Source organism: Monodelphis domestica, chromosome 6 (assembly GCF_027887165.1).
Source record: "Monodelphis domestica isolate mMonDom1 chromosome 6, mMonDom1.pri, whole genome shotgun sequence".
In the NCBI taxonomy this organism is placed as follows: Eukaryota; Metazoa; Chordata; class Mammalia; order Didelphimorphia; family Didelphidae; genus Monodelphis; species Monodelphis domestica.
The window spans coordinates 236,273,451-236,345,539 of record NC_077232.1 but is presented as its reverse complement, the minus strand read 5'-3'; positions in this window follow the sequence as shown (position 1 = coordinate 236,345,539).

Genomic DNA, 72,089 nt, shown 5'->3' with positions numbered 1-72,089 from the left:
AAAGCAAGAATGCCCATTATCACCTCTACTATTTAATATTGTACTAGAAATGCTAGCAATAGCAGTTTGAGAAGAAAAAGTAATTGAAGGGATTAAAGCAGGCAATGGGGAAACTAAAGTATTAATCTTTGCATATGTTATGATGGTATACCTAAAAGAATCCTAGAAAACCAACTAAAAGGCTAGTGGAAATAATTAACAACATTTGCAAAGTTGCAGGTACAAGATAAAACCCCACAAATCATTAGCATTTCTTCATATTTCCAGCAAAATTCAGCATTAGGAGGTAGAAAGAGAAACTCCATTTAAAGTCACTTTAGAAAATATAAAATATTTAGGAATATATTTGCCAGGACAAACACAGGAAAACACATAGAAAACTCTCTTCAAACAATTAAAACTAGATCTAAATAATGGATAGAATGAGCTAATATAATAAAAATGACATTAATATACAAATTAATCTAATTAGATTCAATGCCATACCTATCAAACTGCCAAATTTTTTATAGAATTAGAAAAAATTGTAACAAAACTCATATGGAAGAATAAAAGATCAAGAATATTGGGGAAATAATAAATAAAATATGAAGGTTGGGGGCCTAGCACTACTAGATCTTAAACTATAGCATAAAGCAGTGGTCATCAACAAAATATGGTATTAGCTAACAAAACTGTTTGACAAAGGTTTAATTTACCAAATGTATAAGGAACTAAGTCATATTTACAAAAAATCAAGCCATTCTCCAATCAACAAATGGTCAAGGGACATAAATAGGCGGTTTTCTAATGAAGAAATCAAAACTATCAATAAGCACATGAAAAAGTCCTCTAAATCTCTCCTGATTAGAGAAATGAAAATTATAACAATTATAACAATTCTAAAGTATCACCTTACACCTATCAGACTGGCCAATATGGCAGCAAAGTGATAAATGTTGGAGCAGATGTGGTAAAACTGGGACGGTAATACACTGCTGGTGGAGAATTGGTCCAACCATTCTGGAGGGCAATTTTGAATTATGTGCAAAGTGCTTTAAAAGCATGCCTTATCTTTGGTCCAGTCATGCCATTGCTCAGTTTATACTCCAAAGAGATAATAAGGAAAAAAAGAAATATTTATAGATGTGTTCTTTGTGGTAGCAAAAATTGCAAAATGTTGGGGTGTCCAATGATTGGGGAATGGCTGAACTAATTGTAATGTCTGATGGTGATGGAATACTACTGTGGTGAAAGCAATAATGAACTGGAAGAATTCCATGTGAACTGCAAGGACCTCCCAGAATTGATGCAAAGTGAAAGGGAATGAATCAGGAGAATTTTGTTCACAGAGACTGAAACACTGTGGCACAATAGAAGGTAATGAACTTTTCTACTACCAGCAATCTAGAGGAACTTTTGAGAAAGAATGCTATCCACATCCAGAGAAAGATTGTGGGAACAGAAACAAAGAAGAAAAACATATGACTGATTGTTTAAGCCCCAGAGTGGGGTTGGACTGGGACAGGGGTTCTGTAGGTAAGAAATGGGAAAATTAGTAAGAAAAAACATAAAGGTAGAAAAAGAGGGAACTCAACTGAAGATAAGGGAAAAGATAGAATCACAGTCACAATCAGTGTGGTGTCAGAAAGTCAGTTCTGCCAGCAATGGGTTCGAGTTTATTGAAGACTGGTAGATCTTTTAATGGTAAAAACTACAGGAATTACAAAGTCACTTGTAAGAAAGGTCCATGGGAAAGTGTAATAAGATTGTAGATAGTGTAGCTGGTAGGATAGTGGTTGGGGCAAGATAATGGTTCCAGGTATCATCTGGGGTTCATGGAAAGGTCAGCAAAATAAAATATTTTATTAAATACATAGAGATCGATAGATAGATAGATAGATAGATAGATAGATAGATAGATAGATAGATAGATAGATAGATAGATAGATTTAGAGTTCTTAGAAAATTAAATTCAGTTAATTACTTAGGACCATAATAGTTCACATTTATACTTTTGTCTTTCTCTATTGAACATAAGTATAATATGAAGAGCATTGTCTTCCTACAAAACAATGATATACATAGTAACATGTAAATATTGTATATATTTTAGTTTCTTTCCCCTGGTTAATTAGACATATACATGCATGTATTGTCTTTTTGAATTATGACCTTCATTTCAGATGTTGATACCATGAATTTTTTAACATTTTGTCTTTTAAGTTGTTTTAGAAGGAAAACCAAATATTTTGCCTGGGGCCTGCTTATTTCATTCTTTAATCATCCATGATTTCTGCAGACCATGTATCTAAGTAAGCTTCTATGTCAGAGGTATTTAAGAATATAAAAAAGAAAGAAAAATTAAAAAAAAGAGTCACTAAAGAGAATAGATACTTTCAGACAAATGCATCAAACTATTTTGAGTTAATACTACAATATCCATGTCCTTTGTATTTTTGACATGTTCAATTGCAAACAAATCCATCAAACACCCATTTCAGTAAATCTTCAAAGGAATGAAGTAGGCTCAGATCATGACTTTACTCTTTGATTCAGTTGGAGATGTGAGGATAAATCCAAATGTGTCACTTTGAAAATTTGGGAAATTGGGTTGTTTTGTAACATGTAGAATAAAAAAAAAAAGATATGTTTGCCTGTTTAGCTGAATTTAAAGAAAATCTTCACCATTTTTTCAACCTTATCTCTTCTTACTTTTGATAGGGGAAAAAAAGTAAAAATGTAGAATTCTATAATTGCTTAGCTGGCTTTGCTACTGTTTTTCCAAACATTCTATACTTGATGACACACTATATTCAATTGTTGAATTCTGAAGTCAGATTTTGCCTAATCATGCCCATACATGTTTTAAATCCATTATTTATCCTTTTTAAAGACATAAAATTTGATTCAGATGTATATGGAACAGTCCTTCTAATTTGAAAGTCCTTGCCAATTTTTTACTACTGTCAAACTGGATTAGTTGGTGTATATTTGTGTGTGTGTGTGTGTGTGTGTGTGTGTATGTCTGTATGTGTGTGTATAAAATTTCCTACCTTGGTCATTTCTGAGTCCTAAAATATTCTTCATCACCTCTACCTTCTGAGAACCTTTTTGCCTTGCAGAGGACACATCTTCTATAATCTTCTCTGCATCAGAAATCATCAGATTACTTATTTAAAATTGGGAGAACACATAGAGGGCATGTATGCCCAAGCTGTTTCATTTTACATCTGAATAATATGAACTCAGAGAGGTCAACTGTCTTTCCTAGAACTGGAATCTAAATTCAGGTTCCCTGGATCCAAGTCCATCAAACTTACCACTACACTATGATATTTTTGAATTGGTTTTTGGCTTCTTAAAGTATAAAAAATAATTTTGATTTTTATAATTATGCATATATTAAAATTCTATTCTAGCTATGGTTACTTCACAACTCTTACATGATTATTACTTATTTAAGCTCCAATAACTACCCATACAGGTTTTATATCATCTTAATTCAGCTCTAAATTCCTTTGAGACATGTCTCCAGTAGATATAGTGTAATGTTTGTGCACATAAGAATACCCTACAATAAAAATAATAATGTTAATGTCAGTATATAGAAAAATACATTTAGTGGGTCTGCTTGAAAACACATAACACCCACATGTTCTTTCCTTTTGATGCAGTCTCCTTCACAAAAGATCTCCCTCCTCTACTTCCTTAACTTTCCATTTTTAATCTACTTTATTACATTCATACATCTCTTCTTCTTATCCCTCAAATAACATGATATCTAATGCATGTTTCTTTTTATTGCTTCCTACTATTAATCAAATAATCTTGAATATCACTCATTTGCAAAATTAATTTTTTAATTTTTAATTTAAATTGAAAAATTAAATCTCTGCTAACAATTCTCTTCAAACTGAGTTCTCATATCTACTAAATATTACCAGGAATAAATGCCTAACACTGTCTTTTAAATAAAATCCAGAAGTATGATTCTATCTCTTCACACATAGTCTTTCTCTGTAGAAATATATTTGCTTGTGTTTTTTTTTTCTCCTGTTTTTTAAAACTCATATTTTCAGTCACTCACTGGCAGTGATTTTCTTTAATTCCTTGATTATTCACTTAACTTCTCCTTAACTTACTCTTTCTTTTCTCACTTAATGATCGAGATCAATCAATATTCAATCTGTTACCACAATCAGAGTGGCAGAATATTTCATGGAGACCCTATGGTATGATAATTAGCCAGTAAGCAGAATGAGAACACCTATCTTTTTCCAAATTTAAAACTCTATTTAGACAGAAAATGAAAGCAGGAAACCTCAGATCCTTTTTTGCTAGAATTGTTATCTAGCTCATAGACTGTGTTTATAGAGCTGTTTGTAGTTTAAAAAAAGATTTAAAGCAAGAAAACAGAGTAGCATAACAATGCATCCTGGTACAATCTGGGCAATAGTTTGGTCTTTGCCTATTTGTGTACTTCAGAGTTTTCTATTTACTTAGGGAAAGTGTTCTGCATTGGGTTTTTCTTTAAGTTTTTTGTGGTCCTACAAACAGAGTACATCCAATAGCTTGGCAATGATAATTTGGTCTTCAACCAGACTTCTCTTACACAACCTTTTGTGTGTCATGGAACTTGACACAATATTGAAGCTAATTATCCTAATGTTTCAGCTATTATTATGAAATAGGTAATGACCCAGGAAGGTTAATTAACTCTTCCAGTTACTAAATTTATTTATTAAATTATTTTGAGCTGGCAGTAACTCAGAATATATCACCTTCAGATTGCCCTCTATGGTTGAGTCTTCTCTGGGTGCTCCATTAAACCTCTATTCCCCCCCAAAAATTAAGTATTTGGGGCTTTTTTTTTTTGCTATTTTATGTTGTACTTGAGACATCATTATAAGTTATTTCCTTCTTGTTTGATATGTGTTATTTTGATTCCTGAACTAGATGTTAATTTTCTAAAAGATAGTGAGAATAGTAAGTCCTGAACATAGCAGTTTCTCATGATTACTTATCATAACCTTGGAATTTATTGATACTGTTTAAGTTATTCTCAAAATCAAGCTTAATGAATCCTAGTTAAGCATTATTTTAAAGACAAAATTCTATTAAAGTGAAAAAAGTTAAAATTTCATCAAAACATGAGTAAAGCAACTCAGAAATAAAAAGTCACACAATCTAGTTGTGTAGTCACCTCAAACTTTTTGAAAGTTATAAATGTAATATATTTTTAAATATATTTTTGGTTTGTGCATTTCATTAGGAATAAATTCTATCAACCGTGATTCTAATTAAATAATACAATAGATTCCTAAACCTAGGATGATTGTTTAGAAGCCAAAGAGAAGAAAATAGACAACCACTCAGTCAATGTTAAATAGAAATTTTTATGCTCTTTATTATATTTTTACATAACATTATTTGGAACGTATATTAAATTTAAAAGTTTTTGTACAAACAAAACCAATGCAACCAAAATAAATTCAAAATGGGTAAATTACTTAGATAAAAAGAAGGAAAGTATATGTAAATTAGGGGAACATAGAATAATATACCTGTCAGATCAAAGGGGAATGGGAGAATTTAAGATGAAGCAAGAGATAATGAGCATTATAAGATGTGAAATGTATACTTTTGATTATATTAAATTTAAAAGTTTTTGTACAAACAAAACCAATGCAACCAAAATTATAAGGGAAGCAAAAAACTGGGAAATATTTTCTGACAACATTCTCTACAAAAGGTCTAATTTCTCAAATATATATATATATATATATATATATATATATATTGAACCAAGTGAAATGAACAAGAAATTAAGCCATTCCCCAATTGACAAATGTCAAGGGATATGAATAAGGCAGTTTTCAGATGAAGATATCAAAACTATCAATAATCACGTGAAAAAAGTTTTCTAAATATTTCATAATTAGAGAAATAGAAATAAAAAAATAATCTGAGATACCATCTCACACATAGAATATTGGCCAATATGACAGTAAAGGAAAATGATGAATGCTGGAGAGGATGTGGCAAAATTGGGAACATTAATACATTGCTGGTGGAGTTGTGAATTGATTCAACCATTCTGGAAGGCAATTTGAAATTATGCCCAAAGGGTTTTAAAAGAATGCATACCCTTTGATCCATCCATGCCATTACTAGGTTTATATCCCAAAGAGATAATAAAAATGTTTGTACAATAGTATTCATAGCCATGCTCTTTGTTTTGACAAAAATATATATATATTGAAAATGAAGCGGTGTCCATCGATTGGAGAATGGCTGAATAAATTGTGGTATATGTTGATGAAATACTAAAGTGCTATAAGGAATGATAAACTTATTGATATCTATAAGAACTGGAAGGACCTTCATGAACTGATGTGCAGTGAAATGAGCAGAACAAGGAGAACATTGTACACAGAAAATGAAACATTATGGAATGATCAAACATAATAGACTTTGCTACTAATAGCAATGCAATGATCCAGGAGAATCCTGAGGAGCTTATACGAAAGAATTATCTTCACATAAAGAGAAAGAATTGTGGGAGTAGAGATGCAGAAGGAAAATATATGATTCATCACTAGTTAGATGGGTATGGATTTGGGGGTTTTAGCTTTAATAATATAAAAACAGGTATTGAATGATAATACATCTAATAACACAGTGGTATTGTTTGTCATTTCTGGGAGGGGTCAAGGAGGAAGAGGGGGAGAGGACATGAATCATGTAACCATGGAAAAATACTGAAAAACAAATACATTTTATTATTTTTTTCATTTCCTAGAACCAGTAGACTTAAATAGCTTAAACAAAAATCTCCTGATTTTTAATGATGTATCTTTCACTGAAGAAGTTACAATTTTCCAAATTTCCAAATAATTAATTGCTGCTACTTTTTAATCGAATTCTAATATCCAAATATGTATATGATTTCCCATTTACTTTTTAATTATTCACCTTTTTGTCACAAAATATTTGGTTCAAAATAGCATGAATAAAATATTCCCTAATAGCTTTAAAATCTTCAACACTGTCCTTGATGTATTTGAAACTATGTGTTGTACATGTTCATTTCTTACATTTTATCATTAATAAAATTTTTCACTGTTTCTTTAAATCATCAAATTATTACTATGTGAATGAGGCATATTTTTAAATTCATCATAAAACTATTTGAGTATAAGTATTTCCAAATTTCACTTTCTATCCCCAACTTGACAAACCCCACAGTGGGAAGAAGAACATTTTTTTAAAAAATTTATTAATTTCTTGTTGAATAAGAGGGTTTTGAAAAGAAAAGTTAATGATAATCACATCAAAAAAAAAGAAAGGAGAAGAACATTTATGAATCATTTAAATATACAAATAAAAGAGCAAAAGAAAATACAGAATTAGACTTTGATAAGCAAGGTAGTGTTAGAACTACCATGATTATTTGAAATATTTATATTTTAAAAATTGTCATGGAGATTCACAATTTCATGTGTAGTCCTCATTTTGTGTTCTTTGAATATGGAAATGTCCACATCTTTAAACTATTATCAAGTTCATAAAAATGGTAAGATATTTAAATATTAAAAACTATATAAACATGGATTCTAGCAGGTTTTTCAAAAATTAATATTATTTTATGACTTTGTTTTCATGTTTATACATACATTTTAATATCTTATATATTTTGATAACTAATATACTTATTTTCCTCTACAAAAAATGTTTCCTTCCTATTTATTTTTTTTAATCCTTACCTGCCACCTTAGAATTAATACTGTGTATTGGTTCCAAGGTAGAAGAGCAGTAAGGGTTAGGCAATGGAGGATAAGTGACTTGTCCAGGGTCACAAAGCTAGGGAATGTCAGAGGTCATATTTGAACCTAGGACCTCCTTTCACTGGGCCTGGTTCTCAATGCACTGAGTCACCCAGCTGCCCTCTCTTTGTTTCTTACTGGCTCTACATGAAAAGTACCTTAAAGGGACAGCATAGTTAATCTTTTGCCATAAATCTTAAAACTGATCACAAATTTAAAGGTCAAAACCTAAAACTGACTCCTTATATCCCCTTCCATCACCTCTTCTGAAATGATCTTAGATACTGAAATCTTAGATACTATGATCACATCAATTAATAAATTCCCTATCACATCTCTTCCATGCTTACCTCTCCTATAGATTCTCATAAGTACCATACAGTTTTACAAAGGGCATCTATCCAAATGTGAGATGTCTTTCTTGCTGTCTTGGACATTAAAGAGTTCAATTAGATTCTTTGTCTCTCTCTGTCTTTGTCTCTGTCTCTATGTCTCTCTGTGTCTCTGTCTCTGTCTCTGTCTCTGTGTCTCTCTCTCTTTCCTCCCTAACGAATCCAACCTAGAAAACTGCTGGTTTGATTCATTTATTACAATGTATGAAATAATTTGTGATTTTTAAATTTAAAATATTGAATTTGTTATTCAATGTCCTCAAAATATTAATTATGTTCACTCTAAAAGTCATAATTCTATACTTCAATCAACTAAAAAGTAAGCAGTTCATAGGTAAACTCCCAAGGTACACTGGGCCATTTATGTCATCAATTGTTAGTTTAAAAAATGTAATACTACAACTTTTCACAATGAAAAAGCTATGTGAAGGAAGACATTGAGAAAATACCTTAAGCAGTAGTTGTCGAACAATAGACTAATGAGCCAAAAACTTACCAGAAATAAAAGTGTAGGGCCTCTGATGAGACTTATAAATAATTAGTAACTCCATAGATCAGATCATTCTAGTCTTCTTAAATTCCTATAATTAGAGATATGAGAGAAGTAAATTATTCTTTTCATTTATTGTTCATGATGAAGAATTAAGTTTTATAAAATTCTCCAATCTCTTCCTAAGCAAGGCAGTAATCTAGTGGGAAATAGCAGAAGTTATCCCATAAATAACTGAGCTTCACTCTACTCAATGACAACAATCTCCAAGTAATTATAAAAATAGAGAGGTTAGCAATTTGAGAAATTCTAGAAAGAATATATATAAATACTTTACCTAGACTTTTAAAGCTCTATTTTATTATATTTATTATTTTTTTATTTTCATAAATTTTTACATAAGTTTTCCAGTCATATGATCCATATGACCTCCCTCCCATTATCCCTTCCCCCTCCCAGAACTGACAAACAATTCAATCTGAATGATGCATGTATTATCACACAAAACATATTTTCATGTTATTTATTTTTGTAAGTGAAAAATCTTATAAAATCAAGACTCCAAAATATACCCAAATAAACAAGTGATCAATGTTATATTTTCATCTGCATTTCTACTCCAACTTCACTGTCTCTTGAAGGACACATTACTAGAGGGACCTGCTGTTCTAACAATGACCTTTAGATCCCAGGCCAGAGACTGAACTACATACCATTTTTTTCTGTATCAGTCAGAAAGTTAATTTTTTAAGCTACAAAAAATTACCTGCACACATGATATGGGGAATACAGAGAGAATACAAATTCTTGTCTCGGTGTTTTGATCTTTATCATTGTTCCTGATACTGGAACATTTTCAGTGAACAAGATTCCATTCTGATGACCTGTATGTGCACGTATTATTGTTGTGAACATATCCAAAATAAAGTTATTTCCCTCAAAAATAATATTATTTTTCATAAATCCTCAGAATTTTCCTGGATCATATTTTTCTCAGTAGCAAAATCTATCACATTTGATCATTACACAATAATTAAGTTCTATGTAAAATGGTCTCTTTGTTCTGATTATTTCAATCTGCATCAGATCATACAGATCTTTCCAGCTCTTTCTGCTCATCCTGTTCATTCCTTGGAACACAATAGATTTCCACCTCAATCATATATGACAATTTGTTCAGTCATTCCCCAATTGAGGAACGTGTCTTTATATTTCCAATTCTTTGCCACCATAAAAAGCAGCTGTAAATATTGTTGTAAAATATTTTTGTACAAATATAGTTTTACATAGAATATCCTTTCCCATTAAAAAAAAACATATTCATTCTTTTATAGCCCTTTGGGAATAATTCTAAATTGTCTTCCAGAGTGGTTGGATCAGTTTATAACTCTACCAGTAATACATTAGAATCCAGATTTTACCACATTCCCTACAACCTTTCTCATTTTCCTTTACTATTATATTGGCGAATCTAATAGGTACAAGATGGTACCTCAGATTTGTTTTATTTTTCATTTCTCTAGTCAAGAAGGGTGTAGAACATTTTTTTCCCATATAACTACTGAGAATTTTGATTTCATTATTTGATAACTGACTATTCATATCCATTCATATCCTCTGACCTTATGTCAAATTGGTTTGGATTGGATTCTTATACATTAGACTTAGTTCTTTATATAATTGAGAAACGAGACCTTTGTCAGAGAATTTTGTTACATTTTTTCCCTTCATTTGTTGTTTCCCTTCTATTCTTTATTCCATTGCTTTAGTTTATACAAAACCTTTTTTAATTGAATGTAATCAAAATTATTCATTTTAAATTTTGTACTGTTCTTTATCTCTTCTTTGGTCAAAACTTTTTCCATGCTCCACAGATCTGACAAATAAACTATTCCATGTTCCCCTAATTTATTTATATTTTTATTTATTTTATTATATTTATTTTTATATTGTCATTCCTTTTGTATAAATAATATATCCCCTTTGACCTCATCATAGGGTGTGAAATACTGATTTAAATCTAATTTTTGTCATACTGTTTTCCAATTTTCTCAGAAGATTTTGTTAAATAATGAGTTATTATCCCTCTGGGACCATTGAGCTTATCAAACATTAATTGTTGGGGTCATTTACCCCAAGTATGTTCCATTTATGCACATCTCTTGGACAATACCAGATTGTTTTGATGGTTACTAAAGGTACCATGAGGCTACCATCCTTCACAATTATTTTATTTGTTCCATTAATATTCTTGACCTTTTGTTCTCCCAGATGAATTTTGTTATTATTTTTCTAGTTCTCTAAAATAGTTTTTTGGTAGTATGATATTGAATAAGTTAATTAGTTTAGGTATGATTTTCATTTTTATATTTCCTCAGGTTATCCATAAGCAAATAATGTTTTTCAATTGTGGAGATTTATTTTTTTTTTGTGAGAAGTATTTTATAATTGTGTTCATGTAATTTCTACATTTATCTTGGCAAATATATTCCAAATATTTTATATTTTCTAGAGTTATTTCAAATGGACTATCTCTTGCTAATTCTTGCTGCTGAATATTATTGGAAATATATAGAAAAGAATTTCCTTCTGGTAGTGGTTCTAAGATGGCAGAGTAAGACAGAGAAGGTCAAGGTCACCATCAGAATCCCCTCCAATCAATATTTAAAAAATGTTACAAAACAAATATTAGTGAAAGTACCAACAAGGAGACAGATAAAAACAACTTTCAAGAAATTGAAATATATAGAAATGTTGATGATTTATGTTATTTTGGTTTGTATCCTGTAACTTTGCATATGTTATTAATTATTTCTATTAGTTTTTCAGTTGATTCGCTAGGATTTTCTAACTATACCATTATATCATCCACAAAGGGGAGGGTTGTTTAGTTTACTCATTACCTATTTTAATTCCTTCTATAAATTATTTTTCACTATTTGCTTAAGCCAGCATTTCTAGTACAATATTAAATACTAGTGTCAGTAATACGAATCCTTGCTTCACTCCTGATCTTATTGGGAAGGCTTCCAACTTATCCACATTGTTGATGATAGTTGCTGATGGCTATAAATAAATACTACTTTTTATTTTAAGGAAAGGCCCTTTTATTCCTATGCTTTCTAATGTTTTCAACAGAAATGAATGTTGTATTTTGCCAAAAACTTTTTCTGCATCTATTGAGATAATTGTGATTTCTAGGAGTTTGATTATTGATATGGTCAATTATGTGGATGGCTTTCCTAATATTGAACCAATTGTGTATTCCTGGTATAAATTCCACCTGGTAATAGTGAATAATCCTTATGATATATTGCTGTAGTGTTTTTGCTAGCATTTTATTTAAGATTTTTGCATCAATGTTCATTAAGGAAATCAGTATATAATTTTCTTTCTACATTTTTGTTTTCCTGGCTTAGGTATCAGCACCATATTTGTATCATATGAAGAATTTGATATGACCCTTTCTTTGTTTATTTTGCCATGGTTTTTATAGCATTGAGATTAACTGTTCTTTAGATGTTTGATAAAATTCACATGTGAATCCATCTGGCCCAGGAGATATTTTCCTGGGGAGTTCATAGATGGTTTGATCAATTTATTTTTCTGAGAAGGTATTATTTAAGTATTCCATTTCCTCTTTTGTTAATCTAGGCAAGTTATATTTCTGCAAATATTCATCCATTTCACCTAGATTATCAAATTAATTTTCATATACTTGGGCAAAATAGATCCTCATAATTGCTTTAATATCCTCTTTGCTGGAGGTGAATTCATCTTTTTCATTTTTGATATTGGTAGGTTCTCTTTTGCTTTTTATCAAATTAGCCAATACTTTTATATATTTTATTTGTATTTTAATAGAATGAGCCCCCACACTTATTTATTAGTTCAATAGTTCTTTAATTTGCAATTTAAAAAATATTCCTTGAGATTTAGGATTTCCAATTTAGTCTTAAATTGGGGATTTTTATTTTTTTATTTTTTTGGGTTTTCTTAATTGCTTTTCAAATTCATTGATTTACATTTTCTCTATTTTGTTGATACAATCAGATTATAAATTTTCCTCTGAGTCCTGCTTTGGCTTTTTCCAATAAATTTTAGTATGTTGTTTCTCATTGCCATTCTTATCAATAAATGTAATCAATGAAGTTTTCTATGACTTGTTCTTCAACCCAGCCAATTTCAGGTATTATATAAACTTGGTTTTCCATTAATTTTTAATTTGTCTCCCCATCAACCCTCATCAATTATAAGTTTTAATGCATTATGATGTCAAAAAGTTGCATTTATTATTTCTGCTGTTTTGCATTTGGTTGTGAAGTTATTATGTCCTACTACATAGTCAATTCTTGTATATGTACCATGCGCTGCTTAAAAGAAAATATATTCCTTTTATCTCTATTTAATTTTCTCTATATAACTATTAAATCTAGCTTTGTAAAATTTGATTCACTTACTTTACTTCTTTTTTAAATTAATTTTTGGTTATATTTGTCTAGTTCTGATAGAAGTTTGAGATTCCCCCATTAGTATTGTTTTACTGTCTATTTCCTCCTTAAGATATAGTAGTTGCTCCTTTAAAAATTTGTATGTCATACCATTTGCTGCATGTATATTAGGAATTGTTATTTATTCATTGCCTATAGTACCTTTTATCAAGATGTAATTAACTTTCTTATCTCTTTTAATTGATCTATTTTTGCTTTATCTTTTTCTCCAATAATGATTTCTACTCCTGAATTTTTTGTCTCAGTTGAAGCATAATTCTTCATCCTCTTACCTTCACTCGGTGTGTCCACCTAACTGAGATGTGTTTCGTGCAAAAAACATATAATAGGATTCTGATTTTTAACACATTCTCCTATCCAATCCTGTTGATATGGTGAGTATATACCATTTACATTTATGGATATAATTACCATTTGTGTGTTCCTCTTCATATTGATTTCTTCTTTTAATCCTTCCCTTTCTCCTTTTATTCTTTCTCTCCATAAGTGTTTTGTTTTTAATCACTAAATGCCTTCCTACTCCCTTATATTAATCCACTCCCCACTGCCCTCTTTCTTATTCCCCTTCTAGTTCTCTATGGGGTAAGATAGGATTCTATACCCCAATAAATATGGCAGTTTTCCCCTCTCTGAGCCAATTCCAATGAGAGTAAAGTCTAACTATTATCTGTCACCCCCCTCTTCCTTCCCTTTACTGTTAATAGTGTTTCCTTTTCACACCTCTTTCTGTAATATATTTTACACAATTTTACTTCTCTCATTCCCCTTTCTCTTCATGCAATCCTCTTCTTTTACCTCTCAATATTCTGGGTGGATTTTGATGGGCAAGTGATTCTTTTTTATAAACTCACTTTCCTTGCCTTCCAGAATATCATATGCCAAGGGTTCTGGTCCTTCACTGTGGAAGATTCTGTGTATATTTGATTGGAGTTCCATGATACAATCATCCCTTGCTATATCACAATTGACTTATTGCAGCTTCACTGTATCATGGGTTTAAAAAAAATCTAATATTGTGTCATGAAATTTTTGCTATATTAAGGGATTTTGCAGATGAATACCATATTGTACACAATGGAAATGTAGTACTCCACTACCAGTTGCCCAAGTTTGCCAACATGAGTTTGGCTGATGGAATGAAAGGCGGCCAAATACAACATTGTGTTCTGTATCCTGGGTGATGATTGACTCAATGTTTATATGAGTGTGGGAAATATTAATAAGAGAGTGAAAAGATTTATAGGAAAGTTGGAAGGATTTATAAAGCCTTAATGTATGTAAATAATATGTAAATAATAAAGTAAATGTAATGCTGCTACATTGTAGATTTTCACCTATTGTACGAGTCTCTGAAATATAACTTCTGTAATAGGTGATGGATCACCATATTTGAATTTTTCTTTCTGACTGTTTTGGCTTTTTCTCCTTGACCCAAAAGCTTTTGAATTTGGCTATAACATTCCTTGGAATTGTCCTTTGGGGGTTTATTGTAGGAGGTGATGTGTGGATTCTTTCAATTTCTATCTTACCCTCTTGTTTAGGAATATCAGGGCAGTTTTGTTTTGTTTTCTTGGATAGTCTCTTGTGATATTTCTAGGATTTTTATTTTGATCATGACTTTCAGGTAGTCCATTCAAAAAATTTTTAATTGTCTCTCTTGTATCTATTTTTCCAGTCAATTATTTTTTCAATGAAATATTTCATATTTTCTTTTTTTCATCATTTTGTATTGTTTCTTGATGTTTTTTGAAGTCATTAGCTTCTATTTGTCCAATTATAATTTTAAAACCTCAATTTTTCTATTTATTTTTTATTCTTCTTTTCCATTTGGTTCATTCTATTTTTCATGAAACTCTTTTCTTCATTCAATTTTTGCACCTCTTTTTCCAAATGACCAATTTTGGTTTTTAACCTATTGTCTTTTCCCATTACTTTATTTCTTTTTCCCATTTTTGACTTGTTATTTGATTTTTTGAATTCCTTTTTTAATTCTTCCAGATGAGAAAAATTCCCATTTTCCTATGAAGTTTTGTATGTGGTTGCTTGGATCTCACTATTCCTTGTTGATCCTGTATTTTGCTCTTTTTCCTCATAGAAATTTTTGAGCATTAATATGTGTTTTGCTATTTGCTCATTTTCCCATCTCTTTTACCTGTAGATTGGAAATTATGATGATTCTATCTCATCTGCTGCTGACTTTCAGGGTTCAGCATTGTAAGCTATTTTGTACTGAAGCTAGATCTTCACTGAAATAGTTCAGGCTTGAAAGGACCAAGAGATATGTAATTCTAGGTCTCACTGTTGGCTTGTGCCAAGGTCTGGGATTTCAAAGGGTTGGTCTATTTGGGGTAATACTTATGGTTGGACTGAATATATTTTTAATTAGTCCCCAGGGATTTAAATTCTAAATCCCAATGAAATACTCAAGTCAGAATGTAATTTTATGGTGGTTTATTTACAATAGAATGAATATATTAAGGAAGAAAGAAAGAGAGAAAGGGAGAGAGATACCAGACAGGAGTTAAGAAGCCCCAGCTGGGGGAGGGGGTGCAGAGTATTAAATCTAGCAGAGCTTTCAGCCACCAGGGCTCCTCCAAGGTGAGGGGCCTCCTTGGAGGCTTGTGCCTCCAGAAAAGCCAAGGAAAAGGAAGTAAGCCTTGCAGTCACCATGGGAAAGTCTAAGTAAAGCAGTCTGTGGACTCACGCTTGAGCTTCTCCACAGTCAAGTTCCACCACCAAATCCTTCTCAAAGGAAGTGATGAAAAATATAAAGGCAGCCCAAATGCTATTGTTCGATTATTGATTATGGAAGGAAAAGCAGCTGTCTAAAAATAGACAAATACTAAGGCAGAAATGTCAAATAAAATAAACTCCTAGTTAACATCTGGTGTAATATAAATACAAATACAAACTGAGGGTGGTGAAAGAATAGGAAAGGGGTAAGGGGATAAACAGCTGAGAATGAAGGTTAAAGGGTTGTTATGGGCGCCTGTCTTTGCATAGCATGCAGATCTGTATTTACATTTTTATCTTGCTTAAGAAAAATAGATTTTTTTCCTGTAACTATGAAACAATTGCATTGCTCTGTATTTTTCCTTTTTAGTCAGTATCTTAGTTTTAAAAAAGAAGAAAAGTATATAAAAACTTTCATATTCTACTGATAACCTTTTCCTCTCATGCAAAGTCCTAGAATAAAAAAAACAACAAATGTTTATTTATCTTATTCCCATAATTCCAAGCATGCCTGTGCTTGAATTTCCTGTCATAGAGAGTGAGATTAGGGCAGAGAACAAAGTGGTTATTACCTAAATATTTTTATTATTTAATATAATGACAAGTACAATTTTTAAAATACGACCTCTGAATTATAAATATGTTTTCAGAAATATCATTGACATCATTAACAGTTTCAGATTGAACATAACATTTCAGCATTGACCTTACACATAATAGAAGATGGAAAATTCATATGTGTACTTTTTCATGATTTCCAGAATGTCAAACTCGGGAAATAGTTCCCTTTAATAGACCTAAAGATTATAAAATTTTTCTTCCAAAGAAAGAAAATGACACACATTTTTAGTTTAGACCTAAGGTTAAGATTTATGAGATCAAGAAAAAGATCTGCTGTACAACGTTTTTTCTTTCCCATTATTTGTTTGTCTTCCTCATTAAGTTATGTGGGGAATAAGAATGGCTGTTTCGCAATGTGGTAATCAACATACTCAAAAACTTCATACAGGAAAAAATATTGAAATAACCTAATCATTTAATACTGCCCAAGGCTAGTATTGCTTCATAGTTTCAAACACTACTTAATACAACTCATCTAAATACAAAGTAAAAATAAGATTTAAGGAAATTCATCAGCATAACACCATCTAGCATTGAAAGTGAATTTCACTGCTCTATTCCAGGCCTCAGGAAAGAAGTTGAAAAACCAATCTTAATTTTAATGTTTGTCATATCTTTTGCATTAGCACATTCCTCAAATAAATGCATGTATGGATGAATTAATGAAAAGGCATTTATTAAGCTCTTTATTATGTACTAAGCACTCTGATAGGCATAGGAGAAGGGAGGTACTAGAAAAAAGAAGCAAGACAGTTAATGTACTCAATGAGCTCATATTCTAAAAGAGGAAAACACATAAAAGGGAACTGGATTAGAAAGGGAAATGAACTTAAGGAGAAAGAAGAATAGGAGAGGAGATAGGAGAAGGAAAAATAGAAAATGGATATTGATGAAAAGTATAAGGAGGAAGGATATACCCAAATATGGACATTTTGGCTTAGAGATAGGAAGTGTCATGGTAGGCTTGGGAGAAGAGAACTTGATTTAAAATTCCACCAGTCAGAACTAGAACTCTCAGAGTATTGTGTGTTTAATTGCAAATGGGGAATACCAAGCCATTGGGGATCCTCTAATGGAATGGTGTAATTGAACCTTCTGGAGACTGATGATACTATTGATTTCTTGGGTCCTGTAGGATTCTTCACAAGATGCCTTGAGTAATTTTCTTTAATTCCATTTTGTATTTTGTTTATGGTGTTTTAGAGTACTTATGCACTTTAATTGTTGCTCCCTTTTCTATTAATAATAATAATTATATTATATAATAAAATAATAATCTGTGACATTTCTAGACTGTATCCTATTACAATAATACCTTGCACATTATAATCAAGGGATAAGTGATGTCCTTCTGAAACTAAATTTTATAAAATGTGAGCTTGTAACAATATAAAAGTGAGGGATAGCATGACATTGCAATAGAGATTGTTCCTATTTTTTTTAAGACTTTGAAATTTTTATTTAGTCAATTTAGAAAAAATTTCCTTAGTTACAAGAATAATATTCTTTCCCTCCCCTCACCTCACCCCTTCCCATAACCATTATACAATTTCACTGGGTTTTACATGTGTCCTTGATCAAAATCTATTCCCTTGTTGTTGATCTGCACACTAGGGAGATCATTTAGAGTTTATACCCTCAAACATATCACCTCCGACCCATGTAAGCAAGCAGTTATTTTTATTCTCTGTTTCTAATCCTACAGTTTTTCCTCTGAATGTGGATACGCCCTTTCTCATAAATCCCTCCAAGTTGTTCAGGATCACTGCATTGCCACTAATGTAGAAGCCCATTACATTCGATTGTACAACAGTGTATCAGTTGCTGTATATAATGTTCCCCTGGTTCTGCTCCTCTCACTGTGCATGCATTTCTGGAGGTTGTTCTAGTTCACATGGAATTCCTCCACTTTATTATTCCTTTGAGCACAATAGTATTCCATCACCAACAGATATCACAATTTGTTCAGCCATTCCCCAACTGAAGGTCATCCCCTCATTTTCCAATTTTTTGCCACCACAAAGAGCGCAGCTATGAATATTCTTATACAAGTCTTTTTTCCTTATTATCTCTTTGGGTACAAAGCCTGCAGGGCTATGATTGGATCAAAGGGCAGACAATCTTTTAGCACCCTTTGGGCATAGTTCCAAATTGCCCTCCAGAATGGTTGGATCAATTCACAACTCCATCAGCAATGCATTAATGTCCCAACTTTGCCACATCCCCTCCAGCATTCACTGCTTTCCTCTGCTGTCATTTTAGTCAATCTGCTAGGTGTGAGGTGATACCTCAGAGTTGTCTTGACTTGCATCTCTCTGAATATCAGAGATTTAGAACACTTTTTCATGTGCTTATTAAAAGTTTTTATTTCTTTAACTGAAAATTAATTATTCATGTCCCTTGCCCATATATCAATTGGGGAATGGCTTGATCTTTTTAAACAATTGATTTAGCTCTTTAGGAATTTGAGTAATTAGACCTTTGTCAGAGGTTTTCATTATGAAGATTTTCCCCCCAATTTGTTGCTTCCCTTATAATTTTGGTTGCATTGGATTTGTTTGTACAAAATCTTTTTAATTTAATGTCATCAAAATTATTTTTTACATTTTGTAATATTTTCTAACTCTTCCTTAGTCTTAAAATATTTCCTTTCCACAACATCTGACAAGTATTCTATTCAGTATTCACCTAATTTACTTATAGATTCCTTCTTTCCTTCAAGTCATTCACCCATTCTGAGTTTATCTTAGTGTGGGGTGAGAGATGTTGATCCAAACCCACTCTCTCACATATTGTCTTCCATTTTTTTCCAGCAGTTTTTGTCAAATAGAGGATTTTTGTCCGAAAAGCTGGAATGTATGGGCTAATCATAGACTGTCTTGCTGAGATCACCTACCCCATGACTATTCCACTGATCCTCCTTTCTGTCTCTTAGCCAGTACCAAATTGTTTTGATGACCACTGCTTTATAGCATAGTTTGAGATCTAGGACTGCAAGCCCTCTTTCCTTTGCATTTTTTTTTCATTATTTCCCTGGATATTATTGATCTTTTATTCTTCAAAGTGAACTTCATCATGGTTTTTTTTTTTCTAATCCATTAAAAAATTTTTTTTGGTAGTTCAATAGGTATGACACTAAATAAGTAAATGAGTTTGGGTAGGATTGTTATTTTTATTATGTTTGCTCATCCTACCCATGAACAATTAATGTTTTTCCAGTTATTTTGATCTAATGTTAATTGTGTGGAGAGTGTTTTGTAGTTGTGTTCATATAGTTCATATATTCTTCTTGGCACCTAGATTCCTAAGTATTTTATATTGTCTAGGGTGATTTTAAATGGGATTTCTCTTTCTAATTCTTGCTGCTGAGATGTGTTGGAGATATAGATAAATTCTGATGACTTATGTGGGTTTATTTTGTATCCTGCAACTTTGCTAAAGTTCTTGATTATTTCTAATCACTTTTTAGTTGATTTTCTAGGATTCTTTAAGTAGGTCATCATATTATCTACAAAGATTGATAGCTTGGTCTCCTCATTACCTATTTTAATACCTTCAATTTATTTTTCTTCTTTAATTGATACTGCTAGTGTTTCTAGTATAATGATAAATGATAGATATAATAATGGGCATCCTTTTTTCACTCCTAATCTTATTTGGAATGATTCTAATTCATCCTCATTGCAAATGATACTTGCTGATGGTTTTTTATATATACCTTGTATTATTTTCAGGAAAGGCCCTTCTATTACTATACTTTGTAATGTTTTAAATAGGAATGAGTGTTTTATTTTGTCAAAGGCTTTTTCTGCATGTATTGGGATAATCATGTAATTTTTGTTGGTTTGATTGTTGATATAGTCAATTATGTGGATACTTTTCCTAATATAGAACCATCCTTGCATTCCTGGTATAAATCCCACCTAATCATAATGAATAACCCTCCTAATCACTTGCTGGAGTCTTTTTGCAAATATTATATTTGAGATTTTTGCATCTGTGTTCATTAAGAAGATTGGTCTATGGTTTTCTTTCTCTTTTTTTGATCTGCCTGGCTTTGAACTCAGTGCCATATTCGTGTCATAAACGGTTTTTGGTAGAACTCCTTCACTTATTCTGTCAAATAGTTTGTATAATATTGGGATTAGTTGTTCTTTTAATGTTTGATAGAATTCATTTGTGGATCCATCTGGTCCTGGCGATTTTTTCTTAGGGAGTTCTTTCATGCTTGTTCAATTTTTTTTTCTGATATGTGGTTGTTTAGATATTCTATTTCTTCCTCTGTTAATCTAGGCAATTTATATTTTTATAAGTATTTATCCACACCACTGACATTGCCATATTTATTGCCGTATGATTGGGCATAATAGTTTTTAATGATTCTCTTAATTTCCTCTTCATTAGGGTTGATCTCCCTTTTCATCTTGGATACTGTTAATTTGGTTTTTTTCCATTTTTAAATTATATTAACCAATACTTTTTCTATTTCATTTGTTTTTTCCAAGTACTAACTTCTAGTCTTATTTATTAAATCAATAGTTCTTTCACTTTTGGGGGCAGAATCAAGATGGCAGCTTAGCAAGCAGCAAAAGTTCAGACCTCCTGGAAGACCCTTCCTTACCGATAAAGACTGAATGCTCCTAGGGCACCGAAATTCAATCTGAACAACAGGACAAAAGCAGGGAACCCTCCTTCTGGACTCAAATCTAAAGGTCGGCCCCACCAAAAGCCAGAATCCTAGAATTCTCAGGGCTAAGGGGAAGACAGAGCGAAAGTCACAGGACCCCTCCCCCACAACCCAGAGGGCTGAGCCCCCAGCAGTAGCGGGAACCTCTGAGCGGGCAAAGGTGCTGGTTTGCAGGGTCTACCTTGTGAGCAACGGGGTGCAGGGCTCGGAGCATCCAGCTTGGACAGCAGGGAGGAAGCCAGGGAGAAACATGCGGTGGCTGGGTTCCTCCATCAGGCTCCAGTCTCATCCTTGCCTCGGACACATCCAGACCAATCCAGTTGAACTAATCCCATTAGAACTCCTCAGAGTTTAGGGAGGCGGGCAAACACACTTGTGGACAGTGGAGAAGCAGCAGGAGAGAACTGGAGAGAGCCTGGGCGGCCCAACCTTCCAGGAGTCTTCAGAGCCTCAGTGCTTCATATCACATACAGCCCAACCCAATTGAACTCAATCCAATCAAAAGCCTCCAGAGGACAGGGAAGCTAACATTCCTCCCCTAGAGACTGTACCAAGAGATCTGACAAAGCTCCAAGAGGGGAGACTGACAGCCCCAAAACCAAAACAAAATGAGAGGAGCAAAAGCACAACCAAATATGGGGCGCAAAGAAGGGATAAACTCGAGCAAACAGAAAAAGAAGAAAGAAATTACAATAGACAGCTTCTGCATAGGTAATGAGCAAAGAGCAAATTAAACAGAGGGGGAGGACCCAGCAAAGGAAAAATTAGAAATCCCAGTGTATTGGATACAGGCTTTGGAAGAACTCAAAATGCAATTCAAAACACAATTAAGAGAGGCTGAAGACAATTGGGCAAAGAACTTAAAAACTAAGATAAATCATCTGGAAACAGAAAATAGTGTCTTGAAAGCCAAAATCAACCAGCTGGAAAATGAGGCAAAGGAGATGAAAGATGAGGCAAAGCAGATGAAAGATGAGGTGAAGAAGATGAAAGATGACCTCCAAAGAAAATCTGACCAAAAGGAAAAGGATGACCAAAAAACTAAGGATGAAATCCAGTCTTTAAGAACCAGAATACAACAACTTGAATTGAGCAACCTCACAAGGCAGCAAGACACTATAAAACAAAACCAAAAGAATGAAAACATTGAGGAAAATATGAAGCATCTCATTCACAAAACAGAGGATTTAGAAAATCGTTCAAGGAGAGACAATTTAAGAATTATTGGCCTACCAGAAGACCATGACAAAAGAAAAAGCCTGGACATTATATTACAGGAAATTATTAAAGAGAACTTCTCCTTGAACAAGAGGGAAAAGTGGAGATTGATAGAATCCACAGATCACCTCCTGTACTTAATCCCCAACTGACAATACCCAGGAATGTTATAGCCAAATTCAAGAACTATCAGACCAAAGAAAAGATATTAGAAGCTGCCAAGAAGAAGTCATTCAGATACCAAGGAACCACAGTGAGGATAACTCAGGATCTGGCTGCATCCACACTGAAAAAAAGAAAGGCATGGAATACGGTATTCCGGAAAGCAAGGAAACTAGGTCTACAACCAAGAATCAAGTACCCAGCGAAACTGACTATATTCTTACAGGGGAAAGTATGGTCATTCAACAAAATAGAAGAATTTCAAGAATTCGTAAAGAAAAGACCAGACCTGAACAGAAAATTTGATGTCCAAGCACAGAACTCGAGAATCATCAAAAGGTAATTTAAAAAGAGGGGAAAAATGAAAAACAAAAAAATTTAAGACTCAATAAGTTAAAATGATATGTATCTCTATAAGAAAAGAGGTCATTGGTAACTCTTAAAAATTGTTGTTATTAGCTGGGAAGCAAAAAGAAGTATACTTAGAGGGAACAGAAACAAACTGTATAGGATGAAAGGAGAAGACATAAATAGGTATATCGATATATGCATGCAAAAATACATACGCATGAGTATGCATATATATAAAAAAATATATATATATATATATATAACTAGAGCTTAAAAATAGGTTGATATTTAAAGAAATGGGAAAAGAAACAAATGGGGGTAAATTTATATGTCATAAAGAAGCTCATGGTGGGAGGGGGGAGAACATCAATACACTGGAAGGGTAAAGAGGTCAGAGACAGGAAATACTCAACTTTTACGTGCTTTGAAAGTGACTCAGAGGGAAAAACAATCCAATCCATTGGGGGCAGAGAATAGATTTGCACCCTATAGGGGAGTAGAAGGGTAACAAATGGTCTGGTGGGGAGGGAAGCAGTACAAGAGAGGGAGGGAGTGGGGGGGTTAATTTTAGAAAGACTACAGGGAAAATAAGGGGGGGGAATAGGGAGGGGGGTAGAAAGGGAAGTAAAATAAGGGTGGGAACAAGGGGGACTGTTCAAAAGCAAACATTGGTGTAGAAGGAAATAGTGAAAGAAGAAAAGGCAGGTAAAGGAGCAGAAATCAAAATGCTGGGAAATACACAGCTAGTAATCATAACTCTGAATGTGAATGGAATGAACTCACACATAAAACGCAAGCGAATAGCAGAGTGGATTAGAGTCCAAAACCCTACCATATGCTGTCTACAAGAAACACATATGAGAAAGGTAGATACACATAGGTTGAAAGCAAGAGGGTGCAGCCAAATCTATTGGGCATCAACTGACAAAAAGAAGGCAGGAGTTGCAATCATGATATCCGACAAAGCCAAAGTAAAAATAAATCTAGTTAAAAGAGGTAGGGAAGATAATTACATCCTGATAAAAGGCAGTATAGACAGTGAGGAAATATCTGTACTCAACATGTATGCACCAAATGGCATAGCATCCAAATTTCTAAAGGAGAAATTAGAGGAACTCAAGGACGAAATAGATAGAAAAACTATACTAGTGAGAGACCTGAAACTTCCTCTATCAGTACTAGATAAATCAAACAAAAAAATAAATAAGAAAGAAGTAAGAGAAGTGATTGGAATCTTAGAAAAATTAGAGTTAGTAGACATGTGGAGAAAAATAAATAGGGACAAAAAGGAATATACCTTCTTTTCTGCAGCACATGGTACATTTACAAAAATTGACCATGTATTAGGGCATAAAAACATTGCAAACAAGTGCAAAAGAGCAGAAATAATAAATGCAACTTTCTCAGATCACAATGCAATGAAAATAATAATTAGTAAGGGAACATGGAGAGGTAAATCGAAAATTAATTGGAAATTAAACAATATGATTCTCCAAAACCAGTTAAAGAACAAATCATAGAAACAATTAATAACTTCATTGAAGAAAATGACAATGATGAGACATCCTTTCAAAACCTATGGGATGCAGCAAAGCACTACTCAGGGGGAAATTTGTATCCTTTTTCCAGTTGTCTTCAGTCTCTCTTAATTGTTTGTTTGTTTGTTTGTTTTTGAATTTTATTTTGAGTTCTTCCAAAGCCTGTGTCCAGTTTACTGGAATTTCTGGGTTTTTTTTTTTTTTTTTGCTGTGTTCCTTGATCCTACTCTGTTCTATTTGCTCTTTGTTCATTGCCTGGATAGAAGCTGTTGATTGTAATTTTTTTTCTTTATCTGTTGTTTACTCATATTTTTTTCCTTCTTTTCCCCCCTGTAGTTGCCTATAGTCTTGGTCCTCTCATTATATACTGGATCTGTGGGTTTGCACTGTTCTGCTTTGAAGGGACTTCTCTGTTTTGCTGATTGATCAGGTTAGTCAAATCTTCCCCAGCTGACAGCAGAAGATAAAAAGGAGCTGGTCTTTCTGCTCTGTTGTCAAGATTGTTGTTTTCAGTTTGTTGAAGCTTTTGCCCTTGGAGCTTATTCAGCCAGGCTCTCAGATCAGTCTGTGGGGGAGGGGTGTTGGAGCTTGTGCTTCCCTGCTCTCTTAAAGCTTCTTATCTGCCCTATTGATGAGATTGAGCCAGAGAGGAGGAGTTGATCTGCAGAGCTGAATATGCCTTGAGGCCAAAACCTCCAGAAGGTGTGGGGTAAGATGGAGCATCTTGGGTGAGACTTAGCTGCCTGCTCTGCACTTCTCCTCCAGCTATCTCTATGCCTGTATTCTATGCTCTGAGCTTGGTACAGCTTTGTCTGCAAGGTACTCCCTCTGAACTAGTGCCCTTGCCCACCCAGGGATTCTAGTCACTGCTGGGGGCTCAGTACTGTAGGTGGGGGAGGAGTCATGGGGCCTTCCTTCATCCTTCCCCTTAAACCCATATGTTCTAGAATTCAGGGTTTTGGGGGGGCATAACTTATATGTTGGGTCAAGAAGGAGGGTTCCCTATCTCTGTCTTGTTTTCAGGTTTTGTTTTTAGTCCCCTGGAAGCATTGTGTTTTTGATCAGTTAGGAAGGGTTTACAGAGGTCTAAACTATTGCTGTCTCTTAGCTGCCATCTTGACTCCTGTACCTATTTTTAATGGACTAAAAAAAATCTCACAAGTGTTCAGAATAGATCTTCTCATGAAGATTTATGGTAGGATATAGATGATTATTATAAAGAATGAGGAATAAAAGGGAAGGAGTACCCATATCACTGAAAAGTATTCATATAATTTCAAGTATTTCAGGAGGTGAATGGAAAAAAGACATATTTACTATTTGAGAAACAAAGATGTAGACATATAAAACAGACTCAATGTCCTCCGTGTTCTGAATCATACCTATTGAGCATGAAAGTAATTGGTCAAAGAGAATTTTTTCCTACTCCTTCCTTATCCTTCCAATATATGGATTCTAGTGCTCCAGAGGAGAAAGAACAACATTTACTATTTTACTACTGTCCCAGGCACTGTGCTCTGTGTTAAAACATATAATTTCAATACATTTTTGGCCCAGATCATATTGCTTACCATCTCTGAGTAGGAGGAGAGAAAGGAGAGATAGAGATGACTTGGGTCTTATTATTTTGGGAAATATGTTGAAAATTATTACTATATGTAAAAAGTAAGAGAGAAATCTTATATTTACTAAAAACTAGATAAATATGAACAAACTTATCATTTGAACCTCACACAATTTTGGGAAATTGGATGGATATCTTTAATCTCATTTATAATTGAGGAACCTGAGTCAGAGAGAAATTAAGTAATATGTCCAGGGTCACAATCTTATAAGTGTCTGAGTCTGAAGTTGAACTGAAATCTTCTTGACTCCAGAGGCAGTGATTTTTCTAACTGACAACAAAAAGTATTGACCATAGAAAAGATATATAATTTTTAATTCCTATTTCTTCTACTTACAACTGTGTAACATTGGTTAAAATATATAACTACTCAGAATATTTTTCTAAACTGTAAAATAGAAGGACTTGCAATTGTTAGAGGTATCACAAGTGGTTAGAGTACAGGGCTGGGAATCAGGAAGTTTCATTTTCATGAATTCAAATCTGGCTTCAGACACTTACTAGCTGTGTGACCTTAGACAAGACATGTAACCCAATTTGCCTCAGGTCTTCATCTGTAAAATGAGAAAGAAAAGGAAATGGCAAATTACCACACTATTTTTGCCAAAGAAGATCTCAAAATATGGGCACAAAGTGTTCAATGTGATTGAAAAGTCTAAACAACAACAAAATATCTAAATATGATTATGAAGATTTAATTAATTTTTGATATGAAATTAATTGACATTGATATGAAAGTATTTTAAAAATGTAAAGTATTATACAACTTTTGCCTATAATTGTTGTCTTCAAAAATAAAACAAAACCTTTCTCCCTTTCTAGAAAGTGTAGGAGAGTTGCCTGCCTGTTTACATTGATAGAGATTATTTTCTCATTGAGAACAAACCTCTACCAATGATAGATCAAAGTCAGTGGGGAAAGGAAAAAAAACTCATTAACACAAATCCCACCCCCAGGTATATTTTACTAGAAAACTATGAACTAGATTGTCTTCATTAGTCTTCCACTTTATGTAGGAATTATTTTCATTACAGAATCCTTGATGAGTGATTAGGCAGCAATTCCAAAGGAGAGTAATTTATGTTGAATCTAAAAATTATAATACTCATGAAAATGTGAAGGTAGGTTATATAATCTCCAGTTAAACTTGATAAAGATGTCTGAAAAATAAAACAAAACAATTCCACAAATGGGACTCAAAATTAGAACTAATAATACCTAAATATGGATTTGCCCATTTTTTTCTAAGGTTGTAATAAAATGGTTGGATCAGAGAATCAAAGTTTCTTCCATCTGACCTAGGGATTCTTAAGTTGTTTTTGTTTGTTTGTTTGTTTAATGTAATGTATACCTTTGACAATCCAGTAAAGCAAATATACTCCTTCAAATAATATCTTTAAATGAATACAATAAAGCATATCAAGTTATAAAGATATATACATATGTATATATGTACAGACAGACAGACAGCAACAGAGACAGAGAAAGATAGAGGCTCTTTCTATTGGCATAAATAGATATTTTTACATTCATGAACCTCAGATTTGAAACATTTGATATAGTTCAACTGATAACTAAATGGAAACCCGTGGATCAAGAAGAGCACCTTCAGTATTCTCAATGATTCAATGACAGAATTTGAATCCAGTTCTTCAGAATCCATGTTGAGTGCTCATGTCACTATTCTATAATATTCTACAATATACCAATAAAAATAGAAACTTTACAGACTCAAGTCCATCAATTGGAAACTGACAAAACATAATGTAATCCAGGAACCAAAATGACTTCTTTCTTTGACTTGTTTTAGTAAGACTAAGAATAGTTTAGATAGGAGTATAGTCAGAATAAAGTATGCTCCTGTGCTTTACAAAGTAATTCAGTTTCCTTTTTGGTGCATAGGGATTTGGTAGATATATAATTTATTATGCTTCTTATTGCAGCAAATTGAAAAATTCCCACTTGCAATTTTGCCTCCTTCTCCATAACTCTAAATAGAGTCAGCTCTTATATCAATAATGGTATGCAGCAAGGTTAAGGCTTTAGAATGGGGCAGCATTTCAAATCATATTTTATTTATTATGGATCTTAGGAAATTTCTTTGTGCTAAAAATAATGGACCAAGGAAACAGATTTTAAGAGAATTACCCCTATATAGTACTTTTCTGCCAGTCTGTAAACACAGTTTGGTAAGTGAAAAATAGTTGTAGTTTCCAAGTCCTTTATGACTATATTAGTATTCTTCCCCATGTAGTTCTGCATAAAAAACAACTTTACTTCAATCAGTAGTATTTGAGACGTTTTTGCAATAGCTAGAACACCAATGAATCTAGGCACCATATTACAAACCCTAAAAGCAAATGGCAAAATTTGGGGAAAATAATGTATTCTTTAAATATTTTTGAATTTGCATAATATGAACTTTGGTATTGTCAAATGATGCAGGGTGACATTTTGACAGGTTTAGTGAGGAGGGGGAGAGGTGGGAGGGAAGAAAAAAAGAATTAAGATAAGTGTTTCAACTTAGCTAATGTGAGGATTTTTTTCTCTTAGATGAACTTATCTATTTTGATTTATTACATTTTATAACCCAAAAATGAATTCTGTTTTCCTATGAAGTATATTCATAGAGTAATAGAAGAAAGTTTTAGGAGTGAGCTGTGTACTACAAAATAATTATTTCATTTCACCTTTTGTCTTGATAAAAGACACAGATTCATATGCTCATTTAAAATTATATTATAACATTCTCAAATAGACATGTGATATAATTTTGCAAAAAACAAAAGTGTTAAAAATAAACCAAACGTTATACATGAATTTTTAAACTTTCCCTGCATATTGAGAATGCATTGAACATTTATTTGAACAAAATTTGTGTTTTGGGATTCAGTCGAGTTCACTTATAGAACATTACCAAATAAATTCTCCAAATGAGAGCAATATATTAAAACATTATATCTCTTTATAATATTCTCTTTGCTTCCTCCACTTAAACGTCTAATAACTTTTGTATTTCAGAACAATGAATTTCAAATATCCCTTTCATCTTGAAATACCAGGACCTTTGACCTGAATGACAATGTATTCTTCTGAACATAATATTTTTAGTGTTTCCTCAGTAGTCTCTAAAATAACCCTAAATCAACATTTTGCCTACATTTGTATTAAATATTTAATATAGAATTATTTTCTCCTAAATTCAAAAACCTTTTTCTATTGTAAGTAGCACTTAAAATTAAATACATATCTTGGATAATTATTTTTTAGATGCTTTCATATATGACCCCTTTAATTCCCCTTTAATGTCTCATACTTTTTTCTTGCTATTTTAGCATTTTCTTTAGCCCTATTCCTCTTAAACCTCATGTCAATTTATCTATCTGATTCATCATTTCTTCTTCATCTTTTTTCACCACTCAAACACAAGTTTAAATTTCATGTCTTACTAAAACTGCTTTGAACAGTGAAGGTGCTACTAAGAAAAAAAATAAGAGGTGAAGTTAACAGTTTTATAGGAGAGATGATAAGTTCAATTTAGGGCATTGTAAGTTTGATGAAATATCAGCTACAAGGATCCAGTAGGTAGTTAGAAATAGGGGAGGAGAGTATAAGACAGAATACAGGACTGGAAACATGTTTATGAATCATGCACATAGAAATGTTGGGTACAGAAATGGGGTGCTCAAATATACTTAGATAAGGCTTATCAAATCAGCAAATAATAGCATTCAAGATAGAAGCTAGGAAACCAATCCCATTAATGAACAAGAAGAGAATCAGAAAATGGGTATTAGTAAATATCCAATAAAAGTTTGCTCCTTCTCTTTATCCATAACAATATGTTGAATATCTTTATTACTTAGTGGTTAGAAGCTGAGTCTAAAAGTTAGAAAAACCTGTATTTGAGCCCCATTGGCTTCATTATTTTGAGCAAGTCATATGACATCTTAGTACCTGAGGAATCTACTTAAGAATATAAATTGTAGAAGCACTAATATGATCCAGAAGTTCTCTATACATAGGAAATCTCTCCCCAAAATTAAATGTGGGTATATGTCTATAGATATGTATGTATATATTTGTCTGTATATGTTCATATATAAATATATGCATCTGCATATAAATACACACATTCATTTTACCTGATTCATAGATTATGCTTCATTGAATAACTTAAAGCATGAAATATTACTGAGCTTCAGGTAGGGATAAAATATGCATCTTAATCAAAAAGGATACTTCATCAGGCCTTTGGCATCAAGGTTATTTCATATATATACAATGAGACATTTACATATTGAATCTTAAATGACATTGTCCTTGTAAGTTAAGGGAGAAAGAAGAAAGCAGGTGGTAGAATAGTTAAACAGACATGAAATGGCAATTATTAATGACAAATGAATTATTAAATAATATTTGATTGACAAAGAAACTGTACAATTCATGTAGAGTTCAGTCTCTTGTGATATCTTTCAAGAACTCTTACTGCCTGATGAAAAGACAATAATCAGAACAAATATTTAAGTAGGAAACACACAAAGGATCAGTAGGAAATAAGACTACATCAATGAAGTGGTGCTGAAAGTAAAAGTAACTGCCAAGGACTAAGCATTATCTTTGAATTTTTTTATATGCAAAGATGCCTTCATATTTCATGAATAATGTTGGTTTGGACTATTCAATGTATATATGTGTATATATATATGTATATATATATATATATATATATATATATATATATATATATATATATAGAGAGAGAGAGAGAGAGAGAGAGAGAGAGAGAGAGAGAGAGAGAGAGAGAAAAGATAAAAGATTTGGGCATAGAACACTCTCATTTCAAACACAGAAAATAAGACATAAGGCATAATGGAGAGGGATGGTACATCAGATTTCCTTTTCTTTCCTTTCTTCTTTCCTTGCTTTCATCTATCCTCTTTCCTCCTTCTCTCCTCTTCCTCCCTCCTTTTTACCCTTTCCTTCTTCTCTTCCTTCCAAACACCTATCCTCTCTCCCTCCTTTTCTTTCTCCCTTCTCTTTTAATGCTTCATTTCTTCCTTTTTCTATCCCCTTTTCCTTCCTTCCTTCCTTCCTTCCTTCCTTCCTTTTCCTTCCTTCCTTCTTTCCTTCCTTCCTTCCTTCCTTCCTTCCTTCCTTCCTTCCTTCCTTCCTTCCTTCCTTCCTTCCTTCCTTCCTTCCTTCCTATGTGAGTACATATACAGATGTAATAACTCATTAATATATTATACATACTTTGGAAATAGTGTATATATTTGTGCGTATGATTGTATATATTTAAGAACTGATGCATCTTCTTGGATTAAACCTTTTTCTTTGCTAAAAAGTCAATGAAAATCAGAATTCTATATCTTTGTCCATTATACATTCAACCTAATGGGCCCCGCTCCAACTGGCAGTATTAAGTATAATTGCTTATGTTAATACATGAGTTAATGGTAGTTAATATTAAATTAGTTGAGATTAAATATAATCTTTATCATTATTATTATTATTAAACATCATTCACAAAATTCCTTCATTCTCAGAAGCTTTATTACAAAACAGTACATTCATAGGTTGTAGTATGTCAGGGAAGAGAAATTGTGTATTTAATTTTTCCCTATTTCTATGGCTCTTTTCTTAAGTTTGTTCTTTCTTTTTCTGGAGCTTATTCATCTTTGGCCCTACACATATTTTACAAGATAAGAAATTTAGACATGCTGGAAAGTTTAGGGGTCATCTTTCCACAACCCTTTCATTTTACAGAAGACTAAATTGAAACTTGGAGATATTAACCAAGTTACCCAAGGACAAAGGCAGTAAATACTAGTGTCAGGATTTGAACCGTGCCTTCTGACTCCAAAACGTACTCACTTATTGCTCTAGTTTTATTGCTGTAAGATCACAGAAAATTAGAAGGGCCGGCAGAGTTCATCTAGTTTAGTCCTCTTGGTTTTCTTTTGACAGAAATGGAACCTTAGAGACGTCATATTACAAAAGGGTATTGTAGTAACAACTTGTAAGACCTTCTCATCAAAAGCTATTTCCCTAAGCAACCTAAGTACCAACAGTTATTTTTCCTTTTTTTTTTATTCCTTTTCACTCTTCATAAACAATTAAAAAAATAACACCTACTCAGGTCTCTCTCAGGCTCAAGAACACCAAGATAGAATGTATGTTCCAAGTCTCATCCACAATGGACAATCCAAATGTATTAAACAGAAGAAATAGAGTATTCAACTGGAAGATTTCCTAAATCATATGTAGTTATTAGAGAAGCAGCATTGTACAGTGGATAATGGAGCTGATCTCAGAATAAGACCTCGGTAAAAGTCTTCTTTCTTTCATTTTTATTGTTTCCAGATAACATATTGATACAATTTAAAATGATTTTTTCTGACATTTTGCCATCTATTTTCTCACCCTTCAACTTTTCTCCCCTTTCCAATATGGCAGGTATTAGGAGATAGGCAACAAATGTGCTTTCATACTTCCATTTTTGTCATATTTTGAAAGAAGGCACATCATTTAAACTAGAGGAAAATCCATTCAGAAAATAAAATGAAGAATACTATGCTTCAATTAGCATTCAGAATCTGTCAGTTCCTTCGGTGGTGGTGTATATCTTTTTGTGTTATGAGTGTCTTGGAGTTGTCCTGGATCCTTGAATTGCTGGTAAGGGTTAAATCCTTGATGGTTCATCTGATTTGTCATTAGCTAGCACATTCCAGTATAGTGTGGGCATGCACAATTTTGGATGCTAGACCAAGCAAGATGGAGGAGATTTAAAAATAACAATCCCCCCGATGATGATTGGGGGACTAGTCTCCCCAATTGATCAGTAAACATAAGCTTCCTGCACCCCAAAAATTTCCAACTGCAGGTATATACAAAATTTTACCCTCTAAGAGGAAAACTATGATATATATATATATATATATATATATATATATATATATATATGGGAAATAGAGGAGAGAGAGACAGCAAAACCAATGTTTTGCTGGGCTTATTGACAAAAGCCAATTAGGGGGGAAGTCCTCTTTGGCATAAGAGTTTACATTCAAAATAAATGTTCAATCAACCTTCAGTTCAATCAACCGCACACCAAGGTTCATTCTGGATCTTCCTGTAGTGTAAGGGTTTAGATATCTTTCTGCAAACACTTCATTCTCTGGATTCACTTAGTTAGCAAGCTTCTTTCCGAAGATTTATCTCAAATAAAATTTAAATCTTGGATTTTATGAAATACAATCCCCCCTGAAGAAAGTGTTGAAAAAAAAAAAACACCCAGTTCAGCTGAGGATGCAAGGTTTTACTATGGGTGTGTGTGAGTCAATTAAAAAAAAACCAAAAACAAAAACAAAAGAGAGAAAAAATTAATGAAAGAAAAATTAAACCCTTCTTATATAAATTTTTAAAGAAGAATTCAAAATCAGTATCAAAAAATAAAACATCTGTGTATACAAAATTTTGAGACAACAAGGATAAATTTCTCACAGGCCCCTGTATTAGATTCCAGTTAAGTAATGTCTAATCCCACAAGTTGGTAGGACAGAATGCAGTAATATTTCACTTACCCATTTGCAGCCAAGGCTACAGGAAGTCGCCATACTATAGGAGAGACAAAAGGACCAGATTTTTATTTTGATAGGGAAGTGTCATTCCCTGGTCTGATTTTACCTTCATTCTCAGGGATGGAGGGAGCCAGGATGATAGCCAACGTTTGTTACTTGTCTGTAAGTATTTTCTGGGTAAATGCATCATTGCTTAGATCATTTTAATTGGGCCCTGATTCAAGGACCTGTTATAGATTTACTTTTCCTTTACTTGGAATATTTACACATAAGACATTGATAGTCTATATTTTCATCCAGAAATTTTCTTTTTTATTTGGATTTTTCTGATGTCTTTTTAATTTCTCTTGCCAATTGATTCATATACCTCATAACTCAGCCATGCATCCCTAAGTGATCCTGTGTTTTTCAATCACCCTCTTCAAGGGGGAAATGTAAAAATATCGTTATTTTAAATTGAAAAGTTTAAATTCCTTTTGAGAAGAATTTTAGGTTAAGAAACATGATACCTCTCCAATCCAGAAACCAAACTGTTTGGAGAAGACACTATGAAGATGCCTCCAGACCACAAGCTGCACGAGAAGATCAAGAATGAACTTTGGGTGTCGTTGATTGAAAATTTATTTGTATCTACACTTTCATGCCAAAGGGGACTGCCCTCTTTTTTTTTGTCAATGCATCTAGCAATTATTGATTTTGTTCTTTTTTCCTCTTATCCTCAAATGATTGTAATCTTTAAGTTGTTTATGTTTTCATGATCCTTTTGGGGAAACTCTTCCCAAAAGAATCAAATAAAGGTTTGTAAAATGGAGATTTGAACCCCAGAATTCAATTCCCAGAAGTCCTTTGTAGTTCCCAGAATTCCCTATAATATCACCCTGAGTCCTCACCTGAGTGCAAGAACACAATTTCTATTTAAATTGACTCTCTGCCTACTTCACCCCTCTCTCTGCTTCCAGTTCTAAGCACACGTGTCTCTCAAGATGTAGAGTAAGTGACTGTGAATGGGCTTTTCAGCCCTCCTAGACACGTGTTTTTCTTATTTTGTATTTTCTTTATTTCTTAATATTTATTAAACCTCATAAAAATACAATACTTTTGGCAGAGAAACTAATTTTAATTTTAACAACTGCTCTAACCAAGGTAACAAAGGTTTATTAAAGGTTGTATATAAGGATTGGGTTAGGAATGTGGGCTGAGGAAATACCCTAACTCTAATAAAACTATCCCCCCACCCCAAATCTGACCCTTCACAGGGTCTCTTCAGTCCCAAACTGAGCTGGGGTTATACTGACTAACCTCTCTGCCTCAATGTCCCCTTCTATCTGATCTAAACTAAGCACACAAAGGTGGAAGTCCCTAGCATATAAACAAAATAGTGATGGAGACAGATGTTGGGTTTGACCAAGTTCACCTTGATGAGGCCAAGGTCTTCCCAAAGATAAACTAAGCAGTTCTGGTCAATCCTTCTAGAGATTCAATTTCCACAGATCAGGAGCAGAGTCCAAGATTTAATTGGTCTTCAGGATATAGCTGGATTTTCCACTGGAACAAGTTGGAAGTCCACAAGAGTTATGAGTTGGGATCTGGAGATGCTTTTAGCTTTAGCGCCTTCCCCCATCTCCCAGAATGGCAGTTGATTTCCTAGGATTCTCACCTCCTCAGATTCTAAAGGGTGTCTCCTGACTCCCAGAATTCCTTACCACTATGTATGTCTGCACTGTTATTTTATTTCTTTCCCCAAATATATCCTAACACATATCGCCTCCCCTCTTGGGGAAAAGCAATGGTGAAAGAAAGGAAGAGAATAAGAACTACAAAATATTAGAAAATTAATATTAAAAATTATACCAACATACAATCTGGAAAAATAAAAATTACAAATTACCAAAAGGAGAATATGAGAAAATCTGTCAGTTTCCTTGGAATCCAGATTTAAAATATTGTTGCTATTACCATGATTCACTGATCTACTTGTCCTCAGTGGGTATTTGTGGGAGAAGTGCATAAAATTAATGTGGTATGACCTGTTCTTAATGAAAGTATTCTGACTCTTTGCAATCACAGGATTATTTTATAAATATTTGTACATCACCCTTATGTCATACAATTTACTTCAGAATTGATGTTCTCAAGTCTTTTGTTTGTCTGCACCTTTTTTTCACACATCTGATGTTTTTAATTAAGTAGTAAAAGTATAGTTATAGCTACTGATTGGGTATTTATAATTTACTGTTGGATTAAAGCATTTGGTAGTGGAGAGATGAACATTAACCTGGAGAGTAATATACTAAATAAGACAAGAAACCATACACCTGGAAGAAATTCAAAAAGTATAGTGCGAAATATAGTAGGAGAAATAGTTTGGGGGGTGAAGCAAACCATTTATGTGAGAATTTACAAGATAATACGATAGTCCTTTCTTTGGCATGAGGCAGTTCTAATTGAAATACATTTGCAAAGATCCTGATAATACTGGGACCTCCATAAAGAATCATTTCCTTGATCACAGGCTTTACTTTATTGACTAAATTCAAATAGCCAGTGCTACTGAATGAGATCAACCAGAATTATGGTCCTATATGAACTATTAGGTCATTATGCCATAATCTCCATTCTGTCCATTGAGTCTCTTCAGAGGAATAGAATATGCTATAGTTTGAAGACTGAATAAAGAATTTCTTATAAGATTAAAAATATGAAGGTTTTCTAGAGTTAAGACTGGGGAGAAGGAAAGTAGTACATTCATTGCCAGGATAAACAGTCAATTCAATAATTGTGGCAATATAGGGCAAAGATGATTAAGGTATGAATTAATTTTTTAAAATAATTGCCCACTTTTTGTGTCACTAGTTTAGCATCTGGGTATGTTGGAATAGCTCCAAATTCTCAGTCCAGCTGTTCTATGATGGAATTTTGAGCTTCCTTCAAATGATGGCACCATGCTGAAATAATGTCTGAATTTGTAGCAGATCTTTTTTTTTCCATATGGTATGGGCTCTTTGCATATGACATTGTCCTTGAACAATATGGAAGAGATGGGGAGAGTGCTGGTTGCCACAAATGTCTTCTTTGTTTCAAAACATATTTGCACAAATTAATATGATTCTGCTCCCTAAAGTCAGTTTCAGTTTCAAGTACTTTTTTTTAGTCTATTGAAAAATTCTGAGTATTTAACCAAATATATGAATAAATGAATGAGGGTAGAAACAAGAAGAAAACAGTCTGTTGAAAAGATGCTATTAAATGATAGGAGTCTCTTGAAACACCTTGAACTATGGTAGGTAGTTGTATTGTATTTTTTGGTACCCTGTTAAAATTGACACCTCTTAATTATGCAAATGATAAATGACAATATTTCAATACAAAAGAAAATAAATAAAGAGGATTATGTTTTATTTATAAATTATTTTAAAGAAATCTATCATCATGCCTATCTATCCACCTCAGTAGATACAAATATAAAGGCCTTTACACACAGAGATACATTTTGATAAGATGGACTTAAAATCTCTCTTTTTGTCCTTTCCTCCATTTCACTTTATTTTCTTCTGTTAATTAAAAATTATTGATTTCTTTTAACATAAATTTATGATTCCCCAATGACCACACTCACTCTTGCCTCGTCACTACCTGTCATAGGCCTATTCATAGTACTTAAGCTTGGATCCTTCATAAGCTCCAAGAATTCATACTGCTCAAATAGACATTTCTCCCATAAACTTTCTATAGGCATAGTCACTGGAAAGTCCTTTCTACAAAGGTGACTGCTGGCCAGGGTCTGAGGATAAATTAGAATATTGTTTGGCAATACCACTACACTTAGTTCCAGCTGCCCACAAATGATCAAATTCATAAACCACTGGAAAAAAGGTAAGAAAGCTAGAGTCTCAAGGATATTACTCAATAGCTGAGCTCTATTTAAATAGTCTGAAATGATTTCTTGTATTTATCCTCTTCCATTTTATGAATGAGATGATAGGTCCTCTCTTTATACATCATCACATTGATAACAGCTAGATGAAATTAGATCAGAATTACATAAAAGGCATTAATGAACTTATACCATGAAAGGGTCAACAATTACAACATTGCCTAAACTTCCATTTCATTGTTTGTTGTTTTATACTCAAATTAGACCAAATCCTTGAAAATTAAAAAAACATGATCTTGCATTTTTTTTCTTCTAGGAATGTCTACAGCATTTCATTTTCAGTTCCAAGAAATGAATAGAAACAACCTAAAAGACTGGTAATCTTGGCACTTCAGTTGATCAGAGCAGCATCTTCTATGGCACTAAAAATTCCCTGAAATTCATGTGAACCTAGTAGCTAGGCTTAGAACCCCATTGCTTCCTGTGCAGTTTTGACCAGTTATGTAGAGTCCTAGTTTTGAGAAATTCTGGGATTATTGCAAAGTAGATATTTGAATCCAAGGCACGAGAAAGTATTGGAAACTAGTTATATGCCACATGGGCAGATAGGTGGACAAATGACTAATGTTTAGAAAATGTACAACTAGTGAAATTCTCCGAAATAATAGATTCCTTTAATTTTATCTTATTTTGAAGATTTATAGAGATAGCATATCAAGGTAAAGAGAACAGTAATATTTCAAATCATATAATCTAAATTTGAAAACTGGCTCTAATTTGGATGGATATTGGATAAGATATTTAACTTCCTTAGGATTTAGTTTTTTCTTCTTTAAAGTAAGTGGTTGAGGGGACAGCTGGGTAGCTCAGTTGATTGAAAGCCAGGTCTAGAGATGACAGGTCCTAGGTTCAAATATGGCCTCAGACAGTTCCTAGCTGTGTGACCCTGGGCAAGTCATTAGGTCCCCATTGCCTAGCTTTTACCACTCTTCTGCCTTAGAACCAATACATAGTATTGGTTCTAAGGTGGAAGGTAAGGGTTTAAAAAATAAAGTAAGTTGTTGAAATATATGATCTCTAATATTCTCTAGGTATATAATCAGATGATTTCTCTGCTTTTTTCCAAACAGTCAACTAATTCTGAGAAGCTCCCAAAGTTCTATGATTTCTCTGTCATCCTCCAGCTATACTGTGGATCATTCATCTCAGAATATAGCTTTCAACTCTAAAGAAATTGATACATCAATACTGTTTCTTTTTTCAAAGGATCATGAACCAATAAAGGACCATAAGAATAATTATTAAAAAATAAAGCATCAATAAAGATAACCAGAATTCTTTCTCGTTATTGATTTAGATATCAAGATTAAATTAAAGCTACTTTATATTTTTTATTTCCTATATATAAATTTCACATTTGTGGAAAGTTATTTGTAATCTAGACCATCAATAGACTATGACTTCATGTATTCTTAGGAATAAAATGAGTATTTACAAAATAAAAGGACCACATATTAGAAAGAACTCTCTTGTAATCACAAGTCCTGGGATTTTAACCCCAACCTTGGTACTAACTAACTTTGTAACCTTGGAAAAGAATACTAATCTGCCTGAGCCTCACTTTTCTGATCTATTAATTGAGGGTGTTGGACTAGATGGATATCGTAGATTCTTTTAGTTATAGATCTGTGATCCTAAAAGTAAGGAGAACATTTAACTCCTGAGTTTTAGATTAGCAGTACAGAATTCCAGAACAGGAATAATGCCAAATTGCCTGGAAAGACAGGCTGGATTCAGGCTATAAAAGGATTTAAAAGTCAGTCAGAGGAGTTTATGTTCCATTGGATGTAATAGACCACTGGAATTGATTGAGTAAGGAATAACAGGATCAAATCTAAATTTAAGCAAAATCACTTGGTCATCAGTGGATAGGTTGGAAAGGGATGGTGAGATATTTATTTCTGTAGGACAAATCAAGAGGCCATTTTGGCAAATTAAGTGAAACATGAGTTGCATTAGTAAGGCTACTAATAGAAAGAAGGGGATGCTTGTAAGAGTTATCATGGAGCTAAAAAAGTAGGAATATGACTGTTAATTGAATATGTAGGTTGTGGCGATGAAGAGCCCATGGAAACTAGAAAGACTCCAACAGAAATAAAGAAAATTGAAAAAGGTGAGGATTTGGGAGGGAGGAAGAAGAAAATAAACTTTGCTTTTTATATTCTGATTTTTTAAGATACTTCCAATACATTTAGTTTAAAATGTCCAAAGGAAATTGATAGTGTAAGAATGAAACTCAGAAGAAGGGATGAGCAGAACAGTAGCCCTTATTGCAAAGAAATGGAAAGGTGTTTGAGGAAGTGAGCTGAAAGAGTTTTGAAGACATCATCCCTATTTCAACCACATTCCATAAATGTTTTAGAGACAGAAGACACTTTTTCAAATGCCTTCATTTTGAAGAGGAAAAAAATGAAACCATAGTGAGAAGGGAGCTGACTCCTACTTCAGTGCTCTTTTAGCTAGATTGCTGAAATTTGGTATCTCGAAGATTACAGATATTGTAGGAGAAATATAGCCAAGTTTGTAGCTGGGTCTTGCCCCAAGAATGAGAGACTCAAACTCTTTTCAATCCAGAAATAGGAAAATAATTTTATTTGAGAAAGAAGGGGCTTATGGTAGTATAATAGCCTAATTAGCTGGTAGAATACTCTGAAGGCTACTCATGTAACATTAGGGCTGATGGACAAACCTAGGGTCTAGAAGACTGGCCTCTTTGGAGCTGACAGTATGGAGTAGTTCCTCCTCTGTACAGTAGCAGCTTCCATTGAAGAGTGGCAGCTTCCTGTGTGGAATAGCAGCCCCAGCTGTATAGTAGTAGCTTTTGTGCCTCTGTGAATCATGGTTGTCATATGTATTAAGATTTGGGGACTAGTCATCTCTAATTCCAGAGGAATCTTCACCTTTCCCAAAAATCCTGGAAAAATGGACGTGGCCAAATTCAGATGGAGGTGTATTGTGGGGTTTGGTGACATAAGGGATAGGAAGAATGTAAAAACTTTAATTATTCTTCTGGAATGCCAGAGTCCCCAGTACATAGGTCCCTCACTCTGCATTGTCCACCTTGTCATCATTTGTCAATGTGGGAGAGGTCTCATTGCCCTTTTGGAATAAGAACATCATAGGGGGTGGTATGTGGTACATTGGAGGAACACTATAGGTAATTAATTATGTCTTACAGTTCTAAGAATAATATCAGTAATTAATAAAACTGATAAGGCATAAAGCTGATGGCCCAATATGGAATATTATCGATCCATTACATAGAATGGGTAATTGATCAATCTGCAATTCATGCTTGACTAATGATGAAGTTACAGGTTTTGCAGTTAATGAATAGGCGAAGCTTGCTAATGAGAAATACAAGATTTCAGAATATGAGGATCCCTTTCCTACTATTACTCATTACTGCCCACTTACTGCCCAGATCTCTCTGTCTCTCTCTGTCTCTCTGTCTCTGTCTCTGTGTCTCTGTCTCTCTCTGTCTCTTTCTCTCTTTGTCTCTGTCTCTGTCTGTCTGTCTCTCTCTTCTCTCTCTCTCTCTCTCTCTCTCTCTCTCTCTCTCTCTCTCTCTCTCTCTCTCTCTCTCTCTCTCTCTCTCTCTCTCTTCCCATCAACTTAAGGATTGATTGATAAGACTGATAATAATGTATTCCTAGGGGATAGCAATCACTTAGAGAAATCTCAGTGTAGAAAGACTTTCCCCTTGCAAGGAAAGCTACCAATAATGATAGACTTCTGTACTGGGTTGTTACTTATCAATTTATTTGTTAGTCCAAATAACTTCAATCTCTTTTATCAATATCAATGGCCACTGATAAAAATAATCCACAATTATCAATCTGTAATCACAGGTATCTGACTGGAATATGGGGAATTCTGTGACTTGGAAATAGCACATAGCCAGGAGCTCTCTGGCTAAGTAGGTTGAGTTATAAAATAATTTATCTTTTATCAAGCTTTCAAGTCATATTTTTGGGCTGCATTTTCATGATAATAACATTTTTGTTTGTGTTTTATGATTATCTGTATATTTTTCCAATATATACTAGGTACAAAGTATTTAATGGACCAGGAATGTGAGCTGGCAAGTTAATTGGTTGCTCAAACAATTTTAATGGTAATTTTACCAGCTGTAGCAGCAAACAACAGTAGCTAACATTTATATAGTACTTACTATATGCTAGGCATTATTCTAAGTTCTTAGCAATTATTTTCTAATTTGGTCCTCACAACAATCCTCCCATCTTAACACCTAACCATATGCTTTTTATTTTCCTTTCCAAAACTAATGATTGATCTCATCTCTTATTGTCTTCTTATCTTTTAGGATGCAAAGGAGATGACCATGACAATGTTAAACTTTATTTAGGGTAATAAATCTTGATTATGTAAATATTTTCAGAACCCTTTTCTGGTGGGAGTTTGTTCTGCTCTACAACTGCAAGTTCAGGCTTATAATGAGATGAATGTGTAATCAAAGTTATATGTGGTACTTAAAATCACACACAACAGCTTATAAGTTTATGGGACATTGTACAAATCAGAGTACTGAGTAGGTGATGAAGTTATAAACATAATATCCTACAAACAGATTTTGAAAGTCAATATTTAAAAAGAAAATCATTACCAGGAAAAAGTTGATGAATAGCTAAATGAGCATTTAGTGTCTTAGAGTCACATAGTATATTTCCTACATTGTAAAAAAAAAAAGTCTTAACACTTTGAATTTTATATCATCTGGCAAATTCACAGCAATTGCTTTGAATTTTTATAACTTAAATAAGCTCCATATGTTACTGAGTATTTCTAGGGAAAAATGAAAGCTAAACAAATAAAATTATTAATTTTAATTCTTAAGATAACTAGTTCTTTTAATTAAATTCTAAAGATTTAAGGAATATCACTGACCTATGACAACTTTGTTTTATGAAACCCCCAAATTACTCTTGTCCCATATGTTAGTGACTTCTTCACTTTTCCAATATATACTGGTACTTCTCCATATTTTCATAATTTTTCCTATTTTCTTACATATAAATAATATCCTTCCATAGCTATAGTCCAATCACAGATTAATTCCAAAATATATGAATTAAATATGTAAGGTAAAATTCACCTATTAATGCTAACATCTCTAATTCATCTTGCTTGTTACCAATATTTCTTCTTCAATTTTTATATAGGCATTTCAGGTCATAGTTTTTATTACTGAATCCTTTAATTGATTTTTCATTTTTGGAATTTCTAGACCTCTCTTCAGTTTCTTTCTTCCTACAGTATAGTCTCTGACATATCTAGGTTAATAGTATATACTCTATGAGAAAGCTAGGTAACTCAGGGTAGAGAGAGAGCTAGGTCTGAAAACAAGAAGTCCTAGATTCAAATCTGGCCTCAGATAAATCCTAGCTGTATGACCTTGGGCAAGTCACTTAACCCCAATTACCTGGCACTTATCATACTTCTGCCTTGGAACAGATATTTAGTATCAATCCTAGAACAAAATGTATTTTGTTTAATGCTGTGTACCCTTGACTTCCTAGCTTCATAAATATAAACACATAGTTTTCTTGGTCTCGTCCACCACTTTTCAATTGAAAGGCCAATTTGTAATACTTTTAAAATTCTACAGAAATAAATTTTATCAAACCTTTTCGCATGACTTCCATCTCTTGCATGAAGACAATTACTTTTGTATTTTAGGCCATGATAAAAAAAGTCCAAATTCCATTTTATGTGTTACCATATTCCTAAGAGCTGTTCATTTTCCAAAATATAGAGGAGATTGAGGTCCTTGGCATGAGTTTTCTGGGATTGATTCTTCTACTGACTCAGGCAGAAGTCACCCTCACAGGCTGATAAGATTCTTGCTTCGAAGGGACTACCTGATTTCCACATGGAGATTGGAACCTTGTCTTGGAGTGAGCTGAAATTCTACACACCAGACTAGAGTGGTAGGCTAGGAAATAAGTTTTCTGCTTCCTTCCTTCCTTATTTCTTTCTTCTACTACATTTATATTAAAAAAATTGTTAAAAACTTCTATCATCATCATGACTTGAGTTAATTTTATAAATTATGACCACAATGATGTTTTTGACTAATATTATTTAACAAAAGCAATTTCTAAATATTACATGTAGCATTTTAATTATTACATATTACATTTATTTTCATTACTATGCTACCAAGGAACCAGAATTATTGTTATTACTAGGCTTTATGCTCAGATACTCCAAGTACATATAAATTAAATAAATGAAAAAATACAGCAAGAGAAAAATAATAAAGTTCTGATCAATATTCAAAAACTGGTAAAAATGTACTGAGTAAGTACCATGCAAAAGAATTGTAAATATATAATGGAAAGGGTTTTTTTCCCCTTTTATCATTTTTTTCTAAAAATAGTAGTCTAGTTTTAGAATTTCAAGGAACATTAGATAATAACTAGTCCAAACTCATTTAACAGATACATGCACCAAAGACTTAGAGATGCAGTGAATTTTTAATAAGCTATGTCTTCAATTTGAATCCAAGTCCTCTTTATCTAAATCCTAAATGCCTTCCAATCCTCCATAACTAGATTCGACATTGTTGATGTATATCAGGGATGCTGATATACAGGAAATTCAAATTCTTTTGCCAGTGTTAGTCATTAATCTCTACCTTTCATGTCTCTATTGTGTCATTAGGTTTATGTGACTTAAGTGTGGCCAATATAACTGACTGTGATGATTCTCATAAATTATGATCAAAACATAAATTGTTTGCTTTTTCTGAGATGATCAATATCAGTTTTTATGATATGGATCCCAGCCCATATTTATTGATCAATACACATAGAATCTTAGCAAGAGAGATGGAAGGGGCCCTTGAGGTCACTTAGTACAAATCCTTACCTTTCACAAAAACATATGTGGAACCAAAAATAGGCTCAATCTGTTTTAGGTAAGCATTTTCAGCTGGCTGCTTTATAAAACAGCCATATAAATGTGATATATGAAGAATTGGGAATTGTACTCAAGAAAATTAAATTCGGAAGATTGTTTGGATCTGACCAAATAGAGACCTATGTGAAAGTCTAAAATAATTTTAAATGATACTAAAGCATTGTTTCTTTATGATATGGAAAAGGGGACAAACTTAAAAAAGATTGGAAGTGATTGCAGTCATTATAATTGCCAAACACAAGGGAAAAATCACAATATCTATTGGCCAATTCCTGCTTTCTCATTATATCTTTATGAGTATGTTCTACTAATGCATGTGGAAAAAAATTAATCAGTCTTGTAAATTCCTGTTCATTTTATAGAAGTAAAGAGTTGTCTAGAGACACTAGGACATGAAGTGACTTGTCCAGGGTTATACAGTCAGTACAAAGATAGATCTTGAAACCATGTCTTCCTGACTTCAAATCCACTATGTATATTGCCTAACAGGTTGAACCAATATTTCATAGAAATGTATGAAGGGAAGGGACAGAAATTTATACAGAGGTTAAATAAGTATTTCTCAAAGGTATACTGTGGCGTGCCACAATTTTTTGCTTAATAAATCATGAAATCTACAGCTTCTTCCCCAATTCTCTTCCTTAGATTTTTCTTAGGAAGGTAACAATAATAGCTCTATCTTTGTAGGGATAAAGACATTTGTTTCACAGAAACTCTTGGAAAAATAAAGAATGAAGAGAATGAAGAGACATGGGAAAGAGAGACAGAGAAATCTCAATGGGCTTGGAGTTAGAATACTCAGAATTTTTGTTTTAAGTTTAAACATTCAGTATTCCAGGAATCCTCTGGTCACAGAATGTTGTAAACAATAATCTGAGTGACATTCCTTTTTCCAGATCCCTCTGATTGGAGGGGAAGAGGTGGATCTTCAAGACACCCAGGAGTTCAGAGGGATGAGAGAAAACTATCTTCCATCTGAGACTAGCGTCTTTCCTCTTCCAGACAAGAGTTCTCTAACAGGGCAGCAAAGTAGGGATGCTCCCACTGTCTTAAGTAATTTATTGGCAAATAAGCATCAAATAAGTCTTTGTTCTTAATTCAATCAAAGGGTGGGGTCAATTGAGAGGGGGGTATTTCAAACTTAGTATTAAAACTCTCCCTTTCTAAAATCCAAAGTTCAATTTAGGGTATGAAAAATAAGGATAAAAGATAGTATTCATTTTTAACATTGGTGAGTAAAAATTTTAGTGAATTAATTATTATCCATAAACTATTAAGAGACCTAGAGTATGGCTTCATGGTTTGGACATTAACTATACGATTTGGATTTATAAAAGGACATGTGCAAGAAGTTTACAGAATACAAAGAAAGGGATAGAGAGCAATCTTCACAAGGGGACAATTATACTAATAAATTCATTAATCTATGAAAATTCCACAGAATGGAATGATGATAATTTTAACCAAGATGAAATTACAATTTTGGAAAGGAGAAAAAAGGCAAAGAAAAAGGAGGAGAAGAAGAAATTTAAAATAGTCACTTGAAAGGAAAATCAATTAATATAATATGAGGCATAAATAATTTGATAGCTATCTAGCATATGCAAAATCATTGGAAATTCTGATCTTAGCATAAATATGCATATATTTCAAAATTACTTCTGAAGCATAAAGATTTATAATAGAAAAAGAAGATACATAATTATACATTTAAAACAAACTATATAAAATACCAACTTACATATACCATAGGCCTAGTAATATCTGCTTTTATATGATACCATATTGATGTTCCAACCCCTAGTGCAAAGAGTGAAAAGAAAAAGACTGTGAATGGTATTCCATTCTTCAAAATGAAGAGGCTGGGGAAGAGGATAGAGAAAGCTCCTCCCTTCTTAAACAAGGGAAAAAGAGCAAGGTTGAGAGAAATTCTCATTAGATATGAAGATCATTGGAGGTTCTGCCAATTTTCTTTTTTCTCTTTTTTTTTTTTAATTTTATTTAGTCAATTTAGAACATTATTCCTTGGTTACAAGAAATTTTCTTTCCCTCCCTTCCCTCTCCCAAACCCTTTCCATAGCTGACTTGCAATTAAACTGGGTTTTACATGTGTCTTTGATAAGAACCTATTTCCATGTTGTTGATGTTTGCACTAGGATGATCATTTAGAGGCTACATCCCCAACCGTACTCCCCTCGAACCATATAATCAAGCAGTTGTTTTTCTTCTTTGTTTCTGTTCCCACAATTTTTCCTCTGGATGTGGATAATGTTCTTTCTCATAAATCCCTCTGAGTTGTTCAAAATCACTGTATTATCGCTAATGGAGAAGTCCATTACATTCGACTGTACCACAGTGTATCAGTATCTGTGTATAAAGTTCTCCTGGTTCTGCTCCTTTCACTCTGCATCAATTCCTAGAGGTCATTCCAGTCTCCATGGAATTCCTCCACTTTATTATTCCTTTGAGCAAAATAGTATTCCATCACCAACATATACCACAATTTGTTCAGCCAGTTCCCAACTGAAAGGCATCCCCTCATTTTCCAATTTTTTTTTTGTCACCACAAAGAGCACAGATATGAATATTCTTCTAAATGTCTTTTCCCTAATTATCTCTTTGGGGTATGACCCCATAGTGTTATGGCTGGATCAAAGGGCAGGCAGTCTTTTAGGACCCTTAACACATAGTTCCACATTGCCCTACAGAATGGTGGACAATGTATTCATGTCCGGACTTTGCCACATTCCCTCCAGCATTTATTACTTTCCTTTGCTAACATGTTAGCCAATCTGCTAGATGTGAGATGATACCTCAGAGTTGTTTTGATTTGCATCTCTCTGATTATAAAAGACTTAGAACACTCTTTCATGTACTTATTAATAGTTATGATTTCATTATCTGAAAATTGCCTATTCATGTCACTTTCCAATTTATCAATTGGAAAATGGCTTAATTTTTTATACAATTGGTGTAGTTCTTTATAAATATGAGTAGTAGTTAGACCTTTTTCAGAGATTCTTGTTATGAAGATTGTTTCCCAATTGGTTGCTTCCCTTCTAATTTTGGTTGCATTGGTTTTGTCTGTACAAAACCTTTTTATTTTAATGTAATCAAAATTATTGATTTTACATTTTGTGATTTTTTCTAACTTTTGCTTGGTCATAAAATCTTTCCTTTCCCAAAGATCTGATATGTATACTATTCTGTTGTCACCTAATTTTCTTATAGTTCCTTTTTATATTCAAGTCGTTCACCCATTCTGAGTTTATATATCTGTATGATGTGAGATGTTGATCCAAACCTAATCTCTCCCAAACTGTCTTCCAATTTTCCCAGCAGTTTTTATCAAGTAGTCCCAAAAGCTGGGATCATTGGGCTCATTATCATAGACTGTCTTGCTGATGTCACTTCATGTATATTCCACTGATCCTCACTTCTGTCTCTTAGCCAGTACCATATAGTTTTGATGTTTTCATGACCACTACTTTATAGTATAGTTTGAGATCTGGGACTGCAAGCCCACTTTCATTTGCATTTATTCCATTATTTCCCTGGATATCCTTGATCTTTTGTTCTTCCAAATGAATTTTGTTATGTTTTTTTTTTCTAATTCAGTATAAAGTTTATTGGTAGATCAATGAGTATTGCACTAAATATGTAAATTAATTTGGATATGATTGTCGTTTTTATTATGTTAACTCATCCTACCCATGAGTAATCAATGTTTTTCAAATTGTTGAGATCTAGTTTTAATTGTGTGGAGAGTGTTTGTAGTTGTGGTCATATAGGTCCTGTGTTTGTCTCGGCAGATAAATACCTAAGTATTTTATATTGTCTAGGGTGATTTTAAATGGAATTTCTCTTTCAAATTCTTGCTGCTGAAATGGGTTGGAGATATATAGAAATGCTGATGACTTATGTGGGTTTATTTTGAATCCAGCAACTTTGCTAAAGTTGTTGATTATTTCAACTAGCTTTTTGGTTGGTTTTCTGGGGTTCTTTAAGTTGACCATCATATCATCTGCAAATAGTGAAAGCTTGGTCTCCCTATTGCCTATTTTAATACCTTTAATTTCTTTTTCTTCTCTAATTGCTACAGCTAGTGTTTATAGTACAATGTTAAATAATAGAGGTGATAATGGCCATCCTTTTTTCACTCCTGATTTATTGGAAGGATTCTAATTCATCCCCATTGCAGATGATACTTGCTGATGATTTTTGATATATACTGTTTATTATTTTTTGTAAAGGCCCTTCTCTTATGCTTTCTAGAGTTTTCAATAGGAATGAGTATTGTATTTTGTCAAAGGTTTTTTCTTCATCTATTGAAATAATCATGTGAATTTTGTTGGTTTGCTTGCTAATATGGTTAATTATGTGGATAGTTTTCCTAATATTGAAACATTCTTGCATTCCTGGTATGAATCCTACCTGGTCATAATGAATAACCTTTGTGATCACTTGCTGGCATCTTTTTGCCAGTATTCTATTTAAGAATTTTGCATCTATGTTCAATACAGACATTGGTCTGTAGGTTTATTTCTCTGTTTTTGACTTGCCTGGTTTTGGAATCAGTATTATATTTGTGTTATGAAAGAAATTTCTTAGAACTCCTTCTTTACTTATTCTGTCAAATAGTTTTTATAATATTAGAATTAGTTGTTCTTTGCATATTTGTTAGAATTCATTTGTGAATCCATCTGGTCTGGGGATTTTTTCTTAGGGAGTTCTTTAATGACTTTTTCAATTTCTTTTTCTGATATGAGGTTGTTTAGGTATTCTATTTTTTCCTCTGTCAATCTAGGCAATTTATATTTTTGCAAATATTCATCCATATCACCTAGATTGCCATATTTATTGTCATATAATTGGGCATAATAATAGTTAAAGATTGCCTTAATTCCCTCTTCATTAGAGGTGAGGTCTCTTTTTCATCTTGGATACTGCCAACTTGGTTTTTTTCTGTCCTTTTTAAAATTAGATTGACCAGTGTTTCTTGTATTTTATTTTTTTCAAAGTACCAGCTTCTAGTTTTATTTCTTAAATCAATAGTTCTTTGACTTTCAATTTTATTAATATCTCCTTTGATTTTTAGGATCTCTAATTTAGTCTTCATTTGAGGATTTTTTATTTGTTCACTTTCTATTTTTTTTAATTTGTATGTCCAATTCACTGACCTCTGCCCTCCCTAAGTTTTAATATATGAACTCAAGGATATAAATTTCCCCCTGAGTACTGTGTTGGCTACATCCCATATATTTTGAAAGGATGTCTCATCATTGTAATTTTCTTCAATGAAATTATTAATTTTTTCTATGATTTGTTCTTTAACTAATTTTGGAAAATCATATTACTTAATTTCCAATTAATTTTTGATTTGCCTCTCCATGTACCTTACTAATTATTATTTTCATTGCATTGTGGTCTGAGAAGGTTGCATTTAATATTTCTGCTTTTTCACACTTGTTTGCAATGTTTTTATGCCTTATTAATGGTCAATCTTTGTGAATGAACCATGTGTTGCTGAAAAGAAGGTATATTCTTTTTTGTCCCTATTTATTTTTCTCCACATATCTGTTAATGATATTTTTTCTAAGATTTTATTCACTTTTCTTGCCTCTTTCTTATTAATTTTTTTGGTTTGATTTATCTAGTTCTGATAGAAGAAGGTTCAGGTCTCTCACTAGTGTAGTTTTTCTATGTATTGCATCCTTGAGCTCCACTAGATTCTCCTTTAGAAATGTGGATGCTATGCCATTTGGTGCATACATGTTCAGTACTCATATTTCCTCATTGTCTATACTGCCTTTTATCAGCATGTAATTATCTTCCCTATCTCTTTTGACTAGATCTATTTTTTACTTTGGCCTTGTCAGATATCATAACTGAGACTCCTGCCTTCTTTTTATCAGTTGATGCCCAATAGATTTGGCTCCATCCTCTTACTTTTACCCTATGTGTGTCTGCATTCTTCATATGTGTTTCTTCTAGTCAGCATATGGTAGGGTTTTGGTTTCTAATTCACTCTTCTATTCACTTGCATTTTGTGGGTGAGTTTATTCCATTTACATTCAGAGTTATGATTACCAGCTGTGTATTTCCCAGCATTTTGTTTTCCACTCCTAGTCCTGCCCTTTCTTCTTTCACTATTTTCTTCTATACCAGTGTTTTGTTTTTAATCAGTCCCCCTAGTTCACACCCTTATTTTACTTCCCTTTCTACCCCCCTCCCTTCTTTTTCTCCTGTTATTTTCTTTACAATATTTTTAAACTACCCCCACCCTACCAGTCCCTTGTATTGCTTCCCTCCCCACCAGTCTATTTGTTACCCTTCTACTTCCCTATTGGGTCCAAATCAATTCTCTGCCCTAATGTATACATTGTTTGTTTGTTTTGATTGATTGCTCTTCACTCTTCCAGTCAATTTCAGTGTATGTAAGAATTGAGTATTTCCTATCTCTAACCTCTTTACCCTTCCAATATATTGATGTTTTACCCTTTCCCATTATGAGATTCTTTGTGACATATAAATTTACCCCATTTTGTTTCTTTTCCCATTTCTCTTAGTATTAATCTTTTTTATAAAAAACTCTAGTTGTATATATATATATATACACACATACATATATATATATATTTATGCACACATATATCTATATACATATTTATGTCTTGGCATTTCATCCTATACAGTTTGTCACTATTCCCTCTAAGTATAATTCTTCTAGCTACCCAAGTGATAACAATTTTTAAGAGTTACTAAAATCTTCTTTTCTTATAGGGATACACATCGTTTTAACTTATTGGGTCCCTTAAGAAAAGTTTGTTTATTTTGTTTTGTTTTTGCTTAGTCCCCCTTTCTTAATTACTTTTTGATGATTCTCATGAGTTCTGTGTTTGGGCATCAGATTTTCTGTCCAGGACTGCCCTTTTCTTTATGAATGATTGGAATTCTTCTATTTTATTAAATGACCATACTTTTCCCTGTAAGAATATAGTCAGTTCTGCTGGGGAGTTGATTCTTGGTTGTGGACCTAATTCCCTTACTTTCTGAAATATCATATTCCATGCTTTTTGGTCCTTTAGTGTTGATGCAGACAGATCCTATATTATCCTCAGTAGAGTTCGATGGTGTCTGAATGACTTCTTCTTAGCAGCTTGTAATATTTTTTCTTTGGTCTGGTAGTCATTGAATTTGGCTATACTTTCCTGGGTTTTGTCAATTGGGGATTAAGTACAGGAAGTGATCTGTGGATTCTTTCAATCTCCACTTTTTCCTTTGTTCTAGAATGTTGGGGCAGTTTTAATTTATTGGATAATTTCCTGTAGAATGGTGTCCAGGCTTTTTTTGTTTGTTTGTTTGTTTTGTTTTTGTCATGGTTTTCTGTTAGACCAAGGATTCTTAAGTTGTCTATCCTGGAATGATTTTCTAAATCTTCTTTTTTGTGTATGAGGTGTTCCATATTTTCCTCAATTTTTTCATTCTTTTGATTTTGTTTTACAATTTCCCACTGTCTTGTGAAGTCACTTGCTTCTAATTTTTAGATTCTGGTTTTAAAAGACTGAATTTCATCCCTGAATTTTTGGTTATCCTTTTCCTTCTGGTCTGATTTTCTTTGGAGGTCATCTTTCATCTTCTTTGCCTCATCTTTCATCTCCTTTGGCTCATTTTCAATTTGATTAATTTTGGCTTTCAAGACACTATTTTCTCATTTTAGTTCAAGTTTCTCTGTTTCCAGATTACTTATATTGCTTTTTAAGTTCTTTTCCCAGTTGTCTTCAGCCTCTCTTAATTGAATTTTGAATTGCATTTTGAGTTCTTCCAAAGCCTGTGTCCAATTCGCTGGAGTTTCTGTGTTTTTACTTGGTGTTCCTTGATCCTCCTCTGTTCCATTTGCTCTTTGTTCATTGCTTGCATAGAAGCTGTCAATTGTTATTTCTTTTTTCTTTTTCTGTTGTTTACTCATATTTGCCCCTTCTTTTCCCCCTGTAGTTGCCTGTAGTCTTGATCTTCTCATTATGTGCTGGATCTATGTGTTTGGGCTTTTCTGTCAATCTTCACCCTTGGAGCTTAGCAAAGCACTCAGAGCAGTCTGTCGTGGAGGGATGATGGAGATTGAGTTTCCCTGTCCTCTGAAGATTTGATGAGATTAAGCCTAGTGGAGTTGAAATTGCAGAGTTGGATGTGCCCTGAGGCCAACACTAGGTAAGAGGGGAGGGGCAATATGGAGTGTCTCTGGTGCTGTGACTAGGCTGCCTCCTCTCTGCTTCTCCCAGCTGCATCCCAGCTGTCCCTCTTTAGAGCTCTGAGCCTGGCATAGGTTTGCCTGCAAGATACTCCCTCTAGACTAGAACCTTTGCCTGCCCCAGAGACACCAGCCACCTCCAGAGCCTTAGTACTGTAAGCACGGGGGGGGGGGAGCATTTTGGAGGGGGAGTCCTTTTTCCGTCTCCTTAAACCCCATTGTTCTCAAATTCAGACTTTTGGGGGTGTGCCTTTTAAGTTGAGTCCAGCAGGAGGGCTCCTTAGCTCTGTCCTGTTGTTAGATTTGGTTTTCAGTTCCCTAGGAGCATTTTATATTTAATTGGTGAGGAAGGGTTTTCAGTGTTCTGAACTTTCACTGCCTCTACACCACCATCTTGACTCTGCTTCCCTCTGCCAATTTTCTTTTTTTTTTGTTTGTTTGTTTTTTTAAATATATTTTATTTGATCATTTCCAAGCATTATTCGTTAAAGACATAGATAATTTTCTTTTCCTCCCCCCCCCCACCCCCCAAAGCCAACGCGTAAGTCCACTGGGCATTAGATGTTTTCTTGATTTGAACCCATTGCTTTGTTGATAGTATTTGCATTAGAGTGTTCATTTAGAGTCTATCCTCTGTCATGTCCCCTCAACCTCTGTATTCAGGCAGTTGCTTTTTCTCGGTGTTTCCACTCCCATAGTTTATCCTTTGCTTATGAATGGTGTTTTTTTTCTCCTGGATCCCTGCAAGTTGTTCAGGGACATTACACCGCCACTAATGGAGAAGTCCATTACGTTCGATTATACCACAGTGTATTAGTCTCTGTGTACAATGTTCTCCTGGTTCTGCTCCTCTCGCTCTGCATCACTTCCTGGAGGTTGTTCCAGTCTCCATGGAACTTCTCCACTTTATTATTCCTTTGAGCACAATAGTATTCCATCACCAACATATACCACAGTTTGTTCAGCCATTCCCCAATTGATGGGCATCCCCTCGTTTTCCAGTTTTGGGACACCACAAAGAGCGCAGCTATGAATATTTTTGTACAAGTCTTTGTGTCCATTATCTCTTTGGGGTACAGACCCAGCAGTGCTATGGCTGGGTCAAAGGGTAGATATTCTTTTGTCGCTCTTTGGGCATAGTTCCAAATTGCCCTCCAGAATGGTTGGATCATTTCACAGGTCCACCAGCAATGAATTAATGTCCCTATTTTGCCACATCCCCTCCAGCATTCATTACTTTCCATAGCTGTCATGTTAGCCAATCTGCTAGGTGTGAGGTGATACCTCAGAGTTGTTTTGATTTGCATCTCTCTGATTATGAGATGTAGAACACTTCTTCATGTGCTTGTTAATAGTTTTGATTTCTTTATCTGAGAACTGCCTATCCATTTCCCTTGCCCATTTATCAATTGGAGAATGGCTTGATTTTTTGTACAATTGATTTAGCTCATTATAAATATGAGTAATTAAACCTTTGTCAGAGGTTTCTATGAAGATTTTTTCCCAATTTGTTGTTTCCCTTCTGATTTTAGTTATATTGGTTTTGTTTGTACAAAAGCTTTTTAGTTTGATGTAGTCAAAATTATTTATTTTACATTTTGTGATTCTTTCTATATCTTGCTTGGTTTTAAAGCCTTTCCCCTCCCAAAGGTCTGACATGTATACTATTCTATGTTTACCCAATTTACTTATGGTTTCCTTCTTTATGTTTAAGTCACTCACCCATTTTGAATTTATCTTGGTGTAGGGTGTGAGGTGTTGATCTATTCCTAGTCTCTCCCACACTGTCTTCCAATTTTCCCAGCAGTTTTTATCGAATAGTGGATTTTTGTCCCAAAAGCTGGGATCTTTGGGTTTATCGTATACTGTCTTGCTGAGGTCGCTTTCCCCCAGTCTATTCCACTGATCTTCCTTTCTGTTTCTTAGCCAGTACCAAATTGTTTTGATGACTGCTGCTTTGTAATATAGTTTTAGGTCAGGGACTGCAAGGCCCCCATCATGTGTGTTTTTTTTCATTATTTCCCTGGATATCCTTGATCTTTTGTTCTTCCAAATGAACTTTGTTATGGTTTTTTCTAAATCAGTGAAGAAGTATTTTGGTAGTTCAATGGGTATGGCACTAAGTAGATAAATAAGTTTGGGTAGGATGGTCATTTTTATTATATTGGCTCGTCCTATCCATGAGCAGTTAATGTTTTTCCATTTGTTCAAGTCTAGTTTTAGTTGTGTGGCGAGTGTTTTGTAGTTGTGTTCATATAGTTCCTGTGTTTGTCTTGGGAGATAGATTCCTAGGTATTTTATTTTGTCTAAGGTGATTTTGAATGGGATTTCTCTTTCTAGTTGTTGCTGCTGAGCTGTGTTGGAGATATATAGAAAAGCTGATGATTTATGTGGGTTTATTTTGTATCCTGCAACTTTGCTAAAGTTGTTGATTATTTCAATTAGCTTTTTGGTTGAATCTCTAGGATTCTTTAAGTAGACCATCATGTCATCCGCAAAGAGTGATAACTTGGTCTCCTCCTTGCCTATTTTGATGCCTTCAATTCCTTTATCTTCTCTAATTGCTACTGCTAGTGTTTCTAGTACAATGTCAAATAGTAGAGGTGATAATGGGCATCCTTGTTTCACTCCTGATCTTATTGGGAATGCATCTAGTTTATCCCCATTGCAGATGATATTAGCTGTTGGTTTTAGATATATACTGTTTATTATTTTTAGGAATGACCCTTCTATTCCTATGCTTTCTAGTGTTTTTAATAGGAATGGGTGTTGTATTTTATCAAAGGCTTTTTCTGCATCTATTGAGATAATCATGTGGTTTTTGCTAGTTTGCTTGTTGATGTGGTCAATTATGTGGATGGTTTTCCTAATGTTGAACCAGCCCTGCATCCCTGGTATGAATCCTACTTGATCATGGTGAATGATCCTTCTGATCACTTGCTGGAGTCTTTTTGCTAGTATCCTATTTAAGATTTTTGCATCTATATTCATTAGGGAGATTGGCCTATAGTTTTCTTTCTCTGTTTTTGACCTGCCTGGTTTTGGAATCAGTGCCATGTTTGTGTCGTAAAAGGAGTTTGGTAGAACTCCCTCTTTGCTTATTATGTCAAATAGTTTGTGTAGTATTGGGATTAACTGTTCTCTGAATGTTTGATAGAATTCACAGGTGAATCCATCAGGCCCTGGGGATTTTTTCTTAGGAAGTTCTTTGATGGCTTGTTGGATTTCAATTTCTGATATGGGATTATTTAGGAATTCTATTTCCTCTTCTGTTAGTCTAGGCAGTTTGTATTTTTGTATATATTCATCCATTTCTCCTAAATTGGTGTATTTATTGCCATATAATTGGGCAAAGTAATTTCTAATGATTGCCTTAATTTCCTCTTCATCAGAGGTGCTGTCCCCCTTTTCATCTTTAATGCTGTGAATTTGCTTTTCTTCCTTCCTTTTTTTAATTAGATTGACCAGTACCTTGTCTATTTTGTTTGTTTTTTCAAAGTACCAGCTTCTTGTCTCATTTATTAAATCAATAGTTCTATCACTTTCGATTTTATTAATTTCTCCCTTAATTTTTAGGATTTCTAATTTGGTTTTCTGCTGGGGGTTTTTAATTTGATCGCTTTCCAGTTTTTTCATTTGCATTTCCAATTGATTGATCTCTGCTCTCCCTTGTTTGTTAATATAAGCATTCAGGGATATGAATTTACCTCTGATTACTGCTTTGGCTGCATCCCAAAAGGTTTGAAAGGATGTTTCGCCATTGTCATTTTCCTCGATGAAATTATTAATTGTTTCTATGATTTCTTCTTTAACTAAACGGTTTTGGAGTATCATATTGTTTAATTTCCAATTGGTTTTAGATTTGGTTTTCCATGTACCATTACTAATCATTATTTTTATTGCCTTGTGATCTGAGAAGGCTGCATTCATTATTTCTGCTTTTCTGCATTTGTGTGCTATGTTTCTGTGACCTAATGTATGGTCAATTTTTGTGAATGTGCCATGTGGTGCTGAGAAGAAGGTGTATTCCTCTTTATCCCTATTTATTTTTCTCCATATGTCTATTAATTCTAATTTTTCTAAGATTTCATTCACTTCTTTTACCTCTTTCTTATTTATTTTTTGATTTGATTTATCTAAATTTGATAATGGTTGGTTTAAGTCTCCCACTAGTATGGTTTTATTGTCTATTTCTTCCTTCAATTCTCCTAGTTTCTCCATTAGAAATTTGGGTGCTATATTATTTGGTGCATACATTTTGATTAATGATATTTCCTCATTGTCTATAGTCCCTTTTAACAAAATATAATTACCTTCCCTATCCCTTTTGATCAGGTCTATTTTTGCATTGGCTTTATCAGATATCATGATTGGGACTTCCGGTTAAGATGGCGGCTTAGAGAAAGCTCAAGTTCAGATCTCTGGAAAAACCTTCCCAACCGATCTCAAACTATAAGCTCCTAAGGCGCCGAAATTCAAAACGATCAACAGCACAGACCCTGGGAAGCCTCCTCCTGGACCTGGACCCGGTTCAAAAGGTACTGCTCCCCTCAAAAGCCAGAACCCGAGATCACTCGGACTGCAGGGGTAGGAGCGCAGAGTCCAAGGCTCCCGGAAGTCGCAGCCTGGCCGGGCTCAGAGAGCAGAACCCTCAGGGCCTTCTACCCGAGTCCCCTCTGCCAATTTTCAAAGGAAGCAATTTATTTTTATTTAAGGGGATCCTGTCCTATGAATGAACAAAATATTATTTTTTCAACCTGATTCTTGTTGGTTATCACTCTCGTGTTAAAGTTAAATGAAATGGAGGTAGATGATTGGAGAATAATAGCCTATCCCCTATCCTTTACCATTCTGCTACAAAGTTAGAGGAATTAACTATGATATACCCTAGAATGGCATCACTAGGAAATCCTTATAATATAACCAAAACATTTTTCTTGATTTGATTAAAATCTTATAGATATCTATGATAGTAACAGTCTGGTAATCTATTATCTTTTATATTTGGATTAAATAGTGACTTTCAAAAGTAATTTATAAACCTCTGTCAAAACTTTTGCTCCCTCCAACCACTGTGGAATATTAAAAATTGAAACATAACACGAATGATTAAAAATACACACCAAAGTTTTGTGGATTCTTCTTAAACAAACATTTATCATTTTGAAAATGATCTATATCAAAGACAGGACAATATTTTTTGGGGGCAGAATGTCCCATGTATATGAATAGTCCATCATTCCATATGATGTGGTGCTCTGCTTTGAAATAATGGCACCAAGAATCAATAAGGAGAACTTCCTTCAGGATTATGATCACTTGATTTTAAATAATGTATTGTCTTTTTACAAAATTTTATATATTCTGTTCATAAGAGGAAAAGGACAAAAAGGAGAAATTCTATGAGAAACATGTAATTAGTGATTTCTTCATATGCATCCCTTGATTTTCAATGACTTTTCATGAAGCCCAAAATTTTGCATTATCTATGAAGCTAAAAATACTTGTATTTGGTTTCATTGATATACTGTGTATGTCATTTGAAAAACAACTTTGTAAAGGCTCTAAACCAAATGACCTAGTTGAGGTGAGTGGCAGAAAAAAACTAAGAAGACAATTTCTAAGCCACAGAATTGTTAGAATTTGTTTCCTGTGCCAAGTTCCCCATATTTGTGACTATTATGGACATAATGAATCTTAATGTTCGGATATGTAACAGAAGAAAAATGCAATATAACTTTAAAATAATCTATTTTGTCAATTGTAGTTGACTTTGTTACAAGGCAACTAATAACTTCATTTCTAAAATCCTGTGTTTTGAGTAGCAGCAACCAAAAAGAAAGGCAGGGAAAAAAGCAACTAAATGCAGTCTGGTATTGTTAATGATGTGGTGACTTAGCCAATCTGGGGCTATTACCTCCTTTCTGAATTGATACCAAAATTCTGAACTTCATAATACAACGTATGCTTATTTGTCACAGGAAATAAACCATTCAGTACCAAGCGTTGGTGGAAGTTTTTGGTTCCAGATCAGTCAATAATGAACCTACCAAATTTGAATCTCCAGTTCTCCCATTTTCATGTTTCCAAAACACAAAAATCTCAAATTTGAGACATTGCATTCTCATCACTCCATGCAAGGTATCCTGCAATAATCATAATATGATACACTGTATGGTTTCGCCTTCATCATCTTAAATGACTTTTTTTGACCTCTATGTGAAAATAGTTATATTGTTCTAAACCATGTAGTTGCTGTTCTCTAATTTAATGAGTTTTGATATTTTATCAACTCATAACCATTGTCCTCACTTATTAAGTTTATCACTGCTTTTCAGGGGCATGAATACATTTCAATTAGATTTGGATAAAACATTGAATTGCAAATTATTTTCTAATAGAATAAAATGGTCTATCATTCTAGTTCACCCTACGCAGATAATTTGATCCATTTGACTTAATAAACATGTAAAACAAATTGCTCTATTGTATTTGCATATAAAATGGCACTGGGCCCAAAGGCACTAATATAAACAATTAATTCTATGTTTTTATCTCACAGAAACACTGGTTTCCCACATAACAAGCAATCTTGGAAACTTTATATTTCATTAATGAGTTAGGGAGGAAATTGTATATAACACAAAACTCTGTCTTTTTCTGTTATGTGTTCAATACTGTACAAAAGGCCATAGATATTTTCTTATATAAATTTAGTCATATGACAATTAAAAAACAAGAGCAGCATATTTTCACTATGAGTAGCTTACTGTAAAGTCCTATCATGAGAAAGAATTCAATATGATCTATAACTTTAAGTACTACATTAAGATGATGATGATAATGATTATATAAACAGAACTATATTGGTCAAAAGATACTTTTAAAATTTTGGGCAGAAAATAGTCAGAGAGACCTGGGTTCACATCTTCCCTTTGATACTAGCTCTGTGTTCCTGGAAAAATTAATTAAACATCTTGCCATTTCTCAGGTTTCTAAACTGTAAAATGGTGGGCATGGGGGGGGGGGGAGGCACATAGTTTAGATGATCTGTAAGGGCTCCTTTTCTCGAATTCTTTGCAGCTATTGGTGTAAGGGATAAAGCAATGACCCTGGAGTCAGGAGAACCTGATTTCAAATCTGGCTTCAAACATTTACTAGCTGTGTGACCCTGCAGAAGTGTCACTTAATCCTATTTGCCTCAGTTTCCTCATCTGTAAAATGAGGTAGAATGGCAAACCACTCCATTATTTTTTTCCAAAAAAACAAAACTGTCAATGGGGCCATAAATTGTCAAACACATCTATAAAATGATTCAAAAACAAGAAAATAAATGTCCTATGATAAGGATTACATTAATTTGACTCAATCTCAGTCATAGGTTTTAAAATATTATATTCCAAACCAAGGCATATATTCAAACTCATTGTTCATGGCCTCCAGGAACAATTCTTAATATATTTTTAACAAGATTAAATTGGAGGACACAGAGTAACCAATGACATTTTATTTAATATAATATTCTGATAAGTAGCATTAAAAATAATTGATACACACATTCTTTCATGGAATTTTTTGAAATGGATTACACATTTATCAATATAGCTTCACTAACTCAATAAATATAAGAGTGAATACCAATTAATTTTCCTTTAAAGTTTTAGGCTATGGGGTCTCAGGGAGGGGTGAGGGGAATGAAAGAAGGAAAGAGGAAAATAATTTTTAATCTGTCCATCTATGTAATGGGACTGGAGACTGGAATGCTCAGAAGCTGTTGCTCAATTGCTCAGTTGTATCTGACACATCATAAACCCATGGACCATCATATGTCAAGCTATTTTATCTTTCACTTTCTTAAATTCTCTCCAAATTCATGTTTCTTATTTCCATGATACTTTTTATCCATTCCACCCTCTATGTTGTCCTTATCCTTTCATTTAATCTTTTTTAATATCAGGATACTTTCCAAGGAGATCTATTTAATCATTTTGTAGCCAAATAGTAAAGTATCTGTTTCAGTGACCTTCCAGGGGATAGTCTGAATTGTTTTCCTTTCTGTCCAAGAGACTCTCTAGAGTCTTCTCTAGAACCACAGTTTTTTTTTTTATATTTTATTTCCTTCAATCACACTTGAAATCATTTTTTAAACATTCATTTGAAAAAAATTGGGTTCCAAATTCTCTGCTTCCCACAATTGTTCCCTCCTCAAGATGGCAAATATCTGATATAGTTTTTACATGCATAATCATGTTAATCATTTTTTTTCCATATGAGTAATTGTGTGGAAGAAATAAAAAAAAAAAAGAAAGTAAAATATAGTGTGTTTTGGTTTGCATTAGGAATACATCATTTATTTTTCTGAAGGCAGATTACATTTTTCATCATGAGTCTCTGGGATTCTTTTAGATCATAAGGACAACTAGATCATTCACAGTTGTTTATTAAAAGATATTGCAGTTACTATGTACATTGTTCCTCTAGTTCATTTCACTTCACTTTGCTTCAGTTTTAATAAATCTTTCCAAATTTTTTCAACATCATCCTGCTTGTCTTGTATAATTGAAAATCTGTTACCCTAAAAGGAACTACATTTCCCAGGAGCCCACCAATTTCCTATCATTGCATACTTCCTCTTGACAGGGAATAAATTGAGTGGGTTGTCCTACTTTTTCCCTCTTTGGCCTGATGACAGTGAACTTGGTGGTGGTAGGGCGGGCATCTGAACTGGCTGATCAGCAATGGGCAGGTGTTTTTTTTTTTTTTAATTTGTTAACTTCTTATTTCTTCTAATGATAATGAATAAATCCCATAAAATGTAATCATTTTATTATTAAGATTTAATTTTAATTTTTACATTGATATTGGCCATGAAGCATTGACAAAACTCTTAATTATTTTTAAGATAGTGTAGATAAATTTTTAAGTCACATTTTTCCTACTTTCTTTGGAGTTGCTGCTTTACTTCTTCAGTCCCTACTTTCTGCCTGGTCACTCTCTCTCCAAGCCTGGTGGTTTTAGTTTGAGGGACTTAGTCAAGGACTCTTGGTGGAGAAGAGATAAGACTCTTCTCTCACCCATCTGCTTGAGCCCAAGTTCCTCATTCCTTGCTACTGCCTTTGGTTGCTGCTGCCTTTCCTGCTTGCTCCTAGCCCTGCTCATGCTCATGCTTCTGCTCTGACTTTGGCCCCAATCATGATTTTGTTCCTGCTGGTATCTGCCTCTGTATCTTTGGAACTCACAAACTTGGAGTCACTTTATGTGTAGCTGGTAAAAAAACAGGGTGTATTTTCCTCAGCCCCCTAACTCATGGCAGAGGAAACAAACTTCCCCCTAGCATTTTACCTCAGGTGGAGGGGAAGGAAGTAAAAATTTCAAGCATGGTGTACATCATGAAAGAACAGTATCTTACCTATTTCAAACAGCTTCCAGTTTTAGGATGTTCTTTTTCATGAGTGCACTGATCCTTTCAATTATCTTGCCTGAGACTCAGGGGAGAACCTACAAACTTTGCCATTTGGGCCTGCCCAGTTTCTAAGATTCATCCAGTTTGGGATTCCTCAAACATACATTCTCCCTCACTATGGGAAATACCAGAGTTCTGACAAAAGGAATCTGAATGAATAGAGAAAGGAACTTTAAAGAGACTGTAGGTGAAAATTTTAAGCCTTTACAGATTCCATTGTTTTATAAAAGTCTCTGTATTTTATTGTATTTTGCTGATTGTCTACTTTATGATTTAATTTTGTTATTTTAAGGTCATGTATTAATCTGATCAACACTATTCTATTACACTGAATCATTTTAATCTACTGTGTTTTAACTATTAGATATATTCTGTTACTTTTTCTCTATAACTATACTGAACTCTTTCTCTCTCTCTCTCTCTCTCTATATATATATATATACATATATATATATATATATATATATATATATATATATATCCCATAAACAGCTTTTTTTCCATTTTGCATTTGTAAATTGTCACATAGATGATGGATGGACCAAACCTGGCTAACAACCTTTGAAAAATTATTGAGCTAAATATCTTAAATTGATTTTAAGGGGTCTTTAGACATGATTTTTAATTTTTTTCTTAACAACTCTGACTGATCATTTTGCCTGCTTCTGAAATTGCTGAAGTGAAGCACTATTATAATCCCCACCCCCATATTTGTAAAAGTTTGAATGGATGGGACATAACAGTCTCATACCAAAGGAAGTGGGAAGTTGATCCCAGGTCATGGTACCCTTGGATGGCTCCCAAGAGGGAGCATCTCTCATTTGTAACTCTTCAACTTACTCTACCGTTCCACAAGAATGATCTAGATTCTTAGTGACTTTTTTTGACCCAATATCAACAGTACAGAGGTTTGTTTGTTTTTTAACTAGACTTCTCTGCCACATTTTTGTAATCATGGCAGTAATAGATCTTTTTTGATATATCATCCAAGTTTGTAAGATTGTTATACCTGAAAAACTTGTGACAAGTATCCATTAGCTTTAAATGTCATACAGTAGACTCATATGAATCCTAAAGACTATGGATTTGATTGCTATTGTAATTAAATGGGCTATTATAACTTTGGGGATTTTGATACCTTTTGAATGTGCATTACCTGTTGTAGAACTGTTCTTTATAAAAAAAAATGTTACTTTGTGAAATCCACTTGCACTGACACCAAGTGGATAATGGCTAAGTTTGAAGAAGAAATGGATATCATTTTTTATGAGAAACCTTTGTATTCTACCTTTCCTTAGCTAACCCAGTGTGTCAATGATTGTAAGCTATAAATTTTTCTTAAAAAAATAAAAACGTTTTTAGTATCTTTTTTGGCTTGCATGTGAAATATACTATTTCAGTTTTATTTTTTCTCTCCTTTTTGTATTTAAAATCCATATCAACAGTATTGATATTTTCTTTAACTTTTTTGATTTTGCAGTAATATAAGGTAAAATATATATTTGCTATAATATTAATGCATACCCTGGAAAATCATACCAAGGAAACCTGACATTTATTGATAAATGTTATGGGACTTTGCTTAATGATTTTGTCTGATTCCAAGAGAAGAAAATACAAAAAGAGCCATTTGCAAAGTGCCAGAGAAGCACAAAGCTAAACTGCAGAGTGCCAACTGAACACAAGGTCAAAGAGACCAACCAATTCCAATGGGATTGATGAAATTTTGAGCCAAGACCAGAGGACTTGAACTTGATTGTGGATTGAGATTGCAGTTGTTTTGTTATATGTCAAAAACAGGTCTTCCTTGTCCTACATTCTACTAAGTATCTCAAATTTGACTCCTAGCTGGCTCTTATAGTACATAATTGCTTAAATCACTTTAATTGGGCCCTGATGTAAGGATGCGTTGTAGGTTTATTTTTCCTTTACTTAGAATTTATACACATAATACTTTGATAGTCTATATTTCATTCACAAATTATTTTTTTAATTTGGATTTTTTATGTTTTTGATTTCTCTTACCAATTGATTCATATACTTTATAATTCAGCCAAGAATCCCTAAGGGATCCCTGTGTTTTTCAACACCCTCTTCAGGGGGGAATGTATTATTATTCTAAAATGCAAAGTTTAAATTATTTTGAGAGAAATTTTAGGTTAAGAAACATGATACCTCTCCAAATTTGGAAAGTAAAATATTTGGAGAAGGCACCATGAAGATGCCTCCACAGACAACACATTGCACCAGAAGATCCAGAGTGAACTTTGGGATGTGGTAATTTGAACATTGTGGGGTTGAATGAATTTGTTTTGGATGTATACTTTTATGCCAAAGGGGACTGGCCCTTAATTGGCTTTTTGTCAATGCTCCTAACAATCATTGGTTTTGATCTTTTTCCTTTTATGCCCCAATTACTGTAATTTAAAAGTTGATTATGTTAAATGATCAACTGAGGAGACATGTCTCTTAGGGGGAATGTATAATCGGAAATCTGTTACTCTAAAAAGAACTGCATTTCCCAGGAGCCCACTGACTTCCTGTCATTGCATACTTCCTATAGACAGGGAATTAATTGAATGGATGGTCCTACTTTCTTCCTCTTTGACTTGATGACAGCAAGCTTGGTGGTGGTAAGGCAGGTGTCTGAACTGACTGATCAGCCATAGGCATATGTTTTATTTTTTTTATTTGTTACATTCTTATTCCTTTACTTCTAATGATCATTAATAAATCCCTTAAATATATATAATAATCTTATTATTGAGATTTAATTTTAATTTTTACAGTCTTTTCATTACTATTATATAATACAACTTGTTTGGACATTCCCCAATTTATAGACAATTCTTCAAATTCCAATTCTTTGTTATCACAAAAAGAACTTTAATATTTTTATACAAATACGTCTTTCTTTTTCTCTTTCTAAAAATAATCTCTTTGGGATATAAAACTAATAATTGTGTTTTTGGATCAATAGGTATTCATAGTTTTAGATCCCTTTGAGAAGTTTGAAATTGTTCTTTAGAATTGTTGGATCAAATCACAATTCCACTAATAGTGTATTAGTGTCAAAATTTTCCCATGTCTCCTTCAACATTAATATTTTTTCCCTTTCTGACATATTGGCCAATCCTGCAAGTGTGAGGTGTTAACCCAGAGTTCTTTTCATTAGCATTTCTCTAATAAAGAGTGATATAGAGATTTTTAAAACATATATCAGAACATAAAGATTTGATTTCTTCATCTGAAAACTGCTTGTTCATATCCTTTGACCATTAATCAGTTGGTGATTGACTTTAAAAAAAAGTAACTCATTTCTATATATATTTGATAAATAAGACTTTTATCAGAGATATCTGCTGGCATTTTTCCTCTTGCTTTCTCTAGCACCAAAATCTGAAACCATCAATTGTGTGGTGCTTGGATTTCTGTATATAGTTCACTCTCATAGCCATACTTTGATACTGTAAAAATCATAGCCTTGATTAGCAGTCCTTTGTTGGGATGGTGAAGTCTCTGTTTTTTAGTATGATCTCCAGATTTGCCACAGTTTTCCTTCCAAGGAGCAAGCACCTTTCATTTTCATGATCACATGAAAAAGGCCATCTCCTTTTTCCACTGTGCTGCCATCTGCTGTTTCTCTGTTGATATGTTTCTGATAATTGCTAGTTCTTTGCTGTAATGCAGCTGTTGAGCAAACTCAATGGGTACTGTTGTAATCTTGGGGTGCAGATTGTGGGGTTGTGGAGATGGGAAAAGATTTGAACATAAGTTAAAGTTATTTCTGCTCTATTGTGAACTAGACCTAGAACCACCTCAGGTAGTATTATGAAAGTCACTTTTCAAATATAACTTTTCTTGTTTTCCCTAACTACCAATCTTTCAGTCTGTTCTGATACTTGATATGGAATAAAAATATATAGACTTTCAAGCTGCCTCTGACAGCTATAAAATTTATATAAATTACTAAGAATATTGGTAAGGTAAATAAATTTATGTCCTGTGTTCTTATAGAAACACCCATATCACACCTAACTAGAAAAATAACTTGTGCTTATTCTTTTTAAGATTTACATTTTTCTTTCATGATTAACCATTAAGTAGAAAGTTTAAGCATATTTTTTTCCAGTTTTACAGATTAAGAAATGAAAACTCAGAGAAGTTGAGTAGATTGTCTATGCTCTCAAAATTAATGTCAGAGCTTATATGTAGGGATAAGCCCCTTTCCACTTTAACACCTGGATGCTTAGAATACTCATCTGGATATGATGACCTTTATCAGCACAGTTTCAATTAAAAAAGAAATGCAATCATTTAGAAGGCACAATTTTTCAGAGACTAGAAAATGATAATAAATTGTAGTCATTTTTGATAAACTTAGAAAAAAAAAATTTTGTCTATAGTGAAACTCCCTTTCAAAAGTCTCATGGCTATAAAAGTTTTCTCTCAGTTTCTCTCTATATGGAATGAAGTGTTGAAAAGTGGATTTCATGAATGACTTTTTCTGTCAATCATCTAAGCACAAAAGCATTTAGTGAGAGTAAATTCCATAGCAGGAATATTAATAGTGCTAATAATCATGAATTCCTGTTGTTGTAATTATTGTTGTTATATAGTGGTAACTGTTGCTGTTTACTTCATGCAGGAGCTACATTCTTTTGTAGAAAGTTGTGTTGTTGATACTTCTAGGTGATCCACATACTCAGATAAGACCTCCTAATATTCATCTCCAAACCACTTTAAAATAATAACTAAAATCGAACTCTGGAATAGTAGAGCCAACAAAAAGTCAAATGAGACATTCTTTCAGTCTAAGGCAATTTAGGAAGTCAGAAAGAGAGATCTGTTACATGAAGGTAGAGGCTGATCCATGAGTGAATCATATGGGACCAGATAGTATATACGGAAGCAGAAATAGCTTTGGGAGCTCTCATGAGAAATGATAGAGGGACCTGGCAACTTGATGGAAAAAATTGGACTGAAGAACAAGGGCATATACATTGCCTATAACTACTTCTGAGAATACAACAAGGATCCAGAGGAGTGTTTTTGTTCAAGAGGGATCAAGAGCCCTGAGAATCAATGTTGCTTTTTGTTTATAAGGGATCAGAGACCCTGAGCAACAGCATAATTTCCAATCCTAAGGGATCAGGGCTCCTAAGGAATCATATCACTTCTGGTCCCAAGGTAATAGGAACCCTATAGTGTCAGTTGCAATCCTAAGGGATTAGGGGTCCTTCCTGGATAAGGACTAAAGCTCCCTGGGAATTCTTATTCATCAGCTAGTGTAGGAGTTTTTAGCCAGAGGTACACAGACTCCTGAAGGTCCATGCATGGATTTGAAGTATTCCAGGCACTTGGAGGAGAAACCAATTATTCTCACTAACCTTTAACCTTTAACAATGAACAATTATTTTCAGAAATAATTTAAAAATGTATTCTAAATAAAGGTCCATAGTCTTCACTAGCCTGCCAAAGTGGTTCATGACAAGAAAAAATGAACCAATGTTCATCATAATGTGACTTCTCTACTAGCAGCAATGCAATGATTCAGGACAATCCTGAGGGACTTATGAGAAAGAATGCTATCCACATCCAGAGAAAGAACTGTGGGAGGAGAAACCCAGAAGAAAACAAATTCCTTGATCACATGGTTTGATGGGGATATGATTGGGTATGTATTGATCACTCTATTGCAAATATTGATAATATGGAAATTGATCTTGATCAACCCAGTTAAATTGCTCCTTGGCTATGGGAATGGGGAGGGAGGAGAAGAGGGAAAGAATACGAATCATGAAATCATGGAAAAAATTTCTAAATTAATTAATCAAATAAATTTATTTTAAAAAAGCAAAAAAAAATTAAATGAACTCTGAAGCAGCAGTAACCGAGTCACACAGAAGAAAGAGAGCCACTTTCTTGTCTCTAATAAAAATTCCAACTTTCAAAAAAAAAGAATCAATGATCAAGGGTAAATCAATTTAAAAAATAGAAATTAAACAAAAAATTGGCTAAAAAAGAGATGCAACTTATCATAAGGTCATCACTAAAGTTGAAAGAAGTTGAGATTCAAAGGAAGGTTCTATTATGCCAAATTTAGTACTTTTCCTAAGGCACCATGTGGGCTCATTTGCTATACAGTTTTCTTGTATCTTTACCTTTCTATCCTCCCTGGTCTCATAGCTGGAAACAAGTGAATTGTTGTCTACTGATTGACGGTATCAAATTATACAGTAGTTCATAGAAAACTATGTTTCACAATTTTAATATTGTTCATCAATTTAAGCCCAAGTGTACTATTTACTAGCTTAGCTGTGTGACTTTTTTTGATCCAACATTTATAGGACTCAGGTTCATCATTTATAAAATAAGTTAATTGTAGTACATTGGATCTTTAATGTCTCTTCTATAAGTTATATTTAGAGATTATAGAGTACTGGGCCTAGAATCAGAAATATCTGAGTTCAAATTTAGCCTCAAGTGCTTACTAGCTATTACCTTGGGCAAGTCATTCAATCTCTTTTTCCCTCAGTTTCTTCAAATGTAAAATAAGGATAATGATAGAACCTACTTTGCCAGATTGTTGTGAGAATCACAAGATAGCTTTTTTTTTTAATTTAGCATAGTTTTAAATTTAAATGCAGTCCCTGGCACAGAGAAGCAATATAAATATATTTTCTACCTCCCTTCCTCTGTTCCTCTGTCCCTCCAGTGTTCCCTTTATTTTCCTTTTCTCTTTCCTTCCTTCTTTCTTATTTTCCTCCTCCTCCACCTCCTTCCTCCTCTCTTATTGTTCTCTCCCTCTCACTGTTTGGAATTTGATTTCACCATTGTAAGGAACTCCCAGTGTGTAGTCTCCCTTCATTGATGTTTCTTTTATGGTAATTTCTCTAGTTCTGGAAAGGACTTGAGGCCAACTAGGAAAAACCTTTCAATTTATAGGAATTTATAGAAGACTGAAGGCCAGATTTATGAAGTGATTTGACTGTTACACAAGCTGTAGAGGAAAGAGACAGAACAGGAACTTGTTTCATTGAATCCAGAGCTATTGCTCTCTTTTCATCTGAAACCTGTAATCTCAAATAGTTATGTGTGGAACACTGAGGTTTTTATGCAACTTATCTCTGGTCACACAGAGAGGAAGCATCAGATGCAGGTCTTAAACCTCAGATTTTCTGATTTCCAATTTGGCTTTTTAATCACTGTAATACATTACTTCTATCTGAAAAATACAATGCTGCCAAAAGAACAGTATTCTTAGGAAAAGACTAGCAAATATAGCAATTAACCAGGCAATTAAATATGTTTAATATGCTAAATAAGCTATTAAATTTCATCTTTGATGAAATATTTTAGTTTTAATTTGTTTTTTAAAAATGTTAATTGTAGCATTTTCAAAATTTAAATACAAAGTTAAAAAAAAAAGAAAACCTACTTGGCTAGAATTTTTCCTGATGTGACTATTTCCTAAAATTATACTTAGAATATATATACATAAATACACTTATACATACATATGTATATATAGATATGTGAATATATACAATTGTAAAAATACATACATATATATGCAAATATATGCTTTAAAATATACACATACAGACATATATATATACACAAGTATATATCTGCAAATATATTATACATATACATATTTACAGGAGCACATTTATACTTATGTAATATGTATACATATGCATTTATAAATATGGATTCCTCTATATGCATTATATTACATATATATTTGAGTACATATGGATATAAATATACATTCACACGTACTTCACAGATTCATTGTTAGAGACAGCTACCTTAAATATCCTTTGGTAGTGTGGAGCTTGAAATCCATAGATTCTTAGTTCATATGATAGAAACTACCATCATCAAGAATTTATTTTGATTTGATTATCTGGGAAAGTTGTGTAGTATTCCACAAAATAGGATTTTCTTGGTGTTAGTTCAAGCTGGGAGATAGAAATTCAAGAGTGCTATTACTACATAATCTTGGTCAAAAGCCAGATGACTTTGTGTGTTTGCAGTCCTCACACTTGTATATTGGAATGAGCAAAAATGTCAAAGAAATAGTTTGTTCTAGCAATTATTAGAAGGCTGACATCTGCGTTACTAGCACCTTCACAATGTCCAGAATGACTCAAGCTAGATGAATTAGAGTTAAATAGAAAATCAAAGAAGTTCATCTGAAAGAAGAAAAGATCAAGAATAACAAAATAATTAAGAAAAATATATAAAGATAGGAGATCTAGCAGTACTAGATTTAACATCTGTTTATAATAGTTATAAAATACAGTTTATTATAAAGCAATAATCATCAAAACAGTACAGTCCTGGCTTAGAAATAGAAAGGTATATCACTGGGACAGAATAGACATACAACAAGCAATAATAATAGATTATAATGACTTTGTATTTGACAAAAAATACATGTCTTGGCTAGGAGGATAAGAAATCACTTTGGTAAAAATTGCTGCAACAACTGGAAAGTAGTTTGGCAGCAACTAGGTATAGATCAATATTTTACAATTTTTACCAAGATAAGATCAAAATGGATGCATGATTTAGGCATAAAAGGAGATATAAGAAAATTTAAACTGAAATTATTACTTAGAAGATGTATATATATGAGAGAAATTTATACATAAACAAGAGTTGTAGAGCATTGTAAGTTGTAAAATCAATCATTTTGAGTTCATTAAACTGGAAAGTTTTTGCACAAATAAAACAAATGTTACCAAAATCATAAGGAAAGCAAAAACTGGGAAAAAATTTTCATCGAATATCTCTTAGACAAAGGTTTATCATTTAAAATATATAGAGAACTTGGGAAATTTATGGCAATTAGATCCATTTTTCAATTGATAAATGGGCAAAATACATGAACAGTTTTGAGATGAATAAATTAAAGTCATATATAATCACATAAAAATGCTTTAGATCATTGCTGATTAAGAAAATTAAATCCAAAACAATTCTGATGTGTCATCTCACACCCATTAGATTGGCTAAAATGACAAATGACAAAAGGAATATGGAAGAATGGAGACATTGCTGTATTATTGGTGGAGCTTTCAATTGATCTGGCCACTTTGGAGAACAATTTGGAATTATGCCTAGAGAACTATAAAATTGTATGTATCTTTAGATCCACCAATATAATTGATGGGTCAATTTCCCAAATGTGGTAAGGAAAAGAGAAATAACCTATATTTTTCAAAATATTTTTAGCAGCTCTCTTTGTGGTGTCAAAGAAGTAGAAATTGAGGGGATTTCCATCAGTTGGGAAATGGATAAACAAACTGTAGTATATAATTTTGATAGAATATTTTATGAGAAATGATGAACAGTTGAATTTTAAATAAACCCGAAAAGAATTAAATGACATAGTAAAGAGTGAAATGAGTAGAACTAAGAGAACATTACATACAACTACAGATTTAATGCTTAAAGAATAACTTGTGAATGTTCTCCTCCAGGGAATGAACTGAGAAATGGAAACATGAAAGACACAATATGCATAATTTTCCAGATATTGCCTTCTATGGTATAAAGAGAGGAAGGATGGGCTGAGCAAAACAAAACAAAACAAAACAAAACAAAACAAAACAAAACAAAACAAAACAAAACAAAAAGTCACTGTCATGAAGGAGCCCTCATTAAGGAGTGAGGATGGAGCTATGACAGTAGGTTGCTGCAGAAAAAGTTCTGGGAAACATTAGTTGAAGTGGTAGGTATATTGCAGATTGCTTTTAGTAAGTCCCTT